At 50.7% G+C, this 50,748-nt stretch overlaps 2 protein-coding genes across 4 annotated transcripts; both read left to right on the forward strand.

Annotated features, from left to right (window-relative positions):
- The first annotated feature begins 4,003 nt into the window (after window positions 1–4,003).
- On the forward strand, window positions 4,004–32,340 carry HAUS7 (HAUS augmin like complex subunit 7). 3 transcript variants are annotated; one of them, XM_078065082.1, is made up of 11 exons: window positions 4,004–4,152; window positions 5,081–5,196; window positions 10,336–10,403; window positions 13,017–13,078; window positions 24,962–25,047; window positions 25,567–25,725; window positions 25,821–25,917; window positions 26,438–26,650; window positions 27,693–27,807; window positions 31,971–32,044; window positions 32,270–32,340. In XM_078065082.1, exons 1-10 carry the CDS (start codon window positions 4,045–4,047, stop codon window positions 32,039–32,041), a joined length of 1,095 nt encoding a protein of 364 aa, XP_077921208.1. In that variant the 5' UTR covers window positions 4,004–4,044; the 3' UTR covers window positions 32,042–32,044; window positions 32,270–32,340. The 3 variants fall into 3 exon arrangements, with proteins under 3 accessions (XP_077921208.1, XP_035949630.1, XP_035949634.1); XM_036093737.2 differs by lacking the exon at window positions 32,270–32,340 and having other exon boundaries at window positions 31,971–32,085; XM_036093741.2 differs by lacking the exon at window positions 32,270–32,340 and having other exon boundaries at window positions 26,438–26,561; window positions 31,971–32,085.
- Window positions 32,341–34,406: 2,066 nt separating this feature from the next.
- Window positions 34,407–35,419, forward strand: TREX2 (three prime repair exonuclease 2). The gene has a single exon (XM_036093743.2). The coding sequence runs from the start codon at window positions 34,407–34,409 to the stop codon at window positions 35,115–35,117; it is 711 nt and encodes a 236-aa protein (XP_035949636.1). The 3' UTR covers window positions 35,118–35,419.
- The last annotated feature ends 15,329 nt before the right edge of the window (window positions 35,420–50,748 follow it).

Raw genomic sequence — 50,748 nt, forward strand, 5'->3', positions numbered from 1 at the left:
CTGACTCTGTCCACACCCCTACAAATGCCTGCAAGGTGGATGGACTTCACAGATCCTCTCAGACCCTAGGAGTAGTCTGAGATCTGATCTGGGTCTTAGGCGTGTGAAATGGGCCCTTGCAGGAGATTGTGGCCTGGGAGCTGTTGGCATCCCCTGGGCTCCAAGGGCCCCTCAGCAGCAGGCGGTGAGGCTGGGGCCCTGAAGCAGGAGGCCCAGGGCAGGCCAAGGTTTCCTTAGGTTTCCTGTGAGCAGGGAGCCAGCTGTCCCTGCCTTAGGTTGCCATGGTCCCTGCCCTAGCACAGGGACCAGAAGTGACAGGAAGAGGAGGCCAAGGTCCCAGGACAGCCTCTCCATCCTCATGTGCCGGCAGACTCCCGGTGTCCGCACGGAGGTCTAGAAGGACAGCATTCTAGAAGTGGTTGTCATCGGTCAGCTCCTAGATTGATAGTCTCATCCGTCCAGTACTTGGGTGGGAGCCTACTAGACTCCCCCAAGCCTATGCTTGTGGCAGGCTCATATCTGTCAGGCCCATGGTGGCAGCTCCGGAGTCCTCTGGACTTATGAGACTCCAGGAGTGTGTGCTTGGCCAGACAGGTCCCCAGGGCCTTGAGGTGGGTGACTAACAGTGACCACCTGAAGGGATGTCAACATCACTCTTGTTCCGGGGACCCTTTAGGTCTCATTGCCCATGTGGTAGTTTGGGGTCTCACATACAAAATCCCTTACTTCCCGGTTTTCCACTCTTCCTCCCATCTGTGTGAAGGTGGCTGGTTTTGAGTGGGCTCCTGGCTGGCACAGATGTTGTGGGCTGGCTGCGAGACCAGGGCACCAGGGTGGATGGTGACCAACAGCTCAGCACGGTAGCTCAGTCAGGGGCAGAAGAGAGAAGTTAGGGCAGGAGGAGGGGGGAGAGGGAGGGGCGGAAAAGGTAGCCTTGACCTTGCCCGTGGAGAGTCTTGGCCTCAGACCATCCTCAGCCTGACCTCGTTACCATGTCTCATTTCTCCCTCAGTCCAGTGTCAGGAACTGCTACTTACTTCTCCCACGGACTGGAGCAGCTTCTTGTACCATAACTGAATTCTTCCTCTGAAATGTCACACACACTCACCACTTGCCTTTCCTTCAAGAGCCTGCATTTGGTGCTCCCAGGGCATGTGGTGAGGAGTCCCTTCATCTCCTCTTCTTCCTGGGGAAACTTGGGGCTGAGGAGAGTGGGAGTTGGAGGAAGCCTTTGTCCCTTGAAGGTTCCCCTCTTTCAGGGGCAAGAGTTTATGGGGGAACAAGGACTTCAGCTCCTGTCAGATGCAGCAGAAGCCAGTCTGCTTTCTCTTCCTTGACGGAGAGTGTAAACCCTTGATCTCCAGCTTCCTTTGATTGGCAATGTCTGCTGCGGGGGAGGGGAGCGCTGGTTAAGATTCCCCCTGAACCCTGGGATCTGTTGCTAAAGACAGCCTCAACATTGCAGTGGAGATGCTCTCAGGGACCTTCCTCTTGCCGGACGCCCTGCACAGCTCCCGCCAACAGCTGCTGCTCCAGGGCAGGGAGGCCGTTGAGCGAAGGCATCTGGGGGGCTGTCCATTTCTGTGCCCGCTGCACAAAGTGACGTGCCTCACGTGGCTGGCTGCCTTGCCCTGCGCTGCCTGCCAGCCCATCCTTGGCACGGTGGGGCTGGTGCCTGTCAACTGGCCTCAATTTCCAGCCTGTTTTCCAAGTACTGACACATGGCTGAGGCCCTGCTGAGACCCATGGCCAAGTTTCCCCCATGATCAGGAGGTTGGCTCTTGTTGCATGAACTGCCTCCATCTGCCCAGGGAGCCATACTCTCCACTGACCCCCTGTTCCTACCGAATCCCCTCCTAGGGGGACAGAGCCTTCAGCCGCATTTTTGGCCCCTCACCCACGCAAGCCTCCTTCACAGAACCCGGGGGCTTTGGGCAGAAATGCCTCTTAGAGGCCTGTCCTCTCCTTCCTCACTGTAGTTACCCACCCTTTCACAGCCTTACCCACCTCCCTGGGCTTACACATCTCCCAAGACGGGGAGTGTTCTCCCTTTCTGGGCAGCCAGCCGGGGTTTAGGCAGTGTCCTCTGGGAGAGGTGCTTCCTTGTGTTGAGCTTGAGTTCAAGTTTCCAGAAGCTTCTATCAGCCGGCTCCTTCTTTCCCCACTCCGTGAGAGGCCCAGCAGTCTCTGTTTCCATCCCAGCCCCCAGCTTTCCAGTGGAGGATGTTTGGGAGGCACCATGATTTAGTGGTGGTGTGCGCAGGTCTTCGGCAGCCACCTCCATGAGCTGAGGGCTGGCCAGCACATCCTCCGTACAGGACGATGGACCCCATGACCTCTCAAGATGGTTTTCTCCCTTCGAGGCCCTGTCAATCCCTCCACGTCCCACCCCATGCCATAGACAGAGCTGCTGAGTTGGGGAAGGACTGCTTAGAGTACTGGCTCCATCGGGCTGGGTGGAGAAGGGGAATTTTCTTCCAGAATACACAGGGGCTTGTTTCTTCCTGATCCTTAGGAGCAGAGGATATGGGGAGGGTGGGGGAGGCCACCACACTGCTGTGGTTTCTCCCGCCAAATTCCCCAGTCCTAGGAAAGATCCACAGAAAAACCCACAAGAATTTGAATGTCTGAGCTGGGGCTGTGATTGAAATGAAATTTTTTAAAAAGAAAGAAAGAAAAACAAAAACAAAAAGAGAAAAAAAAAGATTTAAAAAAAACAGCCCAAAGCCCCTACAGCCTTCAGCTGCCAGAAGGGCCCAAGGCAGCAACCATGCTGGACAGGGGAAGGGGCCTTATGGTGCTTTGCATGTCCCTTCAGCTCACTTCCAAGGCTCTGTGTCCTCAGAATAGCTCGGAATCACAAACCATTCAGTAGGGAATCAGGTCCTGCCCCACAAGGACAGGCTTGGGTCTTTTTTTGTTAACCCAGACTCCTGCCCCCTCGTCCTGGGACAGAACTGAGAGCCCTTTCCTGTCACTCAGAGGACTGCAGTTGCGTCCTACCAGGTCCCTGGGTCCCCCTGTCTCTAGATTTGCCTCTTGGTCCCTCTTTCCAGGAGGTGGCAGGGCAGGGCACAGAGGAGGGAGAGACTCCCGAGAGGACTGAGCTGGCAGCAGTTGCCTGCCTTGGCTTCCGACTCCCTGGGCACCAGCCCCTCTTCAGCTCCTTCCCGCCTCCTCAGATCAGCAGGTCCCAGGGATGGGGGCGTTGGAGGTCTGGAGACAGATGGGTTGTCAGATTTCATGCCGGACTCATTGAGTTTGAGGGCTGTGAGAGATGCAAAGAAATTTGTAAGTGGACAGGGCGGGAAGGAGCCACAGAACCTTCCAGGAAGATGGAAGACAGAGTGGGGGAGGAGGGGGGGAAAGTAGCAGAGTCCGGCACAATAACAGTGAACATCTACACAGTGCTTTGTACGTGCCAGGCATTGTCATAGGAATTATTACCTCATTCCATCTTCATAGCAATCCAATGAGGTAAGTGCTCTCATTTATTCCCCATTAGGTGAGGGCAAGAAGGCACAGAGAGGTTAGGTAACCTGCCCAAAGTCACCCAGCTAGTGAGTAGTGGGGTCGGATTGGAACACAAGGAACTTCCCTCTAACTACAGCTGTGAGTGTGGGAAACGGGAGATAGAGCCCCGCACAGGGAGCCAGGACGCTCAGTCCCAGTTCAGTCCCACCCGCCAGGCGCCTCTCCATCCTCTAGAGAACCCGACCGAGGCAGGCGCGCCCTCTCCTGGCGAAGGCTCGCCCCGACGCCCGCTCGGCCGGGGCCGCCAGCAGGCGCGACGCGAGCGAGGGGGCCAAAGAGGGCCCGGCCCCGCCCGCCCGCGCCCCGCCCTTTCCCCGAGCCCTGCCTCCTGGGTGGTGCCCAGGCTCGCGTGGGGCTGCGGCCCAATGAGAAGGCGCGGCGGGGGCGGGGAGGGGTGGGCGGGCCGGCGCGGGCAGGCGGGTGGGAGGGGCGCGGGGCTTGCGTGTGATTGGCAGCCGGGCCGGCTAGTGAGCCGGAGGCGGGGGCGGGGCGCGGCTCAGAGCGCGAAACATGGCTGGGCTAGGTGTCGGCGTCGGTGGCGGCGGCTACAAGAACGAGGGCGACGAGGGCGACGAGGGCGTACTCCAGGCGGCCGTGGAGGTGTTCGCGAAGCTAAAGGTGCCGGGGACCCAGGACGCCCCCCTCCCCGGGGGCAGCGGGGGCCAGGGCAGCGGATCGGGCAGGGCCTACTGCGGAAGTCGGCGGCGCCACACGCGCGGCCGGTCTTTCAGTTCCCGGCGGCGGCCTCTGTCCGCTCTCTGCTCGTTGGGCGGCCCCGGGCCTTCGCGCTTGCTGTCTCGGTGGTCCGTGCCTGCTGCTTCGGGCCGGCGCCACGCGCGTGCTCCCCCTTAACTTACGTTGCAGGAATTCTGCAGGACCTTGCTGGGCGCACGAGGCAGATGCAGACACGGGGAGGGCACGGGCCCTGGGCTCAGGGAGCTCGCGGGGTTGGGGGGAGACAGGCAGGGTCCGTGCCACCCTGTCGAGTCAGAGTCAGATGCTCGTAGGGCAGATAGCCGTCCCAGGTGCCCCACGAACCGCCGCTGCTCTGCCTCACCCGCCTTGCCTGTCCCCCATCCCCTTCCCCCATCCCCTTCCCCCATCCCCTTCCCCCATCCCCTTCCCCCTCCCCTCCCCTCCTTCCTCCTCCGTCCCCCCCACCCCCCCGCACTCCAGATAGGTGCTATCTGCCTTCTCCCTGACCCTTCCCTGTGGCATAGCTGGGAGCCTGGATCAGAATCTCGGAGTCTTGCCAAAGCCTCTAGTTGCTACTAGGTTAAACTGCTACACGAGGCCAGAGCGGGAGTACTTAAAGGAGGTGGGGTGACAGGCCACTGGGGATGTGGGCTGAGAATGAGGAAAATTTAACTCTGGGCAAGATGGAGGGAGAGCGCTGCCAGGAGGCGGTGGGGTTTGGGGAGCCCGTGTGTGCTACCAAGCCTGGTGTGTGCTTGGTGGGTAGTAAATGTGTGTGAAGGGAGGAGCATTTCAACCCTTAAGTCCTACTCGATTTCTAAAGCATCCTGGTTTTCCTTTCCTTGCTTAGGCTCTCAACTGCCCGGTCATTGAGGGTCTTTATATCACAGAACCTAAGACCATTCAGGAACTGCTGTGTACTCCCTCGAAGTACCGCTTGGAGATCCTGGAGTGGATGTGTGTTCGGTAACGTCTTTGTTTCTTCCTCCCCATCCCTGGGGTACTCCAGGCACCACTCAGCCCACCTGGGAAAGATAGGTGTTCGATATTCTTGTAAGTAGTGGTACTCCCAGACGGTCACCGTGAGAACAGCTGTTTGGGTAAGAAGTGCCAGCCATGGAAACCGTGCTCAAGTTTGCCTTGAAAGTGCTGCCCCCACCCCCCATGCCAGTGCTTTAGCTGGTCTGTTTGCCGCCTCAGCTGAAGTGCTGAGCTGGGCTTCTTTTTTTTTTAAATTTTTTTATTGTTATGTTAATCCCCATACATTACATCATTAGTTTTAGATACAGTGTTCCATGATTCATTGTTTGTGCATAACACCCAGTGCTCCATGCAGAACGTGCCCTCCTCGATACCCATCACCAGGCTAACCCATCCTCCCACCCCCCTCCCCTCTAGAACCCTCAGCTTGTTTTTCAGAGTCCATCGTCTCTCATGGTTCTTCTCCCCCTCCGATTTCCCCCCCTTCATTCTTCCCCTCCTGCTACATTCTTCTTCTTCTTTTTTTCTTTCTTAACATATATTGCATTATTTGTTTCAGAGGTACAGATCTGAGATTCAACAGTCTTGCACAATTCACAGCGCTTACCAGAGCACATACCCTCCCCAGTGTCCATCACCCAGTCACCCCATCCCTCCCACCCCACCCCCCACTCCAGCAACCCTCAGTTTGTTTCCTGAGATTAAGAATTCTTCACATCAGTGAGGTCATATGATACATGTCTTTCTCTGTTTGACTTATTTCTGAGCTGGGCTTCTGAGTGTTCTCCTTGCTTTACTAGTTTCAGAGCCGGCAGGGGCCTCGATCCTTTCATTGTCAGACTGGACTTGTGAACTCTCTTGCATCTTGCCATTGAGGAGTGACAAGCAGGGCCAAGACCCTGTTTCCCAGTCCTTCAGATCGAGGAGTGCCCTGGTGGGTGTGCCTGGCTCTGTGCAAGGGAAGCAAAGCCTACCCAGATGGCAAAGGGAAAGATCCAGAAAGTCCCAAGGACTGTCTGTTCCTTGTGAGCAGCAGCCCATGAGCTGAGCCTCTGTGCCAAGGCTACAGCGGGGAAGGCTCGACCAGGCCTCTCACGGAGCAGGCTCCTGTGCTGTTGGGCTTGACCCCCAGGGCCCTCTCTGGAGTGGCCACGGTCGGTTGGTACAGGAGTCCCTCGGAAGGCCAGGTCTGGGCCTGTTCCTTTTCAGCCTTGCCTCTCTGCCCTTGCAGCTCAGGAAGATGCCTGGGCAGGAGCCTGGTGGTGGAGCAGCGAGGATGCGGCCTGCACCCAGCTGGTGTACCTGCCAGGCCATGGGACGCCAGCAGGCCTGGCCCTGGGCCGGCTGTCCTGCGAATGGCTGGGAGGGAGGGGAGGCATTTTCATGTTTGAGCCTCTGTATTTCCAGCAGCCTGTCCTCCTGTCCTCCAGGCCCTCCCCCAGGCCCACCCCACGCCTCTGCTCAGAGCGCTCTTGTACCCTTTTGCTCTCCCTCCTGAAAGCACTGTCAGGTCTCTGGATAACCTTCAAAGACCCCGCTCACATGTCGCAGCTCTTTTTTAAAAGTCTCCAGCTCCCAGGGCAAAACATATCCCTCTTTCCCCTCAGATACCCACAACCCTTTGAGCACACCCCCTCCCAGAGCTCTCAGCACATTGGGTCTGTCTTGGCCTGCTGTCCTGTCTGGGAGCTGCTGAAGGGCATGTACCAGGCAGGACTCGTGTGTCAGCCCCAGGCTGCTGCACGGTGTTGGACATACTTGAAATGTGCTCCAGGCTGTTGGATGATAAGCAGGCGCATGGACACATGCACACCCATGTATCATTCCTGGCGCCTCAGGCATGGATGGGTGACCTCAAGGAGTGGGGGCTCTAGCGGCTGCAAAAGGCCTAGGCATGAATCCCAGTGGTGGGCATACCTCTGCAGTCTGAATGTTATGCATGTTGGCACAGAGGAGGTGGCACTTGATTTGGGAGGGGACGGGTGATGGTGGGTGCTCATTTCAACCGGAGTGAGGAATCAAGGTGTGGGAGGGAGAGCTGGGCTGCAGTGGCCCCAACAGCAGCTTGGGGCAGCTCCTGCAGAGCCTTGCAGGCCACGTGAGGGCCTTTCCACCTGATGCTCTAGGCAGGGCAAGCATGGGACCAGGGAAGCAACATACTAAAGTTGGCATTTTGGCAAGGTGACTCGGGTTCTGTGGTGGATGGATTTGGAGGGGAGACGGTGGAGGCAGGGAGACCGATACGGAGACTGTTGGAACAGCCCCAGGAAAAGATGGCAGGAGCCTGCCTTGGAACAACAGATGGCTCACATGATGGCCACTGCCAGCCCTGGAAGGACCGGTGCATGGTCCAGGAGTCTGGGAGGAGAGGCAGTAGTGGGGATGGCCTGGGCTAGTGCAGGGGTCTCAAGTGTTCCCCCAGGAGGAGGGGTGCCACAGCCATGTCTTGGAGAGGCTCTCATGGGAGGGACCCCAGATTTGCCTGGCTTAGGCTGATGCTGGGGACTGGGGCACCCTGCTGGGTGGGAGGGATGGGTGGGAGTCTGTGGGTACATTCCTCAAATGCTTTAAGTACTTTTATAAATACAAGTAGCTGAATTCTTTGAAAGAACGGACAGGGAACGTACAGTTGCTTCTTATGATCCCGAGCTGGCAAAAGGCCATAGGCCTTTCAAGGTCCCGAAAAGAGGATTGGATAGAGTTCAGCTTCTCCCACATTTCATGTTGGCTTTCTTTGCACGTGGCTTCACCACTTCAGCCCTCGATTAGGGTCACCTTGTCCACCCCGCTCTGGGTGGAACCTGGAAGCCGTACCTGGTGTTGGCCTTGGGGCTCAGCATGCTGGCTCTGGGTGACCCATGTGCCAGGCTGGTCCTCGGTGTGGGGGCAGGGCAGAGCTGCAGGGCCCCCTGGGTTGCTGAATTCAAGGCACCTGGGTTTCCTTGACTCCTGAAGAACTATACTTGCTCTCAAGGCCTTGAGTGCCTTTAGTTTCTGCCCTGCTGCCTCAGGAAGATCAACTTTGATGAAAGCCCTTTCTGAGTGAGGTCACTTAGGCTTTTGTGGATTTGTTCGTTAGTGTGTTGAAGTGGTTTGCTGTGTCCAGCCTGATGGATTGCTGCGTGCTCTCTGCTCCTCGGCGCCTTGTAAGTGGGAACGTTGCCCAGCAACCAGGCCCAGGGCCCGTCCTCCTAGCATTTCACATGGTAGGGGCTCCTTCTGCCCCACCCCTCTTTGGCAGGAGAGCTGGTTGCCTTCATGAGTCACGAAGACAGGCGACGCAGCTGAGGTCCCCTCTCCACTGTAGTCCTGCAGCGTGGGGCCTGGGACCTCAGGTTCAGGGTGGCCCTGCCAGCTCCCAGGGCCCCAGTACGGGCAGGGCAGGTGTGGCCTGGGAGGCAGGCATTCATTTAGAGGCATGGTCCTGGGGTAGGAGAAGTGAGCCCTCTCCATAGAACAGCTACTGTGCCCTTTTCTAGCATGCTAAGTCAGCAGGTCCCTAGGGCTGGCGGCCCTCCACACCATGATGGCAGAGTAGAGTCCTGGCCCTCACTGTCCTGTGGAAAGAGCCTCTTACCTTTCTGTAGGGAGGGCCTGCCCTGGCAGCCAGCTGCTGAGGCTCCCTGGCAAGCAGGCGGCAGTCTCAGCCCCCAGAATGATGCTCCCATGGCCTCGGTGCTATGCTAGGCCTGGAGCTCACGTCTGGGGGTGTAGTGCTCAGACTGACGCCTGCTCATGGTGGAGACCTCCTGAGGGGGGCTGTCAGGGTATTGTAGTCCTTATTGCCTTTGGATGTGGTCTGTGTCTGGAAACGGTTTTGCCCATCAGCTCGCTGTCTTAAGGCAAGATGCTTATGAGTGGCCACTGTCCCATTTATCCTGATATCGCCGAGGCTGGGGCTCCGCTGGACCTGGGTGGGGGGCAGCTGGGATTGCTGTCTCTCAATCCAGGAGGCTGGAGCTGTGATCCCAGAGCCTATCACACTAGGAGCCCCTAAATGGTTTTAAGCTGTGACCTGGAGTAGGATAATCAATCTCACAATGATTTAAGCTTTTCTAAAAAGAGAAAATGTCCTTCTTTTGAAAGGGCTAAGCATGGACATTTACTAATGGCAGATTATTCCATGGCAAGAGGCCGTGGTCGTTTATTTGTTAATACACACTGGTTGCCTTTTTTGTGCCGGCCTCCATGGCATTAGGCCCCAAAAGTATAGAATGGAAAGTTATCTCCTGGCCTCAGCAAGCCTGCAGCCTGGGAGGTGAGAGCCCGGTGGGAGGACAGTGCCCAGGTTCTCCTGTGACGGAGGGATGCCAAAGTGTCTGTGGGCATGCCTGGCCCTTCCCCAGCTTCCCTGGGGAGGCGATGTCAGCCATGGGCTTCTTGGGATGAGTCAGAGCCAGTGTGCTTGGGCCAGGTGGGAAGAAAGTACTCCAGGCCGAGAAGAGCAGACGCACATGTGTGCAGAGAGGTGTGAGAGGACACCCAGGCGGGGCCTGCAAGGGTGCTCGAGCAGGAAGGGCCTTGGTGGACATTCTTCAAACAAACCTGCACCATGGTTGAGAGAAAAGCCAGCCCTGTGGTTCCTTCTGAGAAAGAGCTTAGAGCTCTGAGGAATTCAGGATTTTCCTCTTGGGCAGTCATTTTGTTTTTTTACTGTGAGAATTTAAATATTTTATTTATTTATTTGAGAGAGAGAGAGAGTGCGCGTGAGAGAGAGAACACGAGCGGGGGGAGGGGCAGAGGGAGAGGGAGAAGCAGGCTCCCTGCTGAGCAGGGAGGCTGCCAGCATGGGACTGGATCCCAGGACCCGGGGATCATGACCTGAGCCGAAGGCAGACACTTAACTGACTGAGCCACCCAGGCGCCCTATCGTGAGAATTTAAATTTCAGTATTCGGATTCACATTTCTGAGGTATACTTTCAGAAATATTTTGTGGTTTTCTTCCCTAATAATTTATGGAGTTGAAATTCGCATCACATAAAATTATCTATCTGAAGTGAACATTTCAGTGGTATTTAGCACTTGCACAAGTAATTCACTTTTTCAGAGCACGTGTAAGGAGGGGTCATGAGGGGGCCTCTGCTGCCTGCTCAGGACTGACCAGTTTTGCTCTTTCCCTACAGGGTCTGTCCCTCCTGGCAGGACAAGTTCAGCTCGCTAAAGGGGGCCCCAGTTGAGGTGAAGATCCAAGGTGGGTCTGTGTTACAGGAGTTTGGAGTTGGGTGGTGGATTCTGGATAATTCTGAGCTGGTGCATGGCCTCCTTGGCAAGTTGCACTGGATTTCCCATTGGATTGTGTTTACTTCTGGCTGGTGCACACCCTGGAGATCTTCTAGAATCAGGGCACGCCCTACTACACACTGACACACTATGCATGGGCAAAGGGGATGGTTCCTCTTATAGGGGCATGTGAATGAGATCAAGAACGTGTCACTCTGTCCAGCCCATCCACCAAAGCACTGGAGGCAGAGACTGGTTCTTGCCGATGCTTCTGGTGGTTCTGTCCCCATCTTCCTGCTTCCTGCTGTGTTTGCGCTGGGCAGCTCTCCGTAGGGGCTTGTCTTGTAATGGCTTCTTTTCGATCCTTTGTTGGCAGAAACTGTCCTTAATCTGGTAATGAACATTAGGCAAAGGGGAGTAAATTATAGTCCTCACTACGGTGTCTCTAAAAGTCAAATTTTCCGTGGGCCTGCATTTGGCTCAGCTATTCCAGGGTGGGTGACCTGGACCCTGGAGCTCCAGTGCAGGCCCCGGCTCTCACTGCCAAATGAATTATCCAGGGACGCTTGCCCCCGAGGCCGAAATGGGCCAGAAGAACAGGGTGTTGTGTTTTGGAGGCTGCAGGACTGGCCTGTGGGCCGGCCTGGGCTGCATAGAAGTGCTCCCCCTCTCCCCAGTGTGTTATGTCTGCCACTTTCCTGCTGATGGGACCACGTAAAGGCCAGGTGAACCATCAGACTGCATCTGAATTCTTTAACACACACCCACACACAGATGCCAGCCCTGCCCTTAGCCCAGCCAAAGCCTTGACCTTGCCATTCCCAGCCTTAGTTTCTTCTTCTGTAAAGCGGGGGTGATAACCTGAGCCTTGCCCACCTCACGGGAGCGTGCTGAGTGTCAGAGCAGGTGGTAGACATGAGTGCTTGTCAAAGGGTATAATCCTCCAAAGAGGATTAGGAGAACTCCTGAATTCATTGGAGCGGTATTTGTGGGGTGTCCCCTCCGCACCTGGCATCGTTTTGGGTGCTGGCTGCGTGGCGGTGAATGGTGCTGCTCACATGGCACTCATGTGGCGGCTGAGAGAGACAGGTGATAAATGAAGGCAGCGGAATTCTGTGTTGGATGGTGACAAGTGCCATAAACCAAGCCAAGTGAGGGCAAAGTGGTACATGGGTGGGTCGGGAGAAGGGTGGTACTGTTGATTAAGATCATTGGGGAAAGCCTGTCTTTTAAACACAGACTTGCAGGAAGGGAGGAAGCGAGCCAGGCAGATATCAGGAAGAGTAGTGTTCAGGGCAAAGGAACAGCAAGTGCAAAGGGCCTGAGGTAGGCTTGCATGTGCCTTGTAGCTGTGAGGAGTACCAAGGAGGCCCAGGTGGCTGGTGCAGAGTGGAGAGCAAGGGGAGAGTGGTGAAGGCAGAGAGGCATTGGGGCCGGCCGGATCAGGCCATGGAAGGACAGCTTTTATTCTGAGGAAAGCTGTGGCCTGACTTTGGGTTTAACAGGGTCCCTAAGGCCACTGAACTGAGAACAGAGGCCTGGGCAGAGGCAGGGAGACCACTGGAAGGCTCTTGCAGTGATGCAGGCAAGAGATGGGAGGGGGGCAGTGAAAGTGGAGTGTTGGCCAGATCCTGGACTTACCGTGAAGGGAGGGTTGGCCAGACTTACTAAGACTTGGGTATGGGCTAAGCAGGAGAGGAGCCATGGAAGACACAAGGGTTTGGGGTTAGGGTTGTGGGCAGTGGGCATGCTTGGGGGTATAATTGGTATTCCTACAGTGTTTCCAGGGTTACTAATGCTTTCGCATAGATGTTCTACTTCTTGCACCAAACCTTCCAAAGCAGATGCCAGAGTTATGCCTGTTCCACTACTGAGCATGTGCGGGTAGGAGATGGGCCTTGCCTATGAAGGAGTAAAGACATTGCCACAGCGCTAGGTCGGGGATGCAGAGCTGACATTGGCCCCAGGCTTTCTAGCTCCAAGTCCTGGCCTTTCTCGATATATCAGATGGTTACTCAGATGTGGCCGGGCAGTCCCTGTACCATGCAGTGACTCAGTTTCCCAGTCTGTAAAATGGAGCTGCGGCCCACCTCCTAGAGTTGCCAGCAAGGTGAAAGGAGATGTTGATAAAGGCCTGTAGGAAATTGACACATGTGAGCCATGGTTCCTTTTGCTTTGGCCTGGCAAGTTCTCTGAAAGGGTGGCACACAGCAACTTTAGAAGGTTCCCTGAGCTCTGTGTCTGCTCCTCAAGTGGCTGGCTGGCTTCTGCTAGAAGCCAGAGTTCCTTATATGGAAGAACATCAGATGTGATCCCTTATTTCAGTGCAGGAAACTGATGCCCACAGAGGTGTAAGTCACACAGCAAGAGGCAGTCCTGGGCATGTTGTCCCCCTGCCTCCTTGTCCACCCGGGCCTTCTGGGCCCAGCGTGGCCTCCTGGGCACTGGCCTGCCAATGCCAGAGCAGAAGCACTCTCCCCAGAGCAGCGCTCGGCACTCTGCACGTTTGGGCACCCCTGGGTGCATGGCGTCCCCTCCTGTTTGGGTGGGCGTCTGCAGTAACAGGACCCTTGTGTTCTGACAGAGATGGTGAAACTAGGCCATGAGCTGATGCTGTGTGGGCTGGATGACCAGGAGCTCCTGAAGGTAAGAGAGGGTCCTCTCTGTTCCCACAGGCTGGGGGCCTCAGTGAGGCTGGGTTAGGGGTGGGAGGGGTTTCTTTCCCCAGGACTTTGCTTCTCAGGCTAGGGAGCCAGCATCCCCAGCCACTGCTCCTAAGCCTCCTGGGCCAGGAATCTATAGGATTCCCTTGCATAGACTCTAGCCATCCCTAGGGCCAAGATGGGGAACACAGCTGAGGAGGCTGGAAGCAGAGCTCTGGTTATGGTGACCGAAAGGACAGAGCACATCCTGTCCTCGGTTGAAGACTTCATTCCCACTGGCACTGGGGTAAGTCCTTTATATGCCAGGAGTAGTCGCACTCACCTGTGGCACTAGGTACTTGTCCTAGTCCCGTTTCACAACTTGCTCTAGGTCACCGGGTGACAGAGTCGGGCCTCAAACCCAGGCCCCGGTCCCAGGCCCATGCACTTTCCCTGACTAGCTGCCCTCCTGCAGCTTTCTTTACAGAGGTGCCCCTAATCCATGCCCACATCACTCAAAGAAACCCTACCCCTGCCCTTAAAATCTTGTCAAGCTTTTGAAATAATGTACCATTTTACATTCCCACCAGCAGTTCCCAGTTTCTCCACATCCTCACCAACATCTGTTTATCTTTTTGATTGCAGCCATCCTGGTGGGTGGGAAGGGCTATCTCGTTGTGGTTTTGATTTGCATTTCCCTGGTGACTAATGATGTTGGGTATCTTTTCATGTGCTTATTGGCCATTTGTAGATCTTCTTTAGAGAAATGTCTGTATTTGGTTCTTTTGCCCACTTTTTAATTGGGTTATTTGTCGTTTATTGTTGAGTTGTAAGAATTCTTTCTATATTCTGGATATAAGCCATGTCAGATATTTGATTTTTTAAAAAAATATTTATTTATTTGACGGAGCGAGAGAGCACAAGCAGGGAGAGCAGCAGGCAGAGGGAGAGGGAGAAGCAGACTCCCGGCTGAGCAGGGAGCCCGATGTGGGGCTTGATCCCAGGACCCTGGGATCATGACCCGAGCCGAAGGCAGACACGTAACAACTGAGCCACTCAGGCGCCCCCACTCCACATCTTCTTTATCCATTCATCTGTGGTTGGACAGCTGGGCTCTTTCCGTAGTTTGGCTATTGTGGACATTGCTGCTATAAACATTGGGGTGCATGTGCCCCTTCACATCACTGTTTGTATCCTTTGGATAAATACCTAGTGCTACAATTGTGGGTTGTAGGGTAGTTCTATTTTTAATTTTTTGAGGAACCTCCATGCTGTTTTCCAGAGTGGCTGCAGCAGCTTGCTTTCCCACCAACAGTATAAGAGGGTTCCCCTTTCTCCACATCCTTCTCCAACATTTGTTGTTTCCTGACCTGTTCATTTTAGCCATTCTGACTGGTGTGAGGTGGTGTCTCATTGTGGTTTTGATTTGTATTTGGATAAAGAAGATGCCCACTGATGCTGAGCATTTTCTCATGTGTCTGTTGGCCATTTATATGTCTTCTTTGGAGAAATGTCTGTTCATGTTTTCTGCCTATTTCTTGACTGGATTATTTTTGTTTAGGGTGTTGAGTTTGATAAGTTCTTTATAGATTTTGGATACTAGCCCTTTATCTGATAAGACATTTGCAAATATCTTCTCCCACTATGTCAGTTGTCCTTTGGTTTTTGTCCACTGTTTCCTTTGCTCTGCAAAAGCTTTTTATCTTGACAAAGTCCCAATAGTTCATTTTTGCCTTTGTTTCCCTTGCCTCTGGAGACGTGTCTAGCACGACGTTGCTGTGGCCGAGGTATTCATAGAGGTTGCTGCCTGTGTTCTCCTTTAAGATTTTGATGGATTCCTGTCTCACATTTAGGTCTTTCATCCATTTTGAGTCTGTTTTTGTGTATGGTGTAAGGAAATGGTCCAGTTTCATTCTTCTGCATGTGGCTGTCCAATTTTCCCAACACCGCTTGTGGAAGAGACTATCTTTTCCACTGGACATTCTTTCCTGCTTTGTCAAAGATTAGTTGACCATAGAGTTGAGAGTCCATTTCTGGGCTCTCTATTCTGTTCCATTGAGCTATGTGTCTGTTTTTGTGCCAATACCATACTGTCTTGATGATGACAGCTTTGTAATTGAGCTTGAAGTCCGGAATTGTGATGCCTCCAGTTTTGGTTTTCTTTTTTTAACATTCCTTTGGCTATTCAGGGTCTTTTCTGGTTCCATACAAATTTTAGGATTGTTTGTTCCAGCTCTGTGAAAAATGCTGCTGTTATTTTGATAGGGATTGCATTGGATGTGTAGATTGCTGTGCGTAGTTATAGACATTTTAATAATATTTGTTCTTCCAATCCATGAGCATGGAATGTTTTTCTTTACGTCTTCCTCAGTTTCTTTCATCAGTGTTCTATAGTTTTCAGAGTACATGGTCTTTTAACCTCTTTGGTTAGGTTTATTCCTAGGTATCTTATGGGTTTTGGTGCAATTGAAAATGGATTGATTCCTTCTCTTTCTGCTACTTCATTGTTAGTGTATAGAAATGCAACAGACTTCTGTGCATTGCTTTTATATCCTGTGACTTTGCTGAATTCCTGTATCAGTTCTAGCAATTTTTTGGTGGAGTCTCTTGGGTTTTCTACATAGCGTATCATGTCGTCTACGGAGAGTGAAAGTTTGACTTTTTCTTTGCTGATTTGGATGCCTTTTATTTCTTTTTGTTGTCTGATTGCTGAGGCTAGGACGTCCAGTACTATGTTGAACAGTAGTGGTGATAGTGGACATCCCTGTATGTTCCTGACCTTAGGGGGAAAGCTCTGTTTTTCCCTGTTGAGAATGATATTCTCTGTGGGTCTTTCATATATGGCTTTTATGATGTTGAGGTATGTACTCTCTATCCTTACATGGCGGAGGGTTTTTATCAAGAAAGGATGCTGTATTTTGTCAGATGCTTTTTCTGCATCTATTGAGAGGATCGTACGGTTCTTATCCTTTCTTTTATTAATGTGGTATATCACATTGATTGATTTGCAGATGTCGAGCCACCCTGCAGCCCAGGAATAAATCCCACTTGGTCGTGGTGAATAATCCTTTTGATGTACTGTTGAATCCTATTAGCTCGTATCTTGGGGAGAATTTTTGCAACCATGTTCATCAGGGATATTGGTCTGTAATTCTCCTTTTTAGTGGGGTCTTTGGTTTTGGGATCAAGGTAATACTGGCCTCATAGAATGAGTTTCGAAGTTTCCCTTCCATTTCTATTATTTGGAACAGTTTCAGAAGAATAGGTATTAATTCTTCTTTAAATGTTTGGTAGAATTTCCCTCGAAAGCCATCCAGCCCTGGATTCTTGTTTGTTGGGAGATTTTTGATTCCTGATACAATTTCTTTGCTGGTTATAGGTCTGTTCAGATTTTCTATTTCTTCCTGTTTTAGTTTTGATAGTTTATATGTTTCTAGGAATTTATCTATTTCTTCCAGATTGCCTAATTTGTTGGCATAAAATTGCTCATAATATGTCCTTATAATTGTTTGTATTTCCTTGGTGTTGGTTGTGATCTCTCCTCTTTCATTCATGATTTTATTTATTTGGGTCCTTTCTCTTTTCTTTTTGATAAGTCTGGCCAGGTGTTTATCAATCTTACTAAATCTTTCAAAGAACCAGCTCCTAGTTTTGTTGATCTGTTCTGCTGGGTTTTTTTTTTATTTCTATGTCACTGATTTCTACTCTAATCTTTATTATTTCTCTTCTCCTACTGGATTTAGGCTTTATTTACTGTTCTTTTTCCAGCTCCTTTAGGTGTAAGGTTAGGTTGTGTAGTTAGAGACTTTTCTTGCTTCTTCTTTTTTTTTTTTTTAATTTTTTTAAAGATTTTTTATTTTTTTTTTATTTATTTATTTGAGAGAGAGAGAGAGAGAGAGAGAGAGAGAGAGAGAAACAGCATGAGAGGGGATAGGGTCAGAGGGAGAAGCAGGCTCCCCACTGAGCAGGGAGCCCGATGCGGGACTCGATCCCAGGACCCTGGGATCATGACCTGAGCCGAAGGCAGTCGCTTAACCAACTGAGCCACCCAGGCGCCCCTTTTCTTGCTTCTTGAGGAAGGCCTGTATTGCTATATGCTTCACTCTTAGGACCACTTTGCTGCATCCCAAAAGTTCTGAACTATCGTGTTTTCATTTTCATTTCTTTCATATATTTTTAAAATTCTTTAATTTCCTGGTTGTCCCATTCATTCTTTCGTAGGATGTTCTTAACCTCCATGTATTTGTGGTCCTTCCAGATTTCTTCTTGTGGTTGACTCAAGTTTCATAGCATTGTGGTGGTCTTAAAATATGCATGGTATGATCTCAGTCTTTTTGTACCAGCTGAGACCTGATTTGTGATGCAGTATGTGATCTGTTCTGGAGAATGTTCCATGTGCACTCGAAAAGAATGTGTATTCTGCTGCTTTAGAATAAAATACTCTGAATATATCTGTTAAGTCCATCTGGTCCAATGTGTCATTCAAAGCCCTTGTTTTCTTGTTGATCTGTTTAGATGATCTGTCTATTGTTGTGAATGGGGTGTTAAAGTCCCTTACTATTATTGTATTATTATCAATGAGTTTCTTTTATTTTGTTATTAATTGGTTTATATATTTGGCTGCTCCCATGTTAGGGGCATCAATATTTACAATTGTTAGATATTCTTGTTGGATAGACCCCTTTATTGTGATGTAGTGTCCTTCTTCATCTCTTATTATAGTCTCTGGTTCAAAATCTAGTTTGTCTGGTATAAGGATGGCTACTCCAGCTTTCTTTTGATGTCCATTAGCATGGTAAATGGTTCTCCACTCCCTCACTTTCAATCTGGAGGTGTCTTTGGGTCTGAAATGAGTCTCTTGTAAGCAGCATATCAATGGGTCTTGTTTTTTTTTTTGTCCTTTCTGATGCTTTATGTCTTTTGGTTGGAGTATTTAGTCCATTTACATTCAGAGTGATTATTGAAAGATAGGAATTTAGTGCCATTGTATTACCTATAAAGTCGCCATTCTTGGACACTATCTCTGTTCCTTTCTGGTCTTTGTTATTTTGGGTCCTGCTCTCCGCTCATAGGATCCCCTTTAATATTTCTTGCAGGGCTGGTTTAGTGTTCACTAATTCCTTTATTTTTTGTTTGTCCTAGAAACTCTTTATCTGGCCTTCTTTTCTGAATGACAGCTTTGCTGGATAAAGTATTCTTGGCTGCATATCTTTCCCATTTAGCATGTTGAATATGTCATGCCAGTCCTTTCTGGCCTGCCAGGTCTCTGTGGACAGGTCTGCTGCCAGCCTTATGTGTCTACCTTTGTAGGTTAAGGACCTCTTGTCCCTTGCTGCTTTCAAGATTTTCTCCTTATCTTTGTAATTTGTAAGCGTCACTATAATACGTCAAGGTGTTAATCTATTTTTGTTGATTTTGAGGGGGGTTCTCCGTGCCTCCTGGACTGGAATGCCTGTTTCCTTCCCCAGATTAGGGAAGTTTTCAGCTATAATTTGTTCAAATAAGCCTTCTGCCTCTTTCTCCCACTCCTCTTCTGGAACTCCTATAATACGGATATTATTTCACTTTATGGGATCACTGAGTTCCTTCAGTCTACCTTCATGATCTAATAATTTTCTTTCCCTCTTCTTTTCAGCTTCATTATTTTCCATCATTTTATCTTTTAGATCACTGATTCGCTCTACTACTTCATTCTTCCTCGTTTTTATGGCCTCCACTTGGGACTACATCTTGGTTATAGCATTTTTAATTTTGGCCTGACTAGATTTTAGTTCTTTTATCTCTGCAGTAGGGGATTCTTTAGTGTCTTCTATACTTTTTTCCAGCCCAGCTAGTATCCTTGTAATTGTTTTAAATTCTAGTTCCAAAAATAAATAAATAAATAAATTCTAGTTCAGACATTTTACTTTTATCTGTATTGATTAAATCTCTGGCCATCATTTCTTCCTTTTCTTTTGGGATGAATTCTTCCGTCTTGTCAGTTTGGAGGGAAAAAAACCAAAACAAAATACAAAAAGAAAGAAGAATAAGAAAAAATAAAAAGTAAAAATGAAAAAAATGAAAAAAAAGTTAAAAAATAATATGATAAAATAAAATACATATAGGAAGGTAGATCCTAGGTGTGCTTTGGTCTGCTTGTTAAAAGAAGCTTCCATGGGTCGTTTTTCTGGTTTATAGATGTGCAAGATGTTCTCCAAGACTTCTGATCGATGTCATGGGTGTTCAGAATGATCCAGTCTTTATCTAGCTGTGTTTCAATGAGGAGGCAGGGTTAGGGTCGCCCTACTCCTCTGTCATCTTAACTGCTCCCCCTGGAATTGTTCTCTTAATTTCATTTTTGTATTACTCATTGCTAGTGTGTGGAAATACAATTACTTTTGCATATTGCTCTTGTATCCTGCCAGATTGCTAAACTTGCTTATTAGTTCTAATGATTTTTTAGTGGATTCCTTAGGATTTTCTATATATAAGGTTGTGTCATCTGCAAATAGAGATAGTTTTATGTCTGCCTTTTCAATCTGCATGTTTTTAATTTCTTTTTCTTGCCTATTTGCTCTGGGTGACACCTCCAGTACAGTGTTGAATAGAGTGGCAAGAGTGGACATCCTTGCCTTTTTCCTGATTTTAGGAGGAAAGCATTTGATCTTCACCACTGAGTATGATGTTAACTGTGAATTTTTTATAGATGCCCTTTATCAGGTTGAGGGTGCTCCCTTCTATTCCCATTTGTTAAGTGTTTTTATCATGAAAGGGTGTTGAATTTTGTAAATGCTTTCTCTGCATCTACTGAAGTGATTATGTGGTTTTGTCCTTTATTTTTCCTTTATTTGTGATGTTGCAAGTTTCTTTCTGGTATCATTTCACTTCTCTCTGAAGGACGGCCTTTGGCAATTCTTTTAGAAGTGGTCTGCTCTCTCCAAATTCTCTTAGAGTTCACTTATTTGAGTATGTCCAGTTCCCCTTCATTCTTGGTGGATAGTTTTACTGGATACAGAATTCTGGGTTGGCAGTTCTTCTTTCTCCGTAGGTTCCAATGAGAAATCGGCAGTCATTTGAATAATCTTCCCCCTATGGGTCATGCATTGGTTTTCTCCTGCTGCTTTAAAACTTTTTTCTTTGTCATTAGTTTTCAGCAATTTGATTATATGTTTGTGGGAATATTTCTTTGGGTTTGTCCTGTTTGGAGTCGCTCAGCTTCTCAAATCCGTAAGTTTGTGTCCTTTTCTTAAATTTGGGAAGTTTTCAGACATTATCCCTTCAAATATTTTTTCAGCCCACACATTTTTCTCCCCTCCTTTTGGGACTCCTATGACACACGTGTTAGATCTTTTATTATTGTACCACAGGTCCATGAGGCTGTTAATTTTTTTCAATGTTTTTTTCCTTGCTGTTGCTCATGATGGATAGTTTCTGTTAATCTGTTTTCAAGTTCACTGACTCTTGCTGCTGTCCCCTCCATTCTGTTGTTTGGGCCATAACTGAGTTTTTTATTTCAGTCATTCCATTTTCCAGCTCTAAAAAGATATTTCCTGTTTTTTTTTTTTAATTGTTTCTTTGCTGTTTTCTATTTTAACTTTTGTTTCAAGAGTGTTCGTGATTACTTATTTAGCATTTTTATAATGACTGCTTTAAATTTGTCAAGTAATTCCAACATCTGTACCATCTTGTGATTGGTGTCTGTTGATCGTCTTTTGTCGTGCAAGTTGAGATTTTCACGGTTTTCTTCATGTGCCAGATAATTTTGGATTGCGTCCTGGACATTCTTGACTATTACTTTGTCTCTGGGCCTTATTAAATTTTTTGGAGAATGTTGGTATTTGTGTTTTTGCAGGCACTTGACCTGGTTAGTTTTAAGCTGCACATTCTGCCTCCTTCTCTGGCCTGTGGTTCCAACCAGCGTCAGCTCGGTTTCTGCAGCCTTTGTGCTGCTATTCGGGCCTGTCCTGCATGTGTGCCACCCGATGGTCAGCCTGGGGCCTGGGTGTTGGCCTCTCTCCTGTAATCATTCTTTGGTATGTTCATCAAGATCAGATCTACCCCTGCATGAGTGGGGCTGAGCCCAGGCATTCGTAAACAGATTTATAGGGTTGCTTTCCCTAGATCTTCCCTTCCTGTCATCTCTTTGATACTGTCTGGCTCCTGGGAAGAGGGCCATCCTTTGCTGCCCTGCAGCCATAAACCGCCTACTTCTGTGACTGTACCACACTGGTGGGAGGACAGAGTGGAAGAAGCAGGAGCAGGGTTTGTTCCCCCTCCCCCCATAGCTCCCCTGAATGGAGAGGGAGGTTCCCTGCACCCAGAGCAGTTTTCCGCTATCAGCCAGCTTTGTTGCTTCTGCCACCCCTGCCATGATATTGCCTGGGGTCTGGGGTCACAGAGCAGAGGGAGAGAGAAAAGGCCAGGGATTTCCCCTACACTCTCTGAGTGTTAGGGGTTTCCTTTTCTGGAGCTCTCTGTACCATTTTGCTCCCTTCTGGGTTTGAGCTGGGCTGAGTGCAGGTCCAGGGAGTCCAGAGGAGAGAACATGGTAAATCACGACCAGTCTCAATGATAACCTTGGATTCTAGCATGCCTCCCTGATGTGCCTGCTGATATTTGCCCTTCTAAGGCTATAGACACCTGACACATGCATTCTGTCCCACTCTCAGATGTGGGTACTCAGTGGGAGGGGAAGCTGGTCCCTCAGTCTTATCTGGAACTCTAACCCCTTCCTTCCTTTTTATCTTTAAAGATTTTTTTCATTGTGGTAAAATGCACATAGCATAATATTTACCTTTTTTTAAAAGATTTTATTTATTTGAGAGAGAGAGAGAGAGAGAAAGCACAAAGGCTGCAGAGAGAGAGGGAGAAGCAGGCTCCCCACTGAGCAGGGAGCCTGACATGGGGCTCAATTCCAGGATCCCAGGACCATGACCTGAGCTGAAGCCTGACTGAGCCACCCAGGTGCCCCAATATTTACCATTTTAACCATTAAAAAAATTTCCCAGTAGGTGCTGAAGGGTTCTTTTTTAAAAACATTTTTTTGTTGTGCTAAAATACACATAACATAAAATTTACCATCTGAACTATTTTTAAGTGTGCAGTCAGCGGCACTAAGTACATCTATCTAGTTCCAGAGCATTTCCATCACCCTAAAAGGGGATCCTGTGCCCATTAAGCCGTCACTCCCCATTACCCACAGGCCCTGGTGCCCACTACTCTGCCATCTCTATTTCATATAAATGGAGTCATACGGTATGTGGCCTTTTGTAATGGCTTCTTCACTTAGCACAGTATTTTCAAGGGTCATTCATGTTGGAACATGGATCAGTACTTCATTCCTTTTTGTGGAATACAAAATAAAAACCAGAAAATAATTTATGTCAGCATACTGAAAGCTGGGAGTTGGGGCATGGGAGGAAGGAGGTGCAGGTATAAGACGCTAAGTTTAGTCAAACCCCATAGTCTGGAATTTGAATTGGGAATATCAGTGTCAGCTTTTAATGTATTTTAACTTAAAAACAGTGTGTGGATATATATGTATTTCCTTGCTTTGTCCTCTTAAAAGGCCAAGAACAGTGATACTCCAGTTGTAACACAGGCCTGCGGCAGGAAATGTACCAGTTAAGGCAGGAACACCTTGTCACACGAGAGAACAGGGCAGATATCCAAGACTTACAGTTACATCTAAAGGACTGGGGCGCCAGCTAGCAGTAGAAGCCCTCACCGGCCAAAGAAGGGATGTTGTGCGGATGATGCCTGCATTGTAAGGACAGTGACTGCAGTAGACTGAGGCCCTTCTGTGAATTCAAATCCATGAGTTCATAATATTTTTAAAAAGTCATTTTGATACCAAAAGTACAAGTAAAAAGGAAAAAAAGAGATCATTTAGACTTCACTAAAATGAGCCACTTTGGTGCTTCAAAGGACATCAAGAAAGTGGAGAGAATCCACAGACTGAAAGAGAATCTTTGTCAATCATAGATCTGACAAGGGTCTAGGATCCAGAATGTATAAAGAACTCTTACAACTCAATAAGAAAAAAACAAGTAACCCAACTCAAAAATGAGCAAAGGATCTGAATACATTTCTCCGAAGAAGATAAACAAATGGCCAGTGAGCACATGAAAACATGCTCACCATCATCCATCATCAGGGAAATGCAAACTACAACCTCGATGAGATCCCACTTCATACCCCCGAGGGTGAGCGGACGCCGTGGCAGGTGGTCCCGTGCGACCAGCGCTTCCAGTCCTAGCTGTAGAGCCACGCAGGAACTTGTACATGAGCAGGAAGTATTGCTTAAGCGCCCAAAAGTAGAAAAAAGCCCCAATTCCCCTTAACTGGTGAATGGAGAAAAGAGCAATAATAAAAAACTACTGATCCGTGCTACAGCCTGAATGAACCTTGAAAACATGCTGCTGAGTGAAGGGAACCAATCACAAAAGACCCCATATGTGAGGTTCCATTTATAGGAAATGTCCAGAAGAGGCAAATCCATAGATGCAGAAAGGAGATCAGTGGGTACCAGGGGCTAGGGTGGGGGCGGGGTGTGGGGAGTGACTGTTCATAGCGACAGGAGTGCTTTTGGGGGTGATGGTGATGTCCTGGACTTACCAAGTGGCAATGGCTGCACGGCTCTCTGACTGTCCTAATAACCACTGAACTGTGCATTTAAAAAGGGTCAATTCCTGGCGTGTGCATCTCAATACAAATATCAGCACAGCTGAATGAAAAGGATCACTGGTGTGCTCAGCACCACAGTCCCAGCCCTACTCCAGGCTGGCCGAGCCCTGAGCAGGGATACCTGTCCCTTCATGGGCACTGGGGGGCTGTCAGAGTCAGGGCTGTGCTGAGGAGGGGGCAGCAGGCAGGGTGTCCCAGCCCTGGCCACTGGTCAAGGCTTTGTGGGGTCCTGAGTGATAGTTGCTCTCATGTTTCTGTCTAGGCTGTCTCCTGTCTAGACCGTGTCTCCCCCCGCCCCCCCAGCTCTACTCCCAGGCTGCCCTCAAGTGTGTCTCTTGGGCTCAGTGTCACTTGGGCAGATTGGGAGAATGTGTCAACAGGAGGTAGCCAGTTTTAGGCTGAGGAACTTCCAGAGTCACCGGTCTTGTTGATGTGGCTACACAGCCGAGAGCCAGGTTTGGGGAGCCCACGGACGGGGACCTGGGCTGCAAACATCATAGTGGAGCATGCTCCTGTGCCCAGCTCTCCTCCCCGCCACAGCCTGTGGCTCCCATGCCCACTTTAAGTGCAGATGCTTCTTGGAGGACTTTATAGTGATGCTGGCTGAGCAGATCATTCTCGTGCATTCCTCAGGGCAGGGGCAACGAGGATCGACGATGGAGAGGCAGGCCCAGCTTTCTTTCGGATACCACTGCTCACACAGGGCTCTCTGGAGCAGGCCAGGCCTCTCGGGTTGTAAGGGTTTAGGTCCTGAGGATTGGCTGTAAGCCTCCTCTGCTTCTTCAAGCCTTGAGCTCCTGGCCAGGCAGGTCCTTGCTGGGGCTCCCAGCTGCCTTTGGGGTAGGGGGACTATGTCAGCTGTAATGTCTGGCCACGTGTTCTTCCTGTGAGGAGCAGGGTCATCGCAGGCCGTTCCTGCCTGGGGAGGGCAATTTGCCAAGGAGAATAAGCTTCTTCCTGGAGTGTTCCCGAGGAACAGACTGTCCTCAGGTCCCTGTGGGCTGTAGGCCCCGCTACAGTCTGCGTCCCTGCCCAAGGGACTGCGCTGGAGGAGGTGTGATGGGCAGCCCGAGGCTGGCAGCACTCAGTGACAGCGTTCCCCAAGCCAGTCCCAAACGCTGCCGGCCCAAGCGCTCCCTTCCGCTGGCCCCAGCAGGGCAAGGGGTGGGCCGGGGCCCCCGGTGTGTGCGGTCATTGAGCACACACGGTCTTCCCTGCCCAGGGCCAGGCCTGCGCCCGGAAGCAGTTGCACCTCATGGACCAGCTGCTGGATGCAGTCCGGACCCTGACCATTGGATGCTGCTCCAGGTAAAGGCTCAGGATGGGCCCTCCACAGAATGGCCGGTAGGCGCCCTTGGAACTTTATCTGGAGCCCTTGGAACTTTAACATTATTTTTAGACCACTAGCAGGTACATCTCTCCATCTGGGGTCTTCACTTTCCACTTGGGCAGCAGCAGCTACACGCTGGCCCGGTGGGGTGTGGGCCCGGTGGGGTGTGGGCCCAGGTGGAACATCCCGCTGGGGCAGTGCTCATGGTACCAGGCTGTCGGCGAGAAGGTGCAGTGCAGGCCGTAGAGAAGACAGGCAGGCCTGCCGGGGAAGGTGGGCTCTCAGAGGACTAGGGCTCGGTCCTGGCCGCCAAAGCAGGGCAGGGACTGGGGGAGACATTGTCTCCCGGCCCCTCTGCCCGGGCTCGTTTTGCCCTCTGGGTCTCCCCCAGGGGACTGAGGGCTTCCTTGGCCAGGGGTCTCAGAAAATCTGCCGACACAGTCCCTGGAGGCCGTGCTCTGGCCAGTGACAGCACGGCCTTGGGGTTCCCTTGGCAGTGTGAAGGAGCACTTCGAGGATACCAGAGAGAAGAATGAGGCACTGCTGGGGGAGCTCTTCTCGAGGCCCCAGCTGCAGACGCTCCTGAGTCCAGAGTGTGACCCGTGGCCCCTGGATGCGCAGCCCCTCCTCGCCCAGCAGAACGACGACTGGCAGAAGTATGTGTCCTGCTTGGTTCTGTTACCTGAGACCGGCCTTTCCACGTGTGGCCTGCCCTGGCGTGGGGCTGGACGTGTCCTCTCTCTCCCCGCAGGGCCAGCCCCTCTGTGGAGCTGGAGGAGGAGAAGGTGATGGAGCTGGCCAGGAAGCTGCAGGAGAGCACCGCCAAGCTGCAGATGCTCAGGGTGGAGGTGAGGGGCTGAGGGCCTGACCAGGCACTTTGTGTCTGAGGGCAAGGAGCATCACTTCCCCAGCCTTGGGTGCCCCATCTTTACAATGAACGTGTTGTGAGGTGTAAGTGAGGTGGTATATGCACAGGGCTCCGTGGGTTCTAGAACATTGTGGGTGCTCAGCCCATGGGAAGCGGAGAGGCAGACAAACTTGGGGCAGATGTGGGGAGGCTTTCCGAAGAACGGAAAGGATCGGCCTCCTGCAGGCGATGCACCAGGCCCTGGGGTCTGGGCTTTCACATGCCTTCTTACATGTGGCCTTCCCAGCAGCCCTTGGCCTGGCCTCCTTTTCCCGAGGAGGAGACTGAGGCCAACACAGGCAATAGTGGCAGGGCTGAGGCCGGAAGCCAGGCGGCTTTGCTCAAAACCAGCTTGCTCTTTTTTGCCTCTGGTCTTACGTATCTGATGCGGGAAGAGACTTGGTGCCCCAGGGGCAGGCAGGGCAGCCTCGAGAGCCCCTGTCTTTCTGTACTTTGCACAGCACAAGCAAGGAGTTTCTGTGAGCGGGGCCGACACCAGCACCCTGGACCAGAAGCTGCGCCTGGTCATCTCTGACTTCCACCAGCTCGTTCTGGCTTTTCTCCAAGTCTATGATGACGAGCTGGGTGAGTGCTGCAAGCGCCCAGGCCCCTACCTCCACCCGAGTGGCCCCATCATCCAGGCCGTGTACCAGACTCTGACTTCATGCAGCCAAGTAAGAATCACCCTTTCCTCCACTACCCGCCCCCCCCCAGCTGCTGCTGTAGCCCCCAGCCACAGATGTGAGGTCTGCGACGGGGCTGGGAGGGCCTGGGGCAGGTGGGCAAGGTGCTTCTCCTGGTGCGTGGAAGGGATGAGGGCTGACAGGACTGTTCCCTTGAGAGCCCCACCGCACTTCAGGGGGCTATTAGCTGAGCCAAGCCCCTGGGCCTGGAAGAAGTTCGTGTACTGCCTGCACTGGGTCCTGGGTGACCATATGGGACCCTTATCCCGGCTTCTAGCTTCTGTCCCTGTATTAGTCTCATTCTGTCTTCACACTATGCCCAAATGTATCACAGCCAGTTCATTCTTGTGTATGACCGAGAACTATGCCAGACAGACAGACAGATGTTTGCTCAGACAGATAGGAAAAAGTGGTCTCACACTGCTGAGCTGACTACATAAATATTTACTTACTCATTTTGTTGTTCCACATTTCAGATCCCTGGAGTCCAATCTAAAACTACTCTGATGTTGGCCCAGGGCTTCCACGACATTTGTCTTGTTTTTTCCCAATTTTAGTTTAAGTGCTGCTGAAGCAAGCACCGTCTTGGTTTTTTAACACAAAGACTCCTAGACTTCCAAACCTCTGACCAACCTGTCCTTTGTCGTTCTGCCAACAGGGCAAGATAGGCTACGTTCCTTTCTCATCAGGAAGGCCCTGCCCCCTTTTTAAAAAATCTTGGGACATTGATTTTCCCACTGCACCTGTGGCTTTGCTTGGCTACTAGTGTGGGATGGGGCACATAATTGTGTGGCATTCCCACTGGGCCTGGAAGAAGGGACTTAGCATGGAGAGCTCTGATCGGTGACTCTCCAGCTGGCCGGCAGTCCCGTCCTCACCCTGGGCTGTCCTTGGGGGTGAATGCCACATGCTTGAGGGTCTAGGGAAGAGCACATGCTGAATGTGAACTGGGGTGGGAAGCAGGAGACGGCTTCTGCACATCAGACCACCAGCATTTAATGCCTATGTGCCTCTCTCTCTCCGTCCCTCCCAGCTGTTGAAAGCGGTCATGGAGGTCACGGACACCTCGGCCCAAGCCGTGGAGATGGCGAAGCAGCAGCAGGGCGAGCAGATCTGTTGGGGCAGCAGCAACTCTATCATGAGTGTAGGTACGTGGTTGCCACTCGCTGGTCAGAGGCAGGCCTGTCCCTGCGCGCCTCGGCCTAGTGCCTGCCTCACACGTGGCTCCTTCTTGCTTGACCAGCATTTGGGGAGTATTTGGGGATCGTCCCTCACTTTCTTCTTCTTCTGATGCATAAGGTTTGTCTTCCCTTGAAAAAAAAATGCTTTCTACAGATTATAAAATAAAAAAATTAATTTTGGGAATTTGGGGTAACCGAAAGATGTGCAGAGGTATAATAAAAACAGTCCATAACCTGGTGGCCCAGGGATGGTTGATGTTAATATTTTGGTCTATTTATCTATATCTTTTTCCTTTCATCATTTTTTATTTCTTTGTGTAAGTGTAATCAGAACACATATACACTTTTACATTATGTTCTTTCCCTGTGATCACATGATAAGCATTTTTCTGGGGCGCCTGGCTGGCTTAGTCAGTAGAGAGAGCATGTGACTCTTGATCTCGGGGTTGTGAGTTCAAGCCCCACGTTGGATGTAGAGATTACTTAAAAAAATGTTATAAGCATTTTCCCATGTTTTGGAAGTAACATTTTTAATTGTCAAACACCCTTCTGTTCAGGTATTTGCTATAATTTGCTTAACATTTTCTGTTATCCAGCCTATAAGTCATTTTTAGCTTTTTACTGTTATATATGATGCTGCTGCAAGATTTAAAATAGTGGAAAATGGAAACAATCCAAAGTTTTAACATTGGGTAGTGCTTTGGTAGATAATGGCATATGTATATGGTGGGATAGTGTTCGTTGTTTCAAAAGTTGGTTACGACGACATAAAGAACTGCACATTACAGAATGTTAAAGGGAAACTGCAGGCTGATCTCACCTTTGTAAAGGACAAACGTATACAAGAACCCCTTGTGGGAAGCGAGCCAGGGTGTGGACACTGATTTTCTCTGTGTCGGAGTCAGAGGTGGTATCGTTCATTTACTGTTTCTCTATCCTGCTCTGTAGTCTTCAGAACATGGGTCACTTAGGTAATCCACCCCTCTCCCACTGGCAAGCTGGCCAAAAGATGCAGGAAACATGTTGAGACATAAAGCGCGTTCCCATCTTAGATTGCGTCCTGATGACGGGGCTCCCGGCGTCAGGGTGGTGAGGCCCATCCCCGTTTGCTTACTGTATCCTCCGTGCCAGATCAGATCCTTCTGACATTTCTGTTGTTGGATGTGGCAGATTGGATCTGCATTTAGTTTCAATTAAACTTTTTTTCTGAGGAAATTTATTGTTTTATTATGGAAATATGTATTTAGAAAAGGTCTTTTTAAAAAGATTTTATTTATTTGCAAGAGAAAGAGAGAGAGCGTACAAGCAGGGGGAGTAGCAGGCAGAGGGAGAAGCAGGCTCTCTGCTGAGCAAGGAGCCCGAGGCGGGACTTGATCCCAGGATCCTGGGATCATGACCTGAGCCGAAGGCAGACAGTTAACGACTGAGCCACCCAGGCGCCCCAGAAAAGGTCTTTTTTATAAGAAAAATAGTGCTTAGTGAGGAACCTCAATTCAGAGGAAGTAGAATAGGAATAGGAAATAGTTGGATATTTTCCCTGTGCTCTGGTCAACCCCCTTTATTCCAAGTCGAGTGATTTTTCTTTTTTTTTTAAAGATTTATTTATTTATTTGAGAGAGAGAGTACATGAGAGGGGGGAGGGTTAGAGGGAGAAGCAGGCTCCTCGCTGAGCAGGGAGCCCGATGCGGGACTCGATCCCGGGACTCCAGGATCATGACCTGAGCCGAAGGCAGTCGCTTAACCAACTGAGCCACCCAGGCGCCCCCCAAGTCGAGTGATTTTAAAGTGAATACTTGTGTAACCATGACCCAGGTCAAGAAATAGAACATGCTAGCACCCTGGAAAGCCCCACGTGTCTCTTCCCGCCGACAGCCAGCTGCTGTCCTGACTTGATGGTAATGATGTCTCTGTGAGATTCATCTACCATGTGTGTATCTGTCATTTGTTCATTTCCATTGCCCTGTAGCTGTCGTTGGCAAACCTGTTTTGTAAAGAGCCAGATAGTGAATGTGTTCGGCTTTGCGGGCCTCCATAGCTTGTGATGTGAAACCAGCTGCTGATGTCACGGAGACCCTTTCACAGCCCCTCTTCTCCTCTTGGTCTCGAGATCCTCTTGGTCTTTGGCTCTGGACAGTCAGGTTATAATCAGTCTTGGTGTGGATTGCTTTGACTTTATCCCTTTTGGAGTTTGTTGAGCTTCTTGGATAGGTAGCCTCATTTCTCATCAACACTCAGCCAGACACTTGACCTTCACTTCACTTCTCTTTCACTTCCTGCCTGCTCTGAGCCTCGGGGTCAGCCAGAGGTGACTGTTGAGGTCCTTGTCGGCTCTCTCCGGGGTATCAGCACAGCCCTGGGCGTGCACGTGGCCTTGTAGAGCGCCAAGACTGCCAGAACTCCTCAGAGCCCTTGTGGACACCCCACTCCCCAGCTTCTCCCAAGAGCCAGCAGTAGCAATGAAAGCGTTTGCCTGTAAGTGTTTCCCCCCAGGGCACCCCCAAGGAGTGGCTTTAGCTCACAGAGCCTCTGAGCGCCCCCTTTGTGAGGACTTTCCAGCCAGCCCTCTCCAGCCAGCCCTCTCCAGCAGCCTTCTTGCTGCTCTTGGCCTTGGCACACATATTTGCCACGTGTATACCAGGCACTTGGGAGTCCCTTCTTCCTGACTGACCTGCCCCAAAGTCATCCATTTTAAAATTTGTCGTAACATTTATCCTAGTCACCACTGTCACTATGACTTCCCCCCCACTGTACCTAATTGCTGTTAATAAAATGCTATCATTAATAGAGTAATGGTCATTAGTGTCCTTTGCCACGTGCCGCCGCACCTGTGATTACAGGACTGCTGGCAGGGCTAGCTGTGACGTCTGAGCTGTGAGAACCTCTCCCTCCCCCTCCTCCCGCAGGGTGCTTCCCAGGCTCGCCCCTGAGATGCTGGCCCCCTCAGTGGGTCTGGAGAGTGGTGAGGGCGAGCACGGCACCTCCAGATGTTGTTTGAGATGAGTTCCTGGGCTACAGACACTCCAAAGAAGCAGTCCATGCCAGCTCCATGCCAGGGCCAGTCGGAACGGCCTTCCCACCTTCCCTGTGTCCCACCTGACCGAACCCAAGGCCTTCAGGCCCTGCCGCTGTGGGAGGTCTGCATGTCTGCGGCACTTCCCTCCCCAGGACAGGAAGCTAGGCCACCATTCTGTGTCAGCAGCCAGGCCGTGTTGGTGGCACATCCCTACGTCGGAAGGGAGGGGCTGGAGTGAGGGGCTGGGTGTGCCTGCCGGGCCTGTGTCCTGAGCCGTGCCATTGTGTGCATGGAGAGGGCCTGATGACGAGTGGGGAGGGTCGTTGGGGCCGGGCTTATTACCCTGAGGCACACCCCATGATTCCTGAGCCTCAGAGTCACCTCTGGACAGGCGGGACCAAATGTCAATTAAAGACCGTGCCATGTGGGAGGGGAGGGGACAGGCCAGAGGCAGAGAGGCAGGTTGGTGGAGGAAGGAATAGTTGTGTATTTAAGTGAAGGCACCACTAACCAGGGGAACCTGAGGGAAGAGCCCGGAGTCCCCAGGGTGGGGGAGGGGAGTGAGCTAAAGTCCCTGTATTTCGTGCCCAGTGCTCATTATGTGAAATTGGGACGTCAAGAGGCAGGTGTGAATTATGGCGGTGCCCCCAGCCCTGAAAGCCCAGCAGCAGGGCAGAGCAGTGGCGGGGGCGGGTTGTGCAGCTAAGGCCCGTGTCATTTGATTTGTATGTGTGCATGGGTTACTGGTCTGAGCAGTAGGGAACACACCATCCAACTCAGAAGAACCCCTGGCTCCTGGGCTCTGGTGAGGGTTGGGGTGGGCATGGACAATGCCCACTGAGTGGAACCTGGCCTCGGGCTCAGCCTGGCACCCACAGGGGCCTTCCATCTGTGCTCTCAGCCCTAGACCTCCTGGTAGCTCCTGGCTTGGCAGTTTCTGGATCACGGTGGGAGTTGGATGCCTAGGCTGCAGGGACGCCTGGGGCCTGAGAAGAACCAGCGGAAGACAGTGAAGGCTTGGCTGGGGTTGGGGGCGGGGGCAGGTAGGGAGCAGCCTTTTCCAGGCCGGGAAGCGCTGGGAGTCACTTTGCTGTTTGTATTGTTTTTTTCTCTGCAGCCACCAAAGTGGAAGAACTAGCTCAGAAATACAAGATCTTCAGTGACAGTCTGCAGAAAGGCATGGAGTAGTCTGTGAGCAGGAAGCTCTGCCCTGAAGAGTCAAGTGGCCGGGGGTGGGGGGCGCAGGGTGAGCCACGGGTGGGAGAAGCGTTCACAGCCCCTGTGTGCTCCGGGTCCAGCCCCTTTAGCAGCTTGGGAGGGAAGGAGGGAGAGGGCAGAGGTGAGCTGGAGGGCAAGGAAAGCTTGGGTTCTAAGAAGCTGCCTGATTGCCTCCTTCTCTCTGCTTCCTGGCTGCAGCTGACGGGGCCATGGCACGCGACTGCTCGGTCTGCCCTTCTTCCCGCTGTCCCAGGCGGCCTCAGCCATGCCCCTCTTCTGCCCTGTCTGCCTCGCAGCAGCTCCCGTTGGCTTCTGTTCCTTCCCTGCCCAGGGGTGATGCTAAGCCCCAGAAACCTGCTGCCTCCGTTGTGACTGGCCTCGGGGTCCCGCGTGCGGACTCCTCCCACACCCTCGGCCTGGCCGCTGGCGCCCACCACATCCAGGATCCAGTGGCCAGGGCGTGTGTTTCCTCCTCCTTCCTCCCCAGGGCTCCCTGCACCGGCCTGTCACAGCCACCTCCCTCCCTCCACACTTGGGGACAGGCATGACTGGTGGGGCCTCTGCCTCCCTCAGCCCAGTGGCAGGCCCAAGGGGGCTCGAGGAGGGGCCTCCCTCTCAACACTTGGTCCACTGCAGAGGCCCACCCTGGCTGTGAGCCTCGCCTGCTCCCGTGCCGTCACCTCCTCAAGTCCCCTGTGGGTGCTCCGGTGGGGGAGGGGAGAGGACGGGCAGGCCCAGGGCCCCTGCTGCCCGGCTGCCTCAACAGCTTCAGCCTCCGAGGCACTCGGGAGGGCCTGCAGTGGGCAGGCCGCAACCAGCATCTCGGTTGCCTCCCTGTGCCCCTGGCAGGAGGCTGGGCCTGTGGGCACCGACTGCCAAGGGCTGGCATGTCTCGCTCCGGAACGAGGTCTTCGGGACAATGCTGCCCGCTTTCTGGCCAGGGAGGGCCTTCTTGTCTTTGCTCTGAGGGGTCCTGGGGCTGGGGGTGCTGCTGAGGCGGTCTCGTACCCCCACCTTTCCTGTGGCTCATCCTTCCTCATTTGGTGGGGCAGGATTGGTTCAGCTGGAGCCCACGTGGCTTGCCAGGTCAGGCCTCGCCCTTCTTCCTCCTTCCTGGCAGCCTGTGCTAAAGGCCTCTTAGATATTATGGGTCATTGTGCCCGTGAAACATATACCATCTCCCCTTCTTGCTGGAAGACTAGCCTGTGAGATGTGTGAGCCCGGCAGCATGGAAAGTGCCCGAGGTCACTGGGGCGAACCGAGGTCCCATCCTGAGTGCGCCCTTCCCTTTCTTGGCTAAGCACGGCACGTGCAGGCACCTCTTGCCCACTCCCGAGCTCACTTTAGCCTCATGAGGGGCAACCTGGTCCCTCGTGACGCAGGTGGAGCTCTGCCCTGGAGAAGGGGACTTGCCGCCTTGCTGGGAGTCGCCCCAGCTCAGCTGCTAAATCCTGGCCCGGGTCAGACTTGGAGGCCAGGCTGGGTGGAAGGCTCACACTTCCTCCTCATGCCTGTGATGACACGTTCCTCCAGCCCACGGCCCAGCTTGTGGGGAGCCTGCGTGTGGCCTAGGAGCCTGCTTTCCAATTTGTAAACACGGGGCGTGTGTCTGAGCGGCTGTGAGGGAGCGAGGGGCTGGCAAGCCGGCCGCGCAGGTCCTGCGGCCTTAGGCCTCCTCGTTGCCCAACAGGCGGCTGGGGGCGGGCCGCGGCCACTGATTAAAGGCCGCCTGGAGCAGCCTGTGTGGAGACAGGTGCCCAGCAGCCCAGGAAGCCGGCCAGCGCCCGCCCCAGGTAAGCCAGCGCAGCAGGGTTGGTGAGGACAGCTGCCAGGAGCCCAGAGGCAGGTGGCCAGGTTGGGGAAGGCACCTGTGTGCCCGGGAGGCCAGAGGAGGCCAGACCAAGGATGCTTGGCTGCCTGCTTCCCGACAGATGACCCTAGGGGTGCAGGCTCCCAGCCAGGGTGTCTCAGTGAAGACACCATTCTAGGCTGGCACCTCCCCAGATCCCTGGTGACACGGACCCGGTGCACTTTGCCTGTCAGGTACCTGGAGGCGGGTGGCAGAGGCCTCCGGGCCGGGATCTGGGCAGACCAGCCCTGCCTTTTGCTGTTTACTAGTTGGTAGTAGTGACAATGGCCGGGGAGGGACTGGGGCACAGAATGGAGAGGGTGTCGAGGCCCCGGGAGGCCTCACCCTGAACAAAGGGGTTGGAGCATTGGCCACGGAGTCGGCTGTATGTGGCTGGGCCCAGGCATCCCCATCACTTTGGCCCTCAGGTTTTGTGCCTCTTGCCCTGGCAGCTTTAGGCTTTGCTGTCCCCGTGAGCACATCACCATGTCCGAGGCACCCCGGGCCGAGACTTTCGTCTTCCTGGATCTGGAAGCCACTGGGCTCCCCAGTATAGATCCCGAGGTGGCTGAGATATCCCTGTTTGCGGTGCACCGCTCCGCCCTGGAGAACCCAGACCGAGACGAGTCTGGTGCCCCTGTGCTGCCCCGGGTCCTGGACAAGCTCACGCTGTGCATGCGTCCAGAGCGCCCTTTCACCGCCAAGGCCAGCGAGATCACCGGCCTGAGCAGCGACAGCCTGGCGCGGTGCCGGAAGGCCGGCTTCGACGACGCCGTGGTGCGGACGCTGCAGGCCTTCTTGAGCCGCCAGGAGGGCCCCATCTGCCTCGTGGCCCACAACGGCTTTGATTATGACTTCCCCCTGCTGTGCACAGAGCTGCGGCGCCTGGGCGCCCGCCTGCCCCCGGACACCGTCTGCCTGGATACACTGCCCGCGCTGCGGAGCCTGGACCGTGCCCACAGCCATGGCACCCGGGCCCAGGGCTGCAAGGGTTACAGCCTGGGCAGCCTCTTCCGCCGCTACTTCCAGGCAGAGCCAAGTGCAGCCCACTCGGCCGAGGGTGACGTCCACACGCTGCTCATGGTCTTCCTGCACCGCGCTGCTGAGCTGCTTGGCTGGGCTGACGAGCAGGCCCGAAGCTGGGCCCGCATCGAGCCCATGTATGTGCCACCCGATGGCCCGAGCCTTGAAGCCTGAGCGCCACGGGCTCGGTGAGACCACCACCCAGGGGGATGAGGCCCACTCTCAGCGTGGGTGGCACCAGCTTTGACCAGCCAGGCTCTGAGGCCTGGAGCTGGCCCCGGACCAGTGCCCCACTGCCCCTCCCCCCGCCCTCGTAGCCAGCTAGCCCCGGGCCTGTGCACCTGCCAGGCCTCCTCCCGCCCCGGCCTGTGTAGCCTTGTAGCCCTGGAGCTTTCTGCCAGCTCCCCCCCCCCCCCCGGACTGTGCTGTAGTGATTTGTTGCTGCCGGTCTCTCAATAAACAACAGCTACTCACCAGCTGAGTTTCCAGTTGTCCCCCTACACCCTGCCCAGAGGGGCGGGCAGGGAGCCAAGCCAGGGGCCAGAGCAGAGCCCCTCCAGAGCCGCCCCCTTGTGACCTGTGCTTGTGGTGAGCCTGGTGGGTGGGTGGCTGAGCTGGTGAGCAGCCATGGCTCAGGCTGGTCCAAGGCGCTGGCAGGCAGGGGCTGTGGGTCCCCAGCCGTGGGCCTCCTCCCCCGCTGGTCTGCTGTTGCCTTGGTTATCACCCCCTCCCGGCATTGTCACCCCGGAGGAGGCTCAGGAAATCGGTGAGCAGGGCCTTAGGAACATCTGCCTTGCCTGGAATCTGAGCTGGGGAGGGAGCTGGAAGAGAGCCTCCAGGGAGCTCAGGCTTTTTTGGCTCAGGGTGCTGTGCCCACAGAGCCCTCTGCCGGCCTAGATGCAGAGCCCAGCTCCGGTTCTTGCCCCCTGTGGATCCTGGGCAGCTCCTTCCTCTCCTGAAGCGTCTGTCCCTGCTCTGCAAGGTGGCAACAGGACGAAAGATGGGCGCGCAGGACAGTACGGTGCCTGACGTGCTCGGGGTGCCGGAGAACATGGGACATAGGGGTGAGGGGTGCAGGAGAGGGGGTGGCTGGCGCAGTGAGGGCAGCACCTAGGAGTTTGTCTTGGGCCCCGTGACCCTTGTGGCTTGGCCTGAGGAGGGCCAGGAGGCTGTTCTGCTGGGGAAGGCAGCTTCTCGGCAGCTGTCTTTGCTGGGCTTTGGGGAGTCAGCTAACCTGCCTCTGGGGCCCCACCTGTGTCACCAAACAATGGGGCAAGGCAGGGGCGGGATGTCTGGGAGACAGGGAGAGCAGGTGAGAAGGGTGGGGTGGGTGGGGTGGCCACTCCCGAGAGTGACGTGCATGAGCAAAGCCTTGAGCCAGCCGGGCCCATCCGGGATACTCTTAACTAGGTCAGTGACTAGAGCCACTGCAATGTGTAAGGTAGAAGAACGGTGAGGTCAGAACACAGGCAGTGGCCACCTCAGGCCATGCCCATTGCCCGGGCGTGGGGGACTGGACTGACCCTGAGGGCAGTGGGGAGCCACAGAGAGTTGTAGGCAGGGAGGGGCAAAATCTGACTTAGGTTTTCACGCTGCTTCTCAGGCTGCCCTGTGGAGAATGGCAGCCAAGGGAGAGCAGAGCAGTGGCATTGGGGCTCAGTTGGAGGGAGAGCCACTGGCCTGGCCCAGGACAGGCTGGCAGCGGTGCGGGAGGGTACACGGTAAGGGAAGGACCTACTGGGGGCTAGTTGGGGGGGTGTGGCCTGTGCACTGTTGAGCTTCCCGGGCCAGGCTGGGGGGCTCCCTGCCCCAGGAGAGCACCCACCTGGAAGAGGGCCACAGGCCAGGCCAGGGTGGGCCCTTGGGCCCAGAGCCTGCACCAGGCAGGGGCTGAAAGAGTAGGGGACACCATCAGGATCGAGGCAGCCAGGAACCCTCAGATCCTCTGGTGCCCAAGCAGGGCTGGGTCCCCATTAGCTAGCTGTTCAAGCTCTAGGCCACTGACTTGCTGAGGTGGTGATATCAGGAGTGGTCTCCGGGCCCAGGTGCCTCTCTCTCCCCACCTCGGGCTCTCCTGGCCTCAGGCACCCTCCCTGGGCCCACACTTGAACCTACACACACAGGCTGATGGGTGGGCGACAGCGGCTCTCCAGGAAAGTCGATGTGTGTGTTTGTGTATGTGTGTATCTCTCTGTATGTATATATGTATGCATATGCACACACGTAAGTAAGTTGTTTTCAATTTTATTGATATGAAGGATGTAAACGCACGAGTGTGGTTCCCACATAAATGTCGGTTGCTATTTTCATTTATCTTAATGAGTAAGAGGAAGTGAAACAACAAAGGTATATGTGGGAACTTCCCATATTCATTGGTGACATGAGCCACACCTTTGCTGAACTAGGTCATAGTTTTTGATATTCGAAGAGTATCCTCCCCTCCCCTTTTTTTGCTAGTCACAACGTAGTGACTACAGACTCAAGTTTACACAGTCAACCAAACAGTAATGGATCAAGCCCTGGTTTGTAGCGTATGCTGAGTCCCATGGTGTTGTCAGTCCGTCCACCGGGCCAATTTCCGGCTACCCACACGATGTCATCGAATGTGAAGCCGGGAAGAGATTCACTATAGCACGCTGTAATGGATACGATAGGTGGGAGTCAATACATGGATAACAGTAAACTGGTGAAATAGGATGTGATGAGTTTTGAGTATCTCCTTTGTGGAAGTTCAGCTAATTTCATTTCTAATAATGGTGGTGTTTCACCATCAGCTCTCAAAATTCCTGAACATTTAACATCTATTAGAATGGCTACAATATAAAAGGCTGCCCATGGCAAGTTTTGGCGATGATGTGGAAGAACTGGTAGAAATGTAAGATGATACAACCACTTTGGAAAACAGTTTGGCTGTGTCTTAAAATGTTAAACGTGCACCTGCCACGATGACCCCGTGATTCCACTACTAGGTATTTACTTACCCAACAGAAATGAATGTATGTGTCCACACGAAGACTCACACGTGACTGTTCATGGCAGCTTTATTCATAACAGTCCTGGACTGGACACAACCTCAGAAGGTGGAACAAAGCACGGCACATCCATGAGCTGCCAAGACACAGCACTCTGGGGGTGGGGGATACCCATGGTAAGTACGCTGCGTGAAAGGGGCCAGACCCAGGGAAACAACTCCGCCGCTCCAGCTCACCCTGGCCAGCCACCTGCCTGTCGTCAAGATGCGTCACTGGCTGATAAGCCACATCAGTGTCTGCCAATCGGGATGTGTCTGTGATCAGCAGCATACTCGGGGGACGTGACACAAGCCAATTGAAAACAGAATTATGCAGAGGGACGAGAACCAAAGTAACAAGGCCAGGAGCGTTTTCAGCTTGTCTTTGTGCAGGGAACAATGTGATGAGGACAAAGTCTGAACCAGGCCATGCATAAGCCTCAAGCAGAAAGCTGGAGACACGACACAGGCCAGCCCTCCTGCCATTGTTTCTTCAGGGAAGCCACTGGGTGTTGGCGTTTTCTGCAAGCGATGCCTGGCCTCGTACAGAATTCCTACAGGGCAGACAGGTGTCCGCAAAAAGAGTTTCATGCTGTGGATCCCTGCCCCTGAGAGCAGCATCGGCATCGTGGGGACCCTGTTTTCTGCACCTCAGCTCATGCACGTGCACCCCCCCTCCCCACACATCCCTCCCCATTCACAGACCCACCTCTACTCACACCCACACACCAACTCACGGGTGTGCAAACACACCCCTCACAGATGCCCCTCTCACATACTTAGATGCACCTCATTCACACACATGTGCTTATGATTCTGCATAAAAGGGGTCTTATTAGAAGCTGCTTTAAAAAATCATAAGCACCTCTTTCTTGTGTTAATGGTCTATAAAGTCAGTTTCCTCTAAGGTAAACTGCCATAATTCTTTTTTTTTTTTTTTTTTTTAAAGATTTTTTAATTTATTTTACAGAGAGAGAGATAGCGAGAGCAGGAACACAAGCAGGGGGAGTGGGAGAGGGAGAAGCAGGCCTCCCGCTGAGCAGGGAGCCCGATGCGGGACTCGATCCCAGGACCCCGGGATCATGACCTGAGCCGAAGGCAGACGCTTAACGACTGAGCCACCCAGGCGCCCCTCTTTTTTTTTTTTTTAAAGATTTTTTATTTATTTATTTGACAGAGAGAGACACGGTGAGAGAGGGAACACAAGCAGGGGGAGTGGGAGAGGGAGAAGCAGGCTCCCCACTGAGCAGGGAGCCCGATGCGGGGCTCGATCCCAGGACCCTGGGATCATGACCTGAGCCGAAGGCAGACGCTTAACCGACCGAGCCACCCAGGTGCCCCCTAAAGTGCCATAATTCTGTTTCTTCAGTGTTTGCAGTGGTATCTCCTTTCTCGTTTATACATCCCGTTGGTCTTTTCAAAGAAAAAACAGGATTTTTGATTTATCCTTTTTCCTTTTTTTGTTTTCTGCTTCATTAACTTCGGCTTTTATCTTTATTAATTCCATCTGTCTATTTTCCTTGGGTTTAGTTTTTCTTCTTTTTCTCTTTCTTAAGAGGAAAACTAAGTTCCTTTGTCATCTTCCGTCTTGAATAACTGAGGCCAAAGACTAACGTTTCCCTGAGTGAGATCTCCCTCTGTGCTTTCTTTGCATTACAGGTGTTTCTTTCTTTTTTTTTTTTTAATTTAATTTTATTATGTTATGTTAATCACCATAAATTACATCATTAGTTTTTGATGTAGTGATCCATGATTCATTGTTTGCGTATAACACCCAGTGCTCCATGCAGAATGTGCCCTCTTTAATACCCATCACCAGGCTAACCCATCCCCCCACCCCCTCCCCTCTAGAACCCTCAGTTTGTTTCTCAGAGTCCATAGTGTCTCATGGTTCGTCTCCCCCTCCGATTTCCCCCCCTTCATTCTTCCCTTCCTGCTATCTTCTTCTCTTTTTTTTTTAACATATAATGTATTATTTGTTTCAGAGGTACAGGTCTGTGATTCATCCGTCTTACACAATTCACAACACTCACCATAGCACATACCCTCCCCAATGTCTATCATCTAGCCACCCCATCCCTCCCACCCCCCACCACTCCAGCAACCCTCAGTTTGTTTCCTGAGATTCAGAATTCCTCATATCAGTGAGGTCATATAATACATGTCTTTCTCTGTTTGACTTATTTCGCTCAGCATAACACCCTCCAGTTCCATCCACGTTGTGGCAAATGGCAAGATTTCTTTTTTTTTTTGATGGCTGCATAATATTCCATTGTATATATACACCACATCTTCTTTATCTATTCATCTGTTGATGGACATCTTGGCTCTTTCCTTAGTTTGGCTATTGTGGACATTGCTGCTATAAACATTGGGGTGCACGTACCCCTTTGGATCACTACACTTGTATCTTTGGGGTAAATACCCAGTAGTGCAATTGCTGGGTCGTACGGTAGCTCTATTTTCAACTTTTTGAGGAACCTCCATACTGTTTTCCAGAGTGGCTGCACCAGCTTGCATTCCCACCAACAGTGTAGGAGGGTTCCCCTTTCTCCAAATCCTTGCCAACATCTGCTGTTTCCTGACTTGTTAATTTTAGCCATTCTGACTGGTGTGAGGTGGTATCTCACTGAGGTTTTGATTTGGATTTCCCTGATGCCAAGTGATGTTGAGCACTTTTTCATGTGTCTGTAGACCATTTGGATGTCTTCTTTGGAAAAATGTCTGTTCATGTCTTCTGCCCATTTCTTGATTGGATCATTTGTTCTTTGGGTGTTGAGTTTGATAAGTTCTTTATAGATTTTGGATACTAGCCTTTTATCTGATATGTCATTTGCAAAGATCTTCTCCCATTCTGTCGGTTGTCTTTTGGTTTTATTGACTATTTCCTTTGCTGTGCAAAAGCTTTTTATCTTGATGAAGTCCCAATAGTTCATTTTTGCCCTTGCTTCCCTTGCCTTTGGCGGTGTTTCTAGGAAGAAGTTCCTGTGGCTGAGGTCGAAGAAGTTGCTGCCTGTGTTCTCCTCTAGGATTTTGATGGACTCCTGTCTCACACTTAGGTCTTTCATCCATTTTGAGTCTATTTTTGTGTGTGGTGTAAGGAAATGGTCCAGTTTCATTCTTCTGCATGTGGCTGTCCAATTTTCCCAACACCATTTGTTGAAGAGACTGTCTCTTTTCCATTGAACATTCTTTCCTGCTTTGTCGAAGATTAGTTGACCATAAAGTTGGGGCCTCTTTCTATTTCTATAGAAAATAGAATTTTCTATTCTGTTCCATTGATCTATGTGTCTGTTTTTGTGCCAGTACCATACTGTCTTGATGATGACAGCTTTGTAATAGAGCTGGAAGTCCGGAATTGTGATGCCTCCAGCTTTGCTTTTCTTTTTCAACATTCCTCTGGCTTATTCGGGGTCTTTTCTGGTTCCATACAAATCTTAGGATTATTGGTCCATTTCTTTGAAAAAAGTGGATGGTATTTTGATAGGGATTGCACTAAATGTGTAGATTGCTCTAGGTAGCATTGACATCTTCACAATATTTGTTCTTCCAATCCATGAGCATGGAACGTTTTCCCATTTCTTTGTGTCTTCCTCAATTTCTTCCATGAGTATTCTATAGTTTTCTGAATACAGATTCTTTGCCTCTTTGGTTAGATTTATTCCTAGGTATCTTATGGTTTTGGGTGCAATTGTAAATGGGATCGACTCCTTAATTTCTCTTTCTTCTGTCTTGTTGTTGGTGTGTAGGAATGCCACTGATTTCTGTGCATTGATTTTATATCCTGCCACTTTACTGAATTCCTGTATGAGTTCTAGCAGTTTTGGGGTGGAGTCTTTGGGGTTTTCCACATAAAGTATCATATCATCTGCAAAAAGTGAGAGTTTGACTTCTTCTTTGCCGATTCGGATGCCTTTTATTTCTTTTTGTTGTCTGAATGCTGTGGCTAGGACTTCTAGTACTATGTTGAATAGCAGTGGTGATAGTGGACATCCGTGCCGTGTTCCTGACCTTAGGGGGAAAGCTCTCAGTTTTTCCCCATTGAGAATGATATTCGCTGTGGTTTTTTCACAGATGGCTTTTATGATATTGAGGTATGTACCCTCTATCCCTATACTCTGAAGAGTTTTGATCAAGAAAGGATGCTGTACTTTTGTCAAATGCTTTTTCTGCGTCTATTGAGAGGATCATATGATTCTTGTTCTTTCTTTTGTTAATGTATTGTATCACGTTGATTGATTTGCGGATGTTGAACCACCCTTGCAGCCCAGGAATAAATCCCACTTGGTCGTGGTGAATAATCCTTTTAATGTACTGTTGGATCCTATTGGCTAGTATTTTGGTGAGAATTTTTGCATCCATATTCATCAGGGATATTGGTCTGTAGTTCTCCTTTTTGATGGGGTCTTTGGTTTTGGGATCAAGGTGATGGTAGCCTCATAAAACGAGTTTGGAAGTTTTCCTTCCATTTCTATTTTTTGGAACAGTTTCAGAAGAATAGGTATTAATTCTTCTTGAAAAAAACTTCTTGAAAAAGTCTTTGGTAGAATTCCCCCAGGAAGCCATCTGGCCCTGGGCTTTTGTTTGTTGGGAGATTTTTGATGACTGCTTCAATTTCCTTAGTGGTTATAGGTCTGTTCAGGTTTTCTATTTCTTCCTGGTTCAGTTTTGGTAGTTGATACATCTCTAGGAATGCATCCACTTCTTCCAGATTGCCTCATTTGTGGGCATATAGTTGCTCATAATATGTTCTTATAATTGTTTGCATTTCTTTGGTGTTGGTTCTGATCTCTCCTCTTTCATTCATGATTTTATTTATTTGGGTTATTTCTCTTTTCTTTTTGGTAAGTCTGGCCAGGGGTTTATCACTATTATTAATTCTTTCAAAGAACCAGCTCCTAGTTTTGTTGATCTGTTCTACTGTTCTTTTGGTTTCTATTTCATTGATTCCTGCTCGGATCTTTATTATTTCTCTTCTCCTGCTGGGTTTAGGCTTTAGTTGCTGTTCTTCCTCCAGCTCCTTTAGGTGTAGGGTTAGGTTGTGTATTTGAGACCTTTCTTGTTTCTTGAGAAAGGCTTGTATTGCTATAGACTTTCCTCTTAGGACTGCCTTTGCTGCATCCCAAAGATTTGGAAAGGTTGTGTTTTCGTTTTCATTTGTTTCCTTGAATTTTTTAAATTCTTCTTTAATTTCGTGGTTGACCCATTCATTCTTTAGTAGGATGCTCTTTAGCCTCCATGTATTTGAGTTCTTTCCGACTTTCCTCTTGTGATTGAGTTCTAGTTTCAAAGCATTGTGGTCTGAAAATATGCAGGGAATGATCCCAATCTTTTGGTACCTGTTGAGACCCGATTTGTGACCTAGGATGTGATCTATTCTGGAGAATGTTCCATGGGCACTAGAGAAGGATGTGTATTCTGTTGCTTTGGGACGGAATGTTCTGAATATATCTGTGAAGTCCATTTGGTCCAGTGTGTCATTTAAAGTTTTTATTTCCTTGTTGATCTTTTGCTTAGATGATCTGTCCATTTCAGTGAGGGTGGTGTTAAAGTCCCCTACTATTACTGTATTGTTGTTGATGTGTTTCTTGGCTTTTGTTATTAATTGGCTTATATAATTGGCTGCTCCCATGTTAGGGGCATAGATATTTACAATTGTTAGATCTTCTTGTTGGATAGACCCTTTAAGTATGATGTAGTGTCCTTCCTCATCTCTTATTATAGTCTTTGGTTTAAAATCTAATTTGTCTGATAGAAGGATTGCCACCCTAGCTTTCTTTTGATGTCCATTAGCATGGTAAATGGTTTTCCACCCCCTCACTTTCAATCTGGAGGTGTCTTTGCATCTAAAATGAGTCTCTTGCAGACAGCATATCGATGGGTCTTGTTTTTTTTATCCAATCTGATAACCTGTGTCTTCTGATTGGGGCATTTAGCCCATTTACATTCAAGGTAACTATTGAAAGATATGAATTTGGTGCCATTGTATTGCCTGTAAGGTGACTGTTTCTGTATATTGTCTCTGTTCCTTTCTGGTCTATGTTATTTTTAGGCTCTCTCTTTGCTAGGGGACTCCTTCCAATATTTCTTGTAGGGCTGGTTTCGTGTTTGCAAATTCTTTTAATTTTTGTTCATCCTGGAAGTTTTTTTTTTTTTTTAATCTCTCCTTCTATTTTCAATGACAGCCTAGCTGGATATAGTATTCTTGGCTGCATATTTTTCTCGTTTAGTGCTCTGAATATATCATGCCGGTCCTTTCTGGCCTGCCAGGTCTCTGTGGATAGGTCTGTTGCCAATCTAATGTTTCTACCATTGTAGGTTACAGACCTCTTGTCCCGAGCTGCTTTCAGGATTTTCTCTTTGTCTCTGAGACTTGTAAGTTTTACTATTAGATGTCGGGGTGTTCACCTATTTTTATTGATTTTGAGGGGGGTTCTCTGTGCCTCCTGGATTTTGATGCTTGTTACTCCCCCAAATTAGGGAAGTTCTCTGCTATAATTTGCTCCAATATACCTTCTGCCACTCTCTCTCTTTCTTTTTCTTCTGGGATCCCAGTTATTCTAATATTGTTTCATCTTATGGTATCACTTATCTCTTGAATTCTGCCCTCATGATCCAGTAGTTTTTTCTCTCTCTTTTTCTCAGCTTCTTTATTCTCCATCATTTGGTCTTCTGTATCACTAATTCTCTCTTCTGCCTCATTTATCCTAGCAGTTAGAGCCTCCCTTTTTGATTGCACCTCATTAATAGCCTTTTTGATTTCGACTTGGTTAGATTTTAGTTCTTTTATTTCTCCAGAAAGGGTTTCTCTAGTATCTTCCATGCTTTTTTCAAGCCCAGCTAGTATCTTTATAATCGTCATTCTGAACTCTAGTTCCGACATCTTACTAATGTCCGTATTGATTAGGTCCCTGCCAGTCGGTACTGCCTTTTGTTCTTTTTTTTTGAGGTGGGTTTTTCCATCTTGTCATTCTGTCCAGAGGAGAATAGATGAATGAGAGAACAAAATGCTAACAGGGTAAAAACGACCCCAGAAAAATATACACTAAACAAATCAGAAGAGACCCAAAACTGGGGGAAAAGAAAGGGAAAGAAAGAAAAAAGAAAAAAAAAAAGAATATGATCAAATATGATCAGGCTGGTGCATAGATCAGTGCCACACACTAGATTTTGGGTGTGTTTTGGTCTGTTAGAAGAAAGTGCCTCCCAAAATTTTAAAGAAAGAAAAACTTATATATGTACAAAAATAAGGGTAAATACGATGAAAGGATGGAATATGACTGTAAAGCTGAAAATTATAAAAGATTTTATAAAAGGAATTTATAAGATAAGAAGTTGGTTGAAAAAAGAAAGAAGAGCAATTTAAAAAAAAGGGTGGGGGGAGAGAATGTGATCAGGCAGGAGACTAGAACAAAACCATACACTAGAGATTTAGGGTATATTTTGGTCTGTTAGAAGAAACTGTATCCCAAAATTTTAAAGAGAGAACAACTTATATACATACCAAAAATAAGGTTAACTACAATGAAGGGATAGAATATGACTCTGAAAATGAAAAATAAAAAAGATTTCAAAAAAAGGGATTGATAAGATGTTGGTTGAAAAAGGGAAAAAGAAAAATTCAAAAAAAAAAATTAAAAAAATTAACTTTGAAGCCTAAAGAATCATGGTAAAAAAGCCATGGATTCCATGTGCATTCCCCTAGCGCTGGAGTTCTGCCGTTCTCATTGATCGGTAGACTTGGTCTTGGCTGGCTGTTCTCGCTGATCTTCGGGGGGAGGGGCCTGTTGCCGTGGTTCCCAAATGTCTTTGCCGGAGGTGGAATTGCCCCGCCCTTGCCCGGTCCTGGCTAAGTAATCTGCTCGGGTTTGCTCTCAGGAGCTTTTGTTCCCTGCAAGCTTTCCGTACAGCTTTGGAGGCCGAGAGTGAAAATGGTGGCCTCCCAATCTCTGCCTCGGAGGAGCCAAGAACTCGGGGCCCCGGTCCTCAGTGCACCCCCAGAGAAAAGCACTCCCGTCTCCCCGGTCTCCGGCCGCACTCCGTGCTCACCCGGCCTGTGACCGAGCATTTCTGTCTCTGGCACCCGACCCCGTGTGGAGTCTCCAAACCCAGGAGATCCCTGCGGTGCGCTCCTGTGCCGCTCCTCCCAGGGGAGGAAGGGGAGTCTCCCCGGATCTGCTGCTTGATGGGTCCCTGCTGGAGGAGCAGGGGCCCGACTGTGCCCCGGATCACGGTTTATGGCAACCCTGAGCTGAGAGCCCACTCCTCGGCTCCGTCTCTGCAGCCGGCTTCCCCGCTCCAATACCTGGGAGCTCTGCCGCACTCAGGCACCCCCAGTCTTCCTGTGACCCCGAGGGTCCTGAGACCACACTGTCCCACGAGGGTTCCACCCCCTGCTTAGCCACTGGAGCGCAGTTGCTTCTCCAGCTTCTGGCTTCCAGAGTTGCCTGGGGAGCTGGCCCACTTGGGTCCACTTCTGCTGTGGCTGATTTCCTTTTGTTTGGAAGCTTCTAAGATGTTCCCATTATCCTGGGAGTTCAGGAAAGTTCACCAGGCAATGCCCAGCTCTGTGACAATCTGGTTTGGAGCTTGGCAGGTGCACGTGACGTGCAGCTGAGGGGCCTTTGTCTTCTCAAGGAGGTTTTCTTTAATCTGTTGTTAACTTGTTTCCTTTCTGACCCTGCTCTTTGTTTTATTGTCTTTTGGCTGGCATCCCAGGCATCTCTCTTTTAATTTAATTTAAAATTAAATTTTATTTTTCCTTCTGGCTTTATTGGGGTATAATTAGCATACAAAACTTTGCACATGATTAATGAACACGCTGGTGAGTTTGGATATATGTATACAAATCTTCTCAATTTCCATCTCTTTGTTTTTAGCCACCCTCAGGACCCAGCCCCAGCTCTTGGGGTCCCTTAAGTGGCGTGAAGTGCAACAGTGTCTATAGTCCCAGAGAGGTGGGGCGGGGGTGGGGGTTGGGTAGAACCAGGTGCTTCCCTGGGCCCAGATTCGTTTCTGTGCCAGATCTACGTCCTCCCACTTCGGCCCCCTCCCCCTGAACCCTGCCTGTACTGGGAGAAACTAAAGGTCCTGCGCACCCACAGTTCTCTTCACAAGTGTGGAAAAGAAAGCAAACAATTTTACTACGAAGTATGAAACGGACTGCCCACCTGCCATGCAGGTACTTCTCAGGATCTCCAATCCTGGCTCATGGGAGGTTCACCTGGTAATTGGGGTGGCCATCTGTGCTAGCGAATTGCCTGTATCTGAAGGACAACGAAAGCTTTGTGTCTGTGGCAGGCAGGTGGCCAGAGCCGAGAGTGGGAGCTAAGGGGCCTGCCTTCCTCAACAGGCGCATTTCAAAGAGGTGCCTCTGGGACACTTAAGAACCTTCCCGGGCTCTAAGGCTGGTAGGAGGCTTATTTAGGTTTCTCAAGCAAGTGTGCTAAGGGAGGGCCAGGAGCAGGGTCTCCTTACATCAGGGGAAATTCTGCCGTGCCGAGCGGGCTGGGTGCCCTGGCCGCCGCTCACCTGCACGCTGCGGGCCGGAAGCACGCTCCGGTGTCCTCAGAACTGCCTAGACTCTCACTCGGACCGCTGCCTGCCGGATGAAGCGGTCAGCGGCCCTGCACACTAGGCGAATGCCTGAGGTGGATTGTCCCTTCCCCAGCAAGCTCCCTACCACCTCTGCACCTCTTCTCACTTCCACCAACCTGGCAAAACTGGGAGTCTTGGGAAGCGCTTGTTTAGCTGCCCTGGGCCTGACCCACGTGCAGGGCCCGCCACACAGGATGACGGGGTGATGGTGGCAGGGAGGGGCTGCTGGCCTGCCAGGCAGGACAGCGGTAGGAGGAGGCACGATGGCCGACAGAAGGCTGGGCACAGACTTTCTGGCCATTTCTCCTGTTGACGGCTAGCAGCCTCTCTGCTCTCTGACCCCAGCAACTTGGGTATATGGAGCAGTTTACCTGCCCGCCAGGGCGTGTCAGGTTGAGAATCTGGAAATCCTGCTCGTGGAGAAAGAGGAGAAAGAGCAAGGAGTCCTGGACCTTTCCCGCACATGTGCCCATTCTGCCCTGGGCCCCAGGGGGCAGCGAGAAGGGACCCAGCATGGGCTTTGCAGCCACATGGCTTCAAACACACCAAGCATGTTCCTGTCTGTGGTGGGCTGAGTGGGGGCCATCCAAAAAAGATCTGTCCACATTCTAATCCCTGGACCCGTGAATATGACCTTATTGGGTCTTTGTGGATACAGTTGTAGTAAAGATCTCGAGATGAGATCATCCAGGATTACCTGGGTAGGTCCTAAATCCAATGACAAGTGTCCTTATAAGAGACAGAAGAGGAGAGACCCAGACACAGAGAAGGCAGGGTGACATCGGAGGCGAGGATGGCAAGGATGTGGCCATAAGCCAGGGAATGTGTGGGACCACCAGCAGCTGGAAGAGGTGAGGAAGGGTTCTTCCCTCGAGCCGCTGCAGGGAATGTGGCCCTGCTGGCACCTTGATTTTGGACTTCTGGACTCAGAGCTGTGAGAGACTCAGTCTCTGTTGTTTTAAGCCACCTGGTTTGTGGTACTTGTTACAGCAGCCCCAAGGAGGCCAACACACCGCCTCCGGACCTTTGCACTGGCAGCGCCCTCCTCCTGGACTGCTCTTTTTCAGACATCCACCTCAACCAGGTCTCTGCTTAAATGTCCACTCTTCTGAGCCACCATTTGCCCTAGCCCTTGCTCTCTCTCTCTCTCTCTCCCCTGCTCCCTGCTGTATCCCAGCACCCACCCCTCCGCAAGGGCAGGGATTTTTGTCTTGCTCACTGTGGCCCCAGTGTAGATTTGGTGACTGAAAGTAGGAAGGCTCTCTTCACCTTTATCACAACCTGTATATGTGAAATAACCTCAGTTTCATAGGAAGGAAACGGAGGTGCCCGGCATCCAGTACGACCAGTTGTTAGTGAGGGATGGAACTGCAAAGAATCAGCCCCAAAGGGGAAAAGTTGGGAAAACGACAAGGCCAGCTGGGTGCCCGCTAGTTTGGAGAACAGAGTTGGCTGCAGTGGAAAAAGCCGTGGGACTTGGGTGCGGGTCTGTCCGCCTCTTAGCAGTGAGCATGCAGAGTGCCAGCATGTGGGGAGGGGGCTCAGACACGGCCGGCTTCCTTCCCTCTCACCATGGGTAGAAAGGAAGGGGTCAGCAAGACCGTACTCCCCCTGGGGGCTCTAGGGGATGATCCTTCTGCGCCTCTTCCAGCTGCTGGTAGGGTCTAGTATGATCTCATCATAACTAGTTATGTCTGCAAAGACCCTATTTGTAAATAGGGTCACATTCTGAGGTCACTGGGGGCTAGGACTTCAACATATCTTTTAGGGGGACATAATTCAATCCATAACATCACCCAATATCCATTCCAGCCCTCTCCTCTAGGGATAAGACCCCAGTTTTGTTCAGGGCATCAGTGGGCTCAGCCTCAGGTGACAGGTCATGACAATCCTGTCTCCAGCTTTCCCCAGCCTCTCTTCCAGCTAAGGGAGGCCATGTGATCCAGTTCTGAGACCTAAGTGGAAGTCTGTTGGGCAAGTTTCTGGAAAAACTGTTACTTTCTTGATAAAAGGGGACAGATGCAGTTGTCCTTGCCCTTTCCCCCTTCTGTCCTTTGCATATGTGACAGCAGGTGCTTCAGCAGCCATTTTGTGATCATGAGGCAAAGCTAAGCTAATTCGATACTGGGCCTTGCCAGTGCTCTGCTGCTGAACCGATGCCAGCAAGCTGCCCCCAGATTCCTTACATTGAACAACATGGGAGTTAGGGATGCTGACCCCCGGCAGAGCCGAAAAATCCACGTGTAACTTTGAATCTCCCAAACCTTAACTACTAATAGCTGGCTGTTAACTGGAAGTCTCACCAATAACAAATAGTCGAGTAACACACATTTTGGAGGTTGTATGTATTATGTACTGCATTCTTACAATAAAGTCAACTAGAGAAAAGAGAATGTTATTAAGAAAATCATAAGGAAAATACATTTACAGTATCATCCTGTATTTAACACACAAAAAAATCTGCATATAGGTGGAGCTGTGCATTTCACAGGTCACCTGTACTTGTGGCCACGTTCCTGATACACTGTGTGCGTCTGTTTTTCTAGTCTGAGGAGATCACCAGGGTGTGTTCTACTCGCCTTTTCCTTTGTCTTTCTCTCCCCACCTCTTCTCAGCCTGCCTGACTCATTCTCTCTCCACCTCCTTTCACAAGTACCTTGTTCCCACTGAACTAGCCAGAACATGAAAGAAAGCACGTTATATATTAAGCGAGGAATATTTTCACTGAGAAAAAGACAAAAGATTAATTTGATTCTTACCTCCTTGTTTTGATTTGATTTTGTTTTCCTGTTAGAAGTCTTTGCCAGAAAGTTAAAAAAAAAATCTTGGAACAATGATAAGTTCTCAGAACCGTGAACATGGGACACACAGCTCTGTTTTACATTATGGTCAAGGCTGTTATCAAATATGGACTGGGCTAAACAAAGGCATCAAAGGGACAAACGCATGCTCCTGATTCTGAAGGTAGGCAAGACATACGTCTTAGTCATCCTCCCAGCCCAGCACACAGTTACATGTTCACTGTATGTCTGGGGGACGAATGAGTGACTGCACGAGAATGCAGGCTCACTAGGGATGATTGGAACAATAACCTCGGAATCAATCAAAGCTAACACATGTGCAAGACTTGGACACTGAAATCACAAGCCGTTGCTGGGAGGAAGTGGGGGAGGCCCGCGAATGAGGAGCTATGTTATG

Source organism: Halichoerus grypus, chromosome X (genome assembly GCF_964656455.1).
Source record: "Halichoerus grypus chromosome X, mHalGry1.hap1.1, whole genome shotgun sequence".
NCBI lineage: Eukaryota > Metazoa > Chordata > Mammalia > Carnivora > Phocidae > Halichoerus > Halichoerus grypus.

What these genes read in the sequence shown, in the direction of transcription:
- TREX2 (XM_036093743.2), top strand. Translation starts at nt 34,407, where the DNA reads ATGTCCGAGGCACCCCGGGCCGAGACTTTCGTCTTCCTGGATCTGGAA.
- HAUS7 (XM_078065082.1), top strand. Translation starts at nt 4,045, where the DNA reads ATGGCTGGGCTAGGTGTCGGCGTCGGTGGCGGCGGCTACAAGAACGAG. An exon ending in CTGGAGTGGATGTGTGTTCG is followed by an intron (nt 5,197 to 10,335) that starts GTAACGTCTTTG and finishes CTTTCCCTACAG; the next exon opens with GGTCTGTCCCTCCTGGCAGG. An exon ending in TGCAGATGCTCAGGGTGGAG is followed by an intron (nt 25,918 to 26,437) that starts GTGAGGGGCTGA and finishes TACTTTGCACAG; the next exon opens with CACAAGCAAGGAGTTTCTGT.